At 37.5% G+C, this 72,089-nt stretch overlaps 3 protein-coding genes across 3 annotated transcripts in view; all 3 read left to right on the forward strand.

Annotated features, from left to right (window-relative positions):
- Positions 1-17,693: 17,693 nt before the first annotated feature.
- Positions 17,694-20,115, forward strand: LOC128049643 (histone H2A.Z). Its single transcript, XM_052641940.1, has 5 exons — positions 17,694-17,865; positions 18,309-18,386; positions 18,670-18,783; positions 19,135-19,264; positions 19,510-20,115. The coding sequence occupies exons 1-5, from the start codon at positions 17,863-17,865 to the stop codon at positions 19,569-19,571; spliced, it is 387 nt and encodes a 128-aa protein (XP_052497900.1). The 5' UTR covers positions 17,694-17,862; the 3' UTR covers positions 19,572-20,115.
- Positions 20,116-21,529: 1,414 nt separating this feature from the next.
- On the forward strand, positions 21,530-60,470 carry DNAJB14 (DnaJ heat shock protein family (Hsp40) member B14). The gene is made up of 8 exons (XM_052642156.1): positions 21,530-21,670; positions 38,171-38,342; positions 43,941-44,086; positions 51,373-51,558; positions 53,107-53,201; positions 54,773-54,882; positions 55,718-55,890; positions 60,346-60,470. The coding sequence occupies exons 1-8, from the start codon at positions 21,538-21,540 to the stop codon at positions 60,468-60,470; spliced, it is 1,140 nt and encodes a 379-aa protein (XP_052498116.1). The 5' UTR covers positions 21,530-21,537.
- Positions 60,471-70,556: 10,086 nt separating this feature from the next.
- The window catches only part of LAMTOR3 (late endosomal/lysosomal adaptor, MAPK and MTOR activator 3), an 11,335-nt gene continuing 9,802 nt past the window's right edge, over positions 70,557-72,089 (forward strand). Inside the window, exons 1-2 of the mRNA XM_052642026.1 lie at positions 70,557-70,646; positions 70,948-70,993. Coding sequence (XP_052497986.1) covers positions 70,985-70,993 — 9 coding nt within the window. The 5' untranslated portion in view covers positions 70,557-70,646; positions 70,948-70,984. The remainder of the gene's footprint in view (positions 70,647-70,947; positions 70,994-72,089) is intronic.

Below are 72,089 nucleotides of genomic sequence, written 5' to 3' on the forward strand. Positions count from 1 at the left end.
TGGGAATGAGAGCCAGATATAAGTGGGTCGAAGAGAGACTTGGAGGAGGAAAAAAATGACAACCATCTACATAGCAAAACCTTACCAGAAGGTTTTCAGGGAAGAGGAACAAAGAAAATGTGGCTGCTGGAAAAAGGTCTACAGGAGGAAGAGGAGCCCCTTTTTACCTGCGACCAGAGAAAACCAGGAAAGATGGCTGTGAGTGCAAGGAGTGGGCATGTCTCATACTGATGGGAAGAGCACGGTTTCATGAAATGCAGTCAAGGACTGAGATGGAGGGCATGCAGGTGGGTTAAGTTACCGATTCTTAAACTTAGCTTCACATTGGAAGCTAAGTTATGTGGCAAGTTTTAAATAGTCCTTATGTGTAGATAGCACCCCCAGAGATTCTGATGTAATTGAAATGGGGTGAAGGCAGGGGATTATGAGTTTCTACATCTTCCCAGCTTATTCTAATAGCAGCAAATTTTGAGAATCACCAGGTAGGATGTTTGAGGATAGAGAACATATTAGGCATCAAGTCCAGACTGCCTGTTACGTGAAAACAAAAGAGATAGGGATCATTTCTTGCTTTCAAGGAACCTACAAATCCATAAGCCATTCAGAAATCTTCTGTTCAGGAAATCTGAAAATACTTTAGGTATATTAGCATTTTAAATATATTAAAGAAAGCAAGGTTTAAATCATATTTAATTATGCAGAATAAGGGAAATAAGGAATCAATTTTAGAGTTGATGGTTCAAGGAATGCTTGTTATAGGAGAATAATGAGCTACATTCTGAAGAAGTGAAGGGGGAAAAAACGAAAGATGTCTGAAGGAAATTTCAGATAAAGACAGCAATGTGAACAAAAGCAGGTGATCAAAAAATTATGGGGGAAATCATATTTCTGGATAACTGGTGTACAGGGGTGGGAGAGATAATTTTCACTATATACCTCTCTTTTAGCCTTTTAAATTGTTGAAACGTGTAAGCATTCGGAGAAGGCAATGGCACCCTACTCCACTACTTTTGCCTGGAAAATCCCATGGACGGAGGAGCCTGACGGGCTGCAGTCCATGGGGTCGCTAGAGTCGGACACGACTGAGCGACTTCACTTTCACTTTTCACTTTCATGCATTGGAGAAGGACACGGCAACCCACTCCAGTGTTCCTGCCTAGAGAATCCCAGGGACGGGGGAGCCTGGTGCGCTGCCGACTATGGGGTCGCACAGAGTCGGACACGACTGAAGCGACCTAGCAGCAGCAGCAGCAGTATGCATTTAACCCCTTCAAAAACAGGTAGACAGATATGTAGGTGATTTTTATCTAAAAAGATCAGTCTGGATTGAAAGACAAGACTAGTAAAAAGTGAGGGTCATGAAATATGAAAGAGCCAGTTGATAAAGGTTTTAGAAGTAGTAACATTATCCATAGGAATATAGTATGTTTTCTCTATCTGCCCCTGTGGAGCTCTGTATTTGATGAGCTGATCTAATCCTTCTACTGACAGAAAACGTAGAATCAGATGAAATGTGTTTCTTATTGCTATTTATTAGGAAAAAAATCTTTTTTTGTTTGCTTGTTTTATAGTATTTGCAGCCCTTAAGTCATTAATTACTTTAAAGAGATACTCGTTCTTTCATGTGAAAAGATACTCTTTTCTTTTTTAAAGAGATACTCACTCTGTCAAAGAGTGCTTGAGCTTACTCTCAGTCACTCAGTCGTGTCCTACTCTTTGTGACCCCATGGACTGTAGCCCACCAGGCTCCTCTGTCCTTGGGATTCTCCAGGAATGAATACTGGAGTGGGTTGCCATTTCTTCCTCCAGAGGATCTTCCCTAGCCAAGGATCTCGCGTCTCCTGCATTGGCAGAGATGATAGGGCAAAAGGTTATATGTTTTCTCTTCAATTCTCTTTTCATGATTTACAACTATATTGTAAAATAATTTTTCATTAATGCAAGATGTTTAAGTGCCTTAAACAATTTAGAGAAAAGCTTAGTTCAAGGGCATAACAGCACTGAGTATTGACTGCAAATTGAAATTATAAATTACTGAAAACAAGTTAAGCCACAGTCAGTGTTACCTGCTGCCCTTCAGTATGGTAGTAAATTTACCTATAAGTTTTTGAATAGGTGGAACTGTATTAGGTGCTGAGGTAAAGCCAACACCAAGACTTGATATATTGAAGAAAAGCATAAAACAGTGAAACAGGTACATTATGAAATTATCATTTTACTCTGGCATCTTTTACTGGAAAACTTTGGTGTGCTTATTATCTTTTACTGGAAAACTTTGGTGTGCTTATTTGCTTTATTTTTAAAAATTAATTTAGAAAACTTTTCACTTTTGGAAAGTAAAAAGAGTCATTGAAATAGTACCAGTATTCATTCTTCATGCTAATAATGTCATACGGGTTTAGAGCTGAAAAAGTACCTCCCCTAGCTCATGCAGTCTTTACAATAACCGTGTTACCCTTCCCATCTTGCCCAAGAGAAGTGCAGTATTCACAGAGATTGATGAGACCAGTGTCTCCTAACTGGGCAGTATCAATGTCAGATCCACATTGTCTGAATTCAATTTTCCTTTTATTCTACTCCTGTCTTGTTGCTCCTTATCTTTTGTGGTTCACATTGGTACACTGTGAACTCTTGTACAAATTCCCTGTATGTTATTTTAGTATAGCTAAAGCAAAACAAAATTAACAATAAAAACATTTAGAGAGATAAACTTGTCTGTTAAAGACAACTAGCACAACATCAAACAATAAAAGATCCTTCACGTGGTGAAACCAGAGTGGCTGAGGAGCCATCCTGGTTTGTACAAATCAGATATTGGGGTTACTCTTTATTTAAAAAAAAAAAAAAAGAATTAAAGGGCAAACCATGATGTAAAACAGTTTCAGACCCAACAAGGCAGGAGCCAAGTGTGTTGAACTTAAGCTTTGCAAGACTACAGAGCAAAGTTTACAATTTTTTTCCTTTCCCACCATGAAGATATCATCTGTAGCAGTTTCATCACCTTCAAAAAATATGTGTTTTGAACTCTGCCTGAAATTTTCAAAATATAAATACCCAATTTCAACAATCATCAACATTTTGCCAAGTTTATCTTTACTGCGTTAAAAAAATTTCTTATTTTGGTTGAAACATTTTAAAGCAAATTCCAAACATGTTTTCATAAATATTTTTGAGTATTTTTGAATAGAAACATGTTACCCTAAATATTTTAGTGTGCCTCTTTACAAATAATAAAGTGAGGGACATTTCTTTACATAACTAAATGCTATTAATTTATTTAATAACATTAATGATAATTCATTAATATTATCTAATGCTAAGTTCATATCCAACTTTCCCCAATTATCTAAACATAAAGACAAAAGAAAAACAAAACTAGGGACAAAACATCAGCTTCCAAAGAAGGTTCACACATTATTGGGTTGTACTGTCTCTAATTCTTTTTTAAAATTTCTCAATTTAGAACAGAGTTCTTCTCTCTTAATATATTCCATTGAAGATTAAAAGTAATATTACTTCTAAGTTTACTTAGATATACTTTCTTCTCTCTGTTAGAAAATGGCATTAACTTAATATCCAGGCAGATTTATTTAGTTGTTTGCTTTTAATGTTTACAGACAACATATTAAGTTTTGTTTTTTATTTATATAGAAAGATTTAAAACACTCCAAGGTAAAACCTATGAAACAAATTTTGCTTCCATCCCTGTTCTCTTTACCCTCCCTCTTACTAACATAATTTTTATTGATTTTGGCTTATCAATCCACTATTGTTTCTTTTTGCAAATATTACCAAATATGCAACTTATACAAAACACAACATGCTAGATAACCTATTATGTACTTTCTTTCTTTCATATCATTTCCCATTACAGCTCCATCTTATTTCATTATGTTGATGAACCATAGTTTATTAATAAGTTCTCTATTACTGAAGCCTTCTTGTGGCTCAGACAGTAAAGAGTCTGCCTGCAGTGCAGGAGACCCAGGTTCAATCCCTGGGTTGGGAAGATCCCCTGGAGAAGAGGATGGCAACCCACTCCAGTAATCTTGCCTGAAAAATCCCATGGATAGAGGAGCCTGGCAGGTACAGTCCATGGGGTCACAAAGAGTTCAACTGATCCATTTCACTTTCACTTTTCTCTGTTAATGATCTTTTTCTGATGGGCGGGGCCATGCTCAGTAAATCTTTAATCCAATTTTCTGTTGATGGGAAAGAAAGAAAAGTCGCTCAGTAGTGTCCGACTCTTTGTGACCCCATGGACTGTAGCCCACCAGGCTCCTTCATCCCTGGGATTCTCCAGGCAAGAATACTGGAGTGGGTTGCCATTTCCTTCTCCAGGGGATTTTCCTGACCCAGGGATTGAACCCAGGTCTCCTGCACTGTGGGCAGACGCCCTAACCTCTGAGCCACCATGGGAGGGGCTCTGTTACCTCCTTGTTGTTTGACCTGAGACCAAACTCTGACGTAGGTAATGAAGATAATGGCGACTTCCTTCAATAGAAAATAGGATCAAAGATTTACTGAGCATGGCCCCACCCATCAGAACAAGACCCACTTTCCCCCACAGTCTCTCCCATCAGGAAGCTTCCATAAACCTCTTATCCTTATCCATCAAAAGGCAGACAAAATGAAAACCACAGTCACAGAAAACTGATCAAACTGATCACATGGACCACAGCCTTGTCTAACTCAATGAAATTATGAACCATGCCATGTAGGGCCAGCCAAGACAGACGGGTCATGGTGGAGAGTTCTGAAAAACAAGGTCCACTGGAGAAGGGAATGGCAAACCTCTTCAGTACTCTTGCCTTGAAAACCCCATGAACAGGATGAAAAGGCAAAAAGATATGACACTGAAATATTAACTCCCCGGGTCAGTAGGTGTGCAATAGACTCCTGGAGAAGAGTAGAAAATAACTCCAGAAAGAATGCAGAGACAGAGCCAATCCACAACAATTGTGGACGTGACTGGTGATACAAGCAAAGTCTGATGCTGTAAAGACAATATTGCATAGGGACCTGGAATGTTAGGTCCATTAATCAAGGTCAATTGGAAGTGGTCAAACAGGAGATAGCAACAGTGAACATTGACATTTTAGGAATCAATGAACTAAAATGGACTGGAATGGGTGAATTTAATTCAGATTACCATTATATCTACTACTGTGGGCAAGAATCTCTTAGAAGAAATGGAGTAGCCATCATAGTCAACAAAAGTCTGAAATGCAGTACTTGGGTGCAATATCAAAAATGACGGGATGATCTTTGTTCATTTCCAAGGCAAACCATTCAATATCACAGTAATCCAAGTCTATGCCCCCACCAGTAGCACTGAAGAAGCTGAAGTTGAATGGTTCTGTGGAAACCTACAAGACCTTCTAGAACTAACACCCCCAAAAGATCTCTTTTTCATTATAGAGGTCTGGAATGCAAAAGTAGAAAGTCAAGAGATACTTGGAGAAACAGGCAAATCTGGCCTAGGAGTATACAATGAAGTAGGGTAAAGGCTAACAGAGTTTTGCCAAGAGAACACACTGGTCATAGCAAACACCCTCTTCCAACAACACAAGAGAAGATTTTACACATGGACATCACCAAATAGTCAATACCGAAATCCTATTGATTATATTCTTTGGAGCCAAAGATGGAGAAGTACATTCTGTACATTCAGAAAAAACAAGACCAGGAGCTGACTGTGGCTCAGATCATGAACTTCAGTTCAGTCACAGTCATATCTGACTCTTTGTGACCCCATGGACTGAGGCACTCCAGTCCTCCCTGTCCATCACCAATTCCCAGAATTTACTGAAACTCACGTCCATCGAGTTGGTGATGCCATCCAACCATCTCATTCTCTGTCGTCCCCTTCTCTCCTGCCTTCAATCTTCCCATCATTAAGGTCTTTTCAAGTGAGTCAGCTCTTTGCATCAGGTGGCCAAAGTATTGGAGTTTCAGCTTCAACATCAGTCCTTCCAAAGAATAATCAGGACTGATTTCCTTTAGGATGGACTGTTGGATCTCCTTGCTGTCCAAGGGACTCTCAAGAGTCTTCTCCAACACCACAGTTCAAAAGCATCAGTTCTTCCACACTCACCTTTCTTTTTAGTCCAACTCTCACATCCATACATGACTACTGGAAAAACCATAGCCTTGACTAGATGGACCTTTGTTGACAAAGTAATGTCTCTGCTTTTGAATATGCTGTCTAGGTTGGTCATAGCTTTTCTTCCAAGGAGCGAGTGTCTTTTAATTTTATGCCTGCAGTCACCATCTGCAGTAATTTTAGAGGCCCCAAAAATAAACCCTGACACTGTTTCCACTATTTCCCCATCTATTTCCCATGAAGTGATGGGACCAGATGCCATGATCTTCGTTTTCTGAATGTTGAGCTTTAAGCCAACTTTTTCACTCTCCTCTTTCACTTTCATCAAGAGGCTTTTTAGTTCTTCTTCACTTTCTGCCATAAGGGTGGTGTCATCTGTGTATGTGAGGTTATTGATATTTCTCCCAGCAATCTTGATTCCAGCTTATGCTTCATCCAGCCCAGTGTTTCTCATGATGTACCCTGCATACAAGTTAAATAAGCAGAGTGATAATATATAGTCTTGACATACTCCTTCCCTATTTGGAACCAGTCTGTTGTTCCATGTCCAGTTCTAACTATTGCTTCCTGACCTGCATACAGATTTTTCAAGAGGCAGGTCAGGTGGGCTGGTATTCCCATCTCTTGAAGAATTTTCCACATTTTATTGTGACCCACCCAGTCAAAGGCTTTGTCATAATCAGTAAAGCAGAAATAGATGTTTTTCTGGAACTCTCTTGCTTTTTCAATGATCATGAAATCTTTATTGCCAAATTCAGGCTTAAATTTAAGAAAGTAGGGAAAACCACTAGACCATTCATGTATGACCTAAATCAACGCCCTTACAATTACATAGTGGAAGTTACAAATAGATTCAAAGGATTAGTCTGATAGACAGAGTGCCTGAAGAACTATGGATGGAGGTCTGTGACACTGTACAGGAGGCAGTGTTCAAGACCATCCTCAAGAAAAATAAATACAAAAAGGCAAAATGGTTGTCTGAGGAGACCTTTCAAATAGCTGAGAAAAGAAGAAAGGCTAAAGGCAAAGGAGAAAAGGAAAGATATACCCATTTGAATGCAGAGTTTCAAAGAATAGTAAGGAGAGATAAAGCCTTCCTCAGTGATCAATGCAAAGAAATAGAGGGAAACAATGAATGGGAAAGACTAGAGATCACTTCAAGAAAATTAGAGATACCAAGGGAACATTTCATGCAAAGATGGGCACAATAAAGGACAGAAATGGTATGGACCTAACAGAAGCAGAAGATATTAAGAAGAGGTGGCAAGAATACGCAGAAGAACTGTACAAAAAAGATCTTCACGACCCAGATAAACATGATGGTGTGATCACTCACCTAGAGCCAGACATCCTGGAATGCAAACTCAAGTGGGCCTTAGGAACCATCACCACAAACAAAGCTAGTGGAGGTAATGGAATTCCAGTTGAGCTATTTCAAATCCTAAAAGATGATGCTGTGAAAGTGATGCACTCAATATGCCAGCAAATTTGGAAAACTTAGGAGTGGCCACACGGCTGGAAAAGGTCAGTTTTCAATTCCAATCCCAAAGAAAGGAAATGCCAAAGAATGTTCAAACTACTGCACAATTGCACTCATCTCACACAGTAGCCAGTGTTCTTGCCTGGAGAATCCCAGGGATGCACAAGCCTGGTGGGCTGCTGTCTATGGGGTCTCACAGAGTCAGACACAACTGAAGCGACTTAGCAGCAGGAGCAGCAGCAGTACACACTAGCACAGTAATGCTCAAAATTCTCCAAGCCAGGTTTCAACAGTATGTGAACGTCCAGATGTTCAAGCTGGATTTAGAAAAGGCAGAGGAACCAGATATCCAACTGCCAGCTTCTGTTGGATCACAGAAAAAGCAAGAGTTCCAGAAAAACATCTGCTTTATTGACTATGCGAAACTCTTCTGACTGCGTGGATGACAACAAACCATGGAAAATTCTTAAAGAGATATCAGACCACTTTACCTGCCTCCTAAGAAAACTGTATGCAGGTCAAGATGCAACAGTTAGAACTGGACATGGAACAACAGACTGGTTCCAAATAGGGAAGGAGCTGAAGAATGGATGCTTTCGAACTGCGGTGTTGGAGAAGACTCTTGAGAGTCCCTTGGACTGCAAGGAGATCCAACCAGTCCATTCTAAAGGAGATCAGTCCTGGGTGTTCTTTGGAAGGAATGATGCTAAAGCTGAAACTCCAGTACTTTGGCCACCTCATGCGAAGAGTTGACTCATTGGAAAAAACTCTGATGCTGGGAAGGACTGGGGGCAGGAGGAGAAGGGGATGACCCAGGATGAGATGGCTGGATGGCATCACTGACTCGATGGACATGAGTTTGAGTGAACTCGGGGTGTTGGTGATGAACAGGGAGGCCTGGCATGCTGCAATTCATGGGGTCGCAAAGAATCGGACATGACTGAGCGACTGAACTGAACCGAACCGAACTGAACGTCAAGGCTGTATATTGTCACCCGGCTTATTTAACTTAAATGCAGAGTACATCATGCTAAATGCCAGGCTGGATGAAACACAAGCTAGAATCAAGATTGCTGGGAGAAATATCAATAACTTGGCTTCGCTGGTGGCTCAGACGGTAAAGCGTCTGCCTACAATGCAGGAGACCCAGGTTCGATCACTGGATCGGGAAGATTCTCTGGAGAAGGAAATGGCAACCCACTCCAGTACTCTTGTCTGGAAAATCCCATGGACGAAGGAGCCTGGTAGGCTACCGTCTGTGGGGTTGCAAAGAGTCAGACACGACTGAGCGACTTCACTTCACTCATATACACAGATGACACCTCTCTAATGGCAGAAAGCAAAGAAGAATTAAAGAGCCTCTTGATGAAAGTGAAAGAGAAGACTGAAAAAGTTGGCTTAAAGCTCAACATTCAGAACACGAAGATCATGGCATCTGGTCCCATCACTTCATGGAAAATAGATGGGGAAACAGTGGAAAGAGTGTCAGACTTTTTTTGGGGGGCTCCAAAATCACTGCAGATGGTGACTGCAGCTATAAAATTAAAAGACGCTCGCTTCTTGGAAGAAAAGCTATGACCAACCTAGGAAGCATATTAAAAAGCAGAGACATTACTTTGCCAACGAAAATCTGTCTAGTGAAAGCTATGGTTTTTCCTGTAGTCATGTATGGATGTGAGAGTTGAACTATAAAGAAAGGTGAGTGAGGAAGAATTGATGCTTTTGCATTGTGGTGTTGGAGAAGACTCTTGAGAGTCCCTTGGACTGCAAGGAGATCCAACCAGTCCATCCTCAAGGAAATTAGTCCTGAATATTCCTTGGAAGGACTGATGTTGAAGCTGATACTTCAGTACTTTGTCCACCTAATGAGAAGAATCAACTCATGGAAAAGACCCTGATGCTGGGAAAGATTGAAGGCAGGAGAGAAGGGGATGACAGAGGATGAGATGGTTGAATGGCATCACCCACTGGACGGACACGAGTTTGAGCAAGCTCCACCAATTGATGATGGACAGGGAAGGCTGGAATGGTACAGCCCATGGGATTGCGAAGAGTTGGACATGACTGAGCGACTGATCTGAACTGATCAATGATCACTTAGGTTATTTCCAAGTATTTTGCTGTTACAAATACTGCCATGGAAAGTAAACCTGTGCGTAAGTTATATTTTTACAATAACAGTCTTTTTAAAAGTACGGAATAATGGGGACTTCCCTGGTGTCCAGTGGCTAAGAATCTGCAATCACAATGCAGGGGGCCTAGACTGGATCCCTGGAAACTAGATCCCACACGCTGCAACTAAGAGTTCATATTCTCAGCTAAAGAACCTGCATGCTGAAAATAAAGATCCTGCACCCTTCAACAAAAATCGAAGATCCTACATGCGGCAATAAGACCCAAAGCAGCCACATTAATTAATTACTTTTTTAAAAGTAGGGAATAGTGAAAACAAGGATTCTTTAGTAGGGAATGTTTGCCAAAACTTATCCTTCTATTTCACAATACTGGCAAATGAAACCAGCATACTACTAATAATAGATTACACATACGCAGGTCGCACAGAGTCGGACACGACTGATGCGACTTAGCAGCAGCAGCAGCAGCAGGTCTCTCAAAAACACCTCTGCCTTCACGTTTTGTGTCTGTAAGCTAGGTAATTAGCTAGGGAGGGTTAACTGCTGTAACAAACAACAAAATTGTGGGGACTAAACACAATGCAAGTATTCGCCTGGTATATTTTCTTGGCAGGTGGCTTTTGTGAGATTGATCTCATGGTTTTAATCTCCTATCTTACTTGGAAGTCTCCTGCTTTGCATCCAACTCTCAATAGAGAAAAAGAGGGTGAAGAAGGCACACTTACTTTCAAAAGCCCTGATGTGGAAATGACGCACACCACTTCCACACATCTCGACAAGAAACAGTCACTTGGCCACTCCCTCTGCATGGAGCAGGACTTCTGGTGGAAAGCTCAGGAAGAAAACATGGGCTGGATGAACAGTGAGCCAGTCTTGGTCAGTTAAGGCTCTGGTTATCTGCTTAATATTCTTCAATATATTTGCTCCGATGTTTCTATAGAAATCTGTGACCCATAAAAAGATCGTGTCACTGAAAAGGTGCTGTGTCCCACTTGCAAAATAGCCTTTGGATATGTGTGAGGCAAGTGGAACAAAGATCCATGACAGGCGCAGCTTTCTATGTGTCTGTGTTTTCACACGAGCTGTCATTCAACACAAAGTTTCAGCACCTAGGAGTGACTTGGGGAGATCTGACCTACCTCCACAATAAGCAGGCTGAATAAAAATGTGATGTTTTGTAAATGCAGTCTCAAGTCATGTCCCCTACTTTTGGGAGGCAATCAGATTGCCACAGACAACCAAGGGTAGAGCCTCAATATTTCGGATCCTATTTGAGAATTTTTAATATATCATTGGAAACAGAAACTGAACTATAGTTTAAATCAGCCACAAAGAATGTTTGTAAACCTACTTAGTAGAGAACACAAAATACAAACATTTCCAAATATGTATTATAAAAGTTCTTGATCTTCAATACATTTATATATCATTAATGCCATTATAAATTCTTTTTTAAAGCAAATCTACTAATATTGTTCTTGGCAAAACTATTTTCTGGTCACTTGGAGTGTTATATGTGATCTTCCTAGGTGGCGCTAATTAATGGTAAAGAATCCACCTGCCAAAGCAGGAGATGTAAGAGACATAGGTTCGATTCCTGGGTCACAAAGATCCCCTGCAGAAGGAAATCACAACCCACTCCAGAATTCTTGCCTGGGAAATCCCATGGACAGAGAAGCCTGGCGGGCTACGGTACAGAGTCGCAAATAGTTGGAGATGACTAGTTCTTGGCAAAACTATTTACTGGTCACTTGGAGTTTTATATATATTCATATGTAAAAGTATTATACCTTTGCTATATGTTTTTTATACATATCATATATATTTATCAAGTGCTCTGTAATTTATAATTCATTAATTTGAAACAGCACTTTCTGTAAAATTAGTAAAGTATTATTACAAAATCAGTGTTGTGAAACAGGTTCTACATTATAATTCTATATATAACTCTTTTCTCTCTTCTTCAGATTTTTATAAAATTCCTGAATTGTCAGCTAAGTTTGGAGAAAAAGTGATTTGTTTCATTTTTGAGAATTAAAATGAGTACACTGTTTTACTTTAAAAACAGGAAATAAAAATCTAAACAAAGAGCCAGCATGTAAATTTCCATATCCTGTGGTGAAATATGATAAATGACCTGGCCAGCTCTTGCCTAGACTTGTTGGAATAATCTATTAATGGAGGAAGAGTTCATCTCAGGCTGCCTCCTGCTGAGGTTCTGAGCAGTAGAGAAGGCTTATCGAAGAAATTAATAACTTATTTCACAAAACATCAGGACACTAGAAGATAATGAAAATGGTATTCATCTAGAAAGAATAACATTGATGTCTTCAAAATTGTTCAGATATTGCATCTATTTCATTTAAAACAGAGATAATCACAGCTATATATGCTCATGGGCACTAATCAAATCCTCTTCCAAGGTTTTTAACTCATTAATACGGAACGATAAGAGAGCACAGAGAATGTACATCAGGTCTCTTTTATCCCTGAATGTCCCCTAAGTCTATTTCTTCATCTTTTAAAATGAAGATAAGCCATGATCACATCTACCTCAGACATGTTTAGGTTGAAATTTGACCTCTAGGTCAAATTCCATAGAAAACTCATAAAATGCCTTGTAAATGTACAGAATTTACAAGGTGCAAAAAAGTATTTTGAGCAACTGATCTTGCTTAATATCATGCCTCAAATATCCTAAACCTAGTGACTCATTAATCATGATCTGATAGCCTTATCTATTCCTATGAACAAAAGCATTGCTCTTTCATTCTCTGCCTGGGCCCAGACAGTGCAAAATCTCAGTGAAAGTAATTCTATAGCAAACTGGGGAAAACTTGAAGCAGTTACAAAAGTAAACAAGATGATTCTCAGATAGATTGTTGGTTGGATTAATTAGCTTTCAACATTCAGAAAACGAAGATCATGGCATCCGGTCCCATCACTGATGGGGAAACAGTGGAAACAGTGTCAGACTTTAATTTTTTGGGCTTCAAAATCACTGCAGATGGTGACTGCAGCCATGAAATTAAAAGACACTTACTACTTGGAAGAAAAGTTATGACCAAACTAGATAGCATATTCAAAAGTAGAGACACTACTTTGCCGACTAAGGTCCATCTAGTCAAGGCTATGGTTTTTCCAGTGGTCATGTATGGATGTGAGAGTTGGACTGTGAAGAAGGCTGAGCGCTGAAGAATTGATGCTTTTGACTATGGTGTTGGAGAAGACTCTTGAGAGTCCCTTGGACTGCAAGGAGATCCAACCAATCCATCCTGAAGGAGATCAACCCTGGGATTTCTTTGGAAGGAATGATGCTAAAGCTGAAACTCCAGTACTTTGGCCACCTCATGCGAAGAGTTGACTCATTGGAAAAGACTCTGATGCTGGGAGGGATTAGGGGCAGGAGGAGAAGGGGACGACCCAGGATGAGATGGCTGGATGGCATCACTGACTCAATGGACGTGAGTCTTGAGTGAACTCTGGGAGTTGGTGATGGACAGGGAGGCCTGGTGTGCTGCGACTCACGGGGTCACAAAGGGTCGGACACGACTGAGCGACTGAACTGAACTGAACTGAAGAGTCGGACATGACTGAGTGAGTTCACTTTCACTTTTCACTTTCATGCATTGGAGAAGGAAATGGCAACCCACTCCAGTGTTCTTGCCTGGAGAATCCCAGGGATGGGGGAGCCTGGTGGGCTGCCGTCTATGGGGTCACACAGAGTTGGACACGACTGAAGTGACTTAGCAGCAGCAGCAGGTTACTCTATGCTGACAAATAATTCCAAGCAACCACTCCCATTTCTACACACACACACACATATACACACATACATAAAGTGAAGTGAAGTCGCTCAGTCATGTCATACTCTTTGCAACCCTGTGGACTGTGTCCATGGGATTTTCCAGGCAAGAGTACTGGAATGGGTTGCCATTTCCTTTTCCAACACACATACATAGCACCCCCACAAAATAAAGCTGGGAAAGTCTTAGGGTATGGAAAAACCCTCAGCTTCTTCTCTGAGCCATGATCATCCTACTGAGAGGCCTAGGGAGTCACACTTATCTGTATAAGGTTTTAACAATAGGTGTGATGGTCACACCTTTTATATGGTTTTCCCCTGGGGCTGAGTCTGTAGAGGACTGTGCAATATAAACTGAATGGCCTTAGACTCTTGCCTTTTTTTTTTTTTTTGGTGCTCCCTTAACTTCTCAGGATGAAAGTGGCATTTCGATTCCCAACAGTACTAAGATAGCCTTGTGGAATGTCTGATTTACTGAATTTACCAAATGGACTTTTCTCATTACCTTATAACATTGAGCAAAAAATATTTACTTAATAACCAAGACTTTTGATAAAGCCATTTAGTTTCAGAATTTATGGCAACATCATCATCTTTGGCAAACAGAAGAGAGGAGTAAACACCAAATACAGATTGCTCTTTACCTAGAGTGAGCAGTATACATGTGATAAACATCATATTACTAGACGTAGTAACTACAGTTCTCTAGGTTAGTGTGGAATCATTACATCTAGTGAGACACTACATTTTACTTCTCTAGATCTTTTTGACTGCTCTTCAGCTTTCAGTTGTATTCACTCTTTTCCTTGGTACTGGCATCTGTGGTGTCAAATTAAACGAGGAGGTTATTAGACTGAGGTGGCTCTAATGCTATGAAAATAGCCTAAAATCTATACCTGTGAATGCCTCAAGACTATGAAATCAAAACCTAGAGATGACCAATTGCTTTAAGTTAATCAAATCTTTTTAAACCAATCAAATAAGTTCCTTTCTTTGCTTCCAGACCTTCCCTAAAGAAGTCTTCTCCCCTAGCTCCTGTCGGTGGAGTACCTCTAACTACTTCCAGCTTGGCGGTGCCAATTCTAATTGATTGCTTTTTTTACACATTAAATTGATGATTTTTTAAAACATGTTTAATAACAAGAAACTTTAAGTAAATGTTAGTTACTCAGTCACGTCCAACTCTTTGTGACCCCATGGACTATAGCCCACCAGGTTCCTCTGTCCATGGGATTCTCCGGGCGAGAATACTGGAGTAGGTTGTCATTTCCTATTCCAGGGGATCTTCCTGACCCAGGGATCAAACTTGGGTCTCCTGCATTGCAGGCAGATTCTTTACCATCTGAGCCACCACTTTGTTGAACTACAAACTTCATAATGGCTCACTTAATTTAAAAGTGGATCCAACCAATTTTTGCTCACATAAACTGTTAAATATGCCTCATGCTATCTTGTAACAGTGCTGATATCATCACCTAAAGTTTCTTTCTTAGAGATGCTTCTTAGGATATATTTTTGAAAACTTTTCTTTCACAAACTCTTGCCCTCATTGTCAGCATACTTACTAGAAAATTCCACTTGGATTCCCCGAATGGCAGCTTAAACTTTTCATAACGTTCCTGGCTTTCCTCTTTCTTCTCTCCTCTGCTCATCCATGTCTACCCTTTTGGCGTTTTCATTTCTATAGATGCTACTTCATATCCTAAACCATCAATCTAAAAAATCTGAGGATCTTCTTGTATGCCCTTTCTCATTTACACTTTATCCTTCCTACACTTTCTTAAATGCCACACCGCGTTACTAAATATTACTCAGTCTTCCTTCAAGATTTTACATCCTTGTCTTGGTTTCAGTGTTACATGGTTTTAGGGTTTATACCTAAATGACATACATCAGCTTTATGACATACATCAGTCTTCTCACAAAAATTTTCTTTTATGATTTGGCTTTTACTCCATGCTAAATTAGTACCTTAAAATTGAGGAACACTGTATTTTCCCCTTCTCAGAAACAGTGATGGGTTTCTCAGTGCTGCAGAGTAAAGTGTGCTTTCTTTCCCCAGGATTTAGGTTGTTGCCTTACTATAACAGTTAAGATCCATTTCAGCAAGTAATAGGCAATCTAAAATTAAAGTAGGGACTTCCCTGGCGGCCCAGTAGCTAAGACTCTGCTCTCCCAATGCAGGGGGCCTAGGTAGGTTTCAGGCTTGCATTGTGGCTTTTTACTTTCATGTCCAAGGAAGACGGTGTGGTAGACAGGGGAAAAGATTTAGGAATCAAAGATACTTTATTTCATCCTTCCCCACATCCAATGTAGAGGACACCATCATTATCATCTGCTGCTATGTGATAAACACATGTTGGAGCATACATTGCATACCTTCTCCTTTAATCTTTCAACAACTACCTGAGAATAGGTGTTACTGTACTCTTTTCATAGAAGAGAAACTTGAAGCTCCAAAAAGTAACTAAGATGACACACTGAGAAGGAAGCAGAGCAGAGTTCTCGTCTTCTTGCTCCAGAGCACATTCTCTTAACCACTGTTCAGTGAGGCAACAGTGAATTCCTTTAGCTGGATCTCATAGCAAAGAGTACATATTATCCAAACTGGAAAAGGTATTAATGTCGGCTTCTAAAGTACATATCAGGAAGCCTCAGCAGGGCTCAGATTAACTATTACATCAGGTTTCACAGTTTTAAAATGTCATTGTAACAATTCCGTGGGAGAACTGATTAACTCTTGCTACTGATTACAATGTAAAAATTCCTCATTTGTAAGGGGAAGAAAATAACAAAACTCTCTGTCAAATTGTTGGGAACTTCTTCACTGGAACTTACTTATCTACCAGATATGGAAGGGTCCTCTAATTTGATAAAACCTTTCAAACTGAAACTCAAACTACAGTACTTAAGAATACATATATTAAAACTTTTGGACATCAGAAATATATTTAATATGTAATACACTATTAAATGCTATAAATATAAAAGACTTAGATCATTACTGTCTTCAAGCAGCTGGACATGTACACAGGTGTTATTAATCGATTAGTTGGACAACTAAGTAGCTGGCATTATGATAGTGCTGTGTGTACAGTACTATTTTTTAAGCCCATCATTTGCAGCTGATTACATGGACCATCTGTAGCTGTCCTTGAATCACGTTAGAAGTCACCCCACTGACATTTACAGAACATTTGTCATGTAGCAAACTGTTTAGCATAGAAAAGTTGACACAGAATAGCTTTGAGGTTTCATTAACTCAACTTTAGACACCAGGCTATAGGTACAACCCATTGATGTGTAATCTCCAGAAAGACACGGGTTATGATTTGATTAAAGAATATCGTCTCACTCCAAGCCCTCTAGGGGTAGACCGAAGTGTCTTTTCTGACCAGCAAGGGGGCTTTCATCACCGTTTTTCCCGTGAAAGTATCCCACTGGGGTGGAGGGGGGTGGTTAGGGCATTCAAAAATGGTGAGGAAAGACGAGGGAGTTAGAACTGAAAATGACGTGGGAGCAGTGGATCATGATCAGTCGGTGGCTCGAGACTCGCCCAGGGGGGGTTAGAAGACTGAAATCACTATCAAGACTGTGGTCAGGGAAGGAATTGGGGCTCCTCTCACTGGACGCGTTCGCGCCACCTGTCAGACTGAAAAAGCTGGGCGATGCTGAGGGTACCAGGGAAAAGAGTACCCCGGGCCTCGGAAGAAGGCTATGGACTGCTGGGTCTCTGCCTTCGAGGTGCTCATTTGGAAGGGGAGGGCAGGAAGTGGGGCGCGCTAGACCCCGCGGAGACTTCACGTGGTCTCTGGAATCAGGCTAGGAGACGAAGGCGAACGGGTGATGGTAGGGTGCGCGATACTGCGTGCCCCTCCCCTGAGCCTCTCAACTCCGCCTCTCGGACACGTGACCACAGCCGGGGCGGGGCGGGAGGGGCTCCCCTAGCTCCCGCAGCATAGCTCGCTCTGTTTCTTCCCTCCCGCCGCTGTGCCCTTCTTCTCCCCAGTTCCAATCCCTCCGCCCTCCCCCACCTCCTTCCGCATGCTCCAATAGGGATTCGAGCTGTGAAGCGCCCGCCCCTCCGCCCTTTTCTTCGCTTTCTCATTGGCTGAAGCTTCAAGGACGCGTCCCGAGGGCGGGGGGCAGCCATTGGTGGGATGAGCAATCCGAGTTCCCGGATGAGGGAACATTCTGCAGTATAAAGGGAGCGGGGAAGGCGGGAGACAGCGCAGTTTGAATCGCGGTGCGACGAAGGAGTAGGCGGTTGGTTTTCGCTGGGTGTCTGACTAGTCCTTTCTCTGCCTTGCTTGTTTGAGCTTCAGCAGAATTCGAAATGGTAAACTTGGTGGAGACGCTCGAAGACTCCGCGGGTTTTTGCCGGCGGGAGAAAAGCCCGTTACACACGGAGATGGGGGTGAAGCGGCGACGGTTGGGAACGCGCGGAGACAGGATTTGGAAGAGCAAGGGGAGGTGTTTTGTCGGCGGCGAGCGGAGCAGCCTCGGATCTCGCGGCGGGCGGTGACGGTTGGGTGGCGCGCGCAGCGCCGCTGGGGGCCGGCGGGCGGCGAGCGGGCGGACCGAGGCGCGCGGCCGCGCCGAGCGCGCGGCGGGGGACGGGCGGGCGGGGTCGCCCTTGCGGCGCGCCGCGGGCCGGAGACCCCGGCTGGGCACGGGGCCGCGCTCGCGCCCGAGCCGCGGCGCGGTGGGGGAAGGGCGCGCTGCTCTGGTAATCCTATATTCTGCGTTCCTCCTTCGCTCGCGGGCGTGTGCGCGCCGCAGGCTGGCGGTAAGGCTGGGAAGGACTCCGGAAAGGCCAAGACAAAGGCGGTTTCCCGCTCGCAGAGAGCCGGTTTGCAGGTCAGTGGTTGTTCGTGCATTCTGGGAATCGTGGCGTTTTTCTTTCCTTTTCCTCTCTTGTTTATCATCGCTCTAGATGAGCGTTTCGTCTTTGCGTGGGTGATAGTGTCGCGACTTGGTTTACCGATGCAATAAATATCGGGAGCGGTGGCGATCACGTGTGTCCGTGGTGGGGCGCGTTGCTGCACCGGCGTCCATGACCCTGCCTTTGGCGCGCGTATAATTAATTATCTTTGGCTCGTCTATCTTTGTGCATTTATGTTTGTGTATGCTAAAAACGAAGTTCCCAGTGGGCCGTATTCATCGACACCTGAAATCTAGGACGACTAGCCATGGACGTGTGGGCGCGACTGCCGCTGTGTACAGCGCAGCCATCCTGGAGTACCTCACCGCAGAGGTAAATGGGTGTACGCCTATAATCTGGAAAAGGTTGGGAGGGGGTGGGGGGAGGCGGCGAGAGGGAAGGAGGAAAGTGATGCAAGAAAACTCCCAGGCTCTGAACGCAGCGAGAAGCTTCCGACAACGCTAGAGGGGGCTGGTGATCATGATGGGGATCCTCCTGAGCTTGACTTTGCGGCCTTAGGAAATAAAATTGCGTGCCCTCTTTATGGCTTTTGCTTATCTTGCCATTCAGGTAGTGGGGGAGATGACAGTTGGTAGATATACCTTCATCATGAAGGTTTGATTCGTGTCTGGATCTTGACATTAATGAAAGTTGGAAGGAGATTGATTGCATTCTGCCTTCTAGGTACTTGAATTGGCAGGAAATGCATCGAAAGACTTGAAGGTAAAGCGTATTACCCCTCGTCACTTGCAACTTGCTATTCGTGGAGATGAAGAATTGGACTCTCTCATCAAGGCTACAATTGCTGGTGGTGGTATGTAAATATTAACTTATTAATTTCTCTAGAGAAAAGAATTTGCTTTTAAATTTCCCTCTAGTAATTTTCAGTCTAAAAGAGGACAGTGTATTTTCATTGATCTGTAGTATGGTTGCATCATGAAATTTGATTTCTCTATGTATTTCTGAATTTTTACTCTGCACTTACATTGAAAGACATCTTCCAAGTTGAACATTAAACTCTTGGTTTTAAAGTAGTATGTTATTTTATCCCTTTTCTAGGTGTCATTCCACACATCCACAAATCTCTGATTGGAAAGAAAGGACAACAGAAGACTGTCTAAAGGATGCCTGGATTCCTTATTATCTCAGGACTCTAAATACTCTAACAGCTGTCCAGTGTTGGTGATTCCAGTGGACTGTATCTCTGTGAAAAACACAATTTTGCCTTTTTGTAATTCTATTTGAGAAAGTTGGAAGTTTAATTAGCTTTCCAACCAACCAAATTTCTGCATTTGAGTCTTAACCATATTTAAGTGTTACTGTGGCTTCAAAGAAGCTATTGATTCTGAAGTAGTGGGTTTTGATTGAGTTGACTGTTTTTAAAAAACTGTTTGGATTTTAATTGTGATGCAGAAGTTATAGTAACAAACATTTGGTTTTGTACAGACATTATTTCCACTCTGATGGATAAGCTCAATAAAGGTCATATCCCAAACTAGTTGTGTATAAAATTTGCTTGATTATAGTAGGAACAGCTTTGTTTTGAATAGGTATCTTAGCTAGCAATAACTTAAGCACATTTCTTCCCTTGAAATTACTGTTAATTCTGTCTGTAGATCAACAAAGTTAAAAGGCCCAAGTATTTTTTTTTAAATACATTGTAATGAACTATTAAAAGATTTTAAAACTTCAGCACAAGTTGATGTTTTTTAGGCTAAGTTTAACCATCTGAGTTCATCAGCTTTGTTTGCTGTTTGTGATAGCAGCAAGCACTACACCAGAGCACTGTGGGGACTTGGGTGGGGTTGGGGAGCAGAGGCCAGGTAGGAAGGTCCTGTATGTAGCTACCTACACAGTCCAAACTTTTCAGTTTAGACTGATGATGTTTGCAGTGTGCCACACGCTCTTTTGAAGGTTACTTGCATTAAATTGTTCAGTATATGGTAACATCTTTGGGGAACATACTATTCACATTTAACAGAGAAGAATCAAGATTTCTTTGAAAGTCCCGAGTTACCATATTTGCTGCTATGGCAGACAATATCTTTAGTGAACAATGTGTGAAAGTAGTTACTTTGTAATTAGGTTAAGTGGATCATTTTGACACTTTCTGGCAACTTCTTAATACCAAGCAAAAGGTGGGCCCTTTGCCTCCACTGAGGATACCAACATGGCAATTATTTCACAAGGGTGATGATTAAAATTAGGTATACGAAGTTTACCTATATGAGGTAATACATTGCCAAAGAACTGATTCCTGTCCTGTTTTGGTCATGGTTACTAGCGTTTTGGTTTTCACCAGAATAAGTGCAAACTACAAATTAAGTGTTTGTACTTGGGATGTACTGAGACAGTTTAATGGCACTGAGTCAGAAAAAGAGTATGAATGAAATAAGGCAATGAAAGGAATTAGGGTCAAAGGACACCCTACTGGGCTCCTGAACAGCTGTGCCGGAAGCGGTGCCCAGGGACTGGCAGCCCAGTCCTCAACTGACCGAATTCTCCCTAGTCTGACCTAGGCTGAAGGGGGTCGGGGGTGGGGCCTTCGATCCCTGGGGATTTTCCTGAAAACGAATGTCCCCACCTCCACTCGTCGGCCGGTCGCCAGGAAGGCGGGCTGCCGCCTTCGCGGGCCGCGCAGGGGGTTGGAGGGCACCGCGTTGCTGAGGCTGGCGGCTGGGTCCACGCCGCGACGGAACCCCTTCAGGGGAGCCCCTCCGGCGGCCAGCCGGCCTGGTATCGCCCGCACGCCCCCCTCACCCTCCAGGTCGGTGGGCCCCGAGCCTGTCCGCGCCGGCAAGGATCAGCGAGCCGGTTCTGACGGCCCGGCGGTGGAGCCCAGCCCAGAGGCCAGAGGGATGCGGCTCGCGCCGTAGCGACCCGCGGGGGGCGGGGAGGCCGCCGTGAGGAGGCGGAGCTGCCAGCCCGCCAGTGCGCCCGGGCCCCGCCGCCGCGGTCGCCTGCGCTCCTCCCCGCTCGCCTTCTCACGCCCCCAGCCCCGGCCGGCCTTGCCTCCTCAGCGGCAGCGGCGGCGGCTTCCGCCCCTCGTTGCTGAGCTCCCGCAGGAAACGGAAGAAGGCGCAAGCCATGGAGGGGAACCGGGATGAGGCGGAGAAATGTGTCGAGATCGCCCGGGAGGCCCTGAACGCCGGCAACCGCGAGAAGGCCCAGCGCTTCCTTCAGAAGGCCGAGAAGCTCTACCCACTGCCCTCGGCCCGCGGTGAGGCCCTCGGTCCCTTTCCTCCCCGCCCTGTCCCCGGGCCGCCGCGCAGCCCGCCCCCGCCCCCACCCTCGCCCTCATGGAGCCGCGGAGCCCCCCACCCGCCGGACCCCGCCGGTCGGACCCCCAGAACGCTCCTCGCCGACACACCCCCGCTCGGGCCCTGAACATCCGGGCCGGGCCGGCCGTGGGCTCCCCGAGACTCCCTCCTCACCGGCCTACCTGCGAGATGCCGGCTCTGAGCCACCCGGCTAGAGTTGCCGGTTCCCCTATCGGTTTTCATGAATGTCCAGCTGTCATTCTCCCAGGAGATTCATCTGGTCCTGCCTTACCAGATGGGGCTTTATATCTGGATGTGTGGTTGTGTGACCCCCTCCCTCCTCATCCTCATCCTCGATTAAGGCCTAGGTCCCTAGTGAAGTGAGAGGAACAGGGAACTCAGTGGTTAATATACAGGTCCCTGGTTCCACCGCCTCTGGGGTGGAAAACGCCGTTCCCAAAGCAAACATTTTCGAACACCTGAGATGACATTGCTTTTCCCTAGGAGAGAGTTCTTTAGAAGAGAGGACCACAAGAATGATAAGAGTCAGTGAGGGTTTGCTAAATAGTGTCCGATTTGATAGCACCATAATTATCGACAAATGAGGCACATCTTTAGGAACAGAGCTCTGGACTTCCATTAGTCGAAATCCTGCTCTTCTCTTGCTCTTCAGGCTCTAAAGTAATTATAGCCAGCACTTCGTGAGTGCTTGTGAAGTACCTACTGTTTAATATGACTTATTTCGTTTATTCCTCAGATCGATCCTAGAATTCATTTGACCAGGCTCACTCTTATGGAAACAGACCTTTTGATGAGTGAATGAATGAATGAGTGAATGAATGAAAATATCTTACCCAAGGTCACACAGTAATTTGTAGCAAAGTCAGAATAGTATTTGAGCTCTCCAGCTTCAAAAGGCCCTTAACCACGACATTCCATTATCTGGTCCATAGGATACAGTTTCACTTGAGGTTCAGGATATTTCCACATTAAGAAGAAAATTAGCAATAAGTCAGTAAGACTGTGGGGTTACCTGTTTTATATTGTTGTTTCCTTAGTTTTTTTCTACTTATTGAAGTCCTTGAATTTCTTTACTTTTCTTTGTCCTTTTAATTTCCCAGCTGTTGAGGAAAAGGAAAGAGGGAAATGAAAGAAAATAAGTGATTTTTTTTCTTAATGTGGCAAAAACAGAAGCTTACCAACTTAACCATTTTTAAGTGTACAATTCCATAACGTTAAGCATTTTCACACTGTGGTACAAAAGATCTACAGAATTTTTTGTCTTAACAAAACTAAAACTTTATGCCAATTAAACAATTTCCTGTTTCCCCTTTCCACCCAGCCCCTCGTAACCACCACTGTACTCTCTTAAAAATATGGCTACTTTGGATACTTATTATATAGTAAGTGGAATTATTTAGTGATTTGCCTTTTTTTCACTGGCTTATTTAATTTAGCACAATGTCCCTGAAGTTTTTTCATGTTGTAGCATAAATATGATAGTTCCTTTTTGAAGGCTTCATAGTATTCCATTGTGTGCATATACCACATTTTCAATATCCATTCACCATCTAGGAATAGATTGTATTGATAGTTTCCATATCTTGGAAACTATCACAGTCTATATTGTAAATAAGGCTGTAAGAACATGGTTGTACAAATACCTCTTTGTGATCCTGCTTTAATTGGTTTTGATATATACCCAGAAATGGGATTGCTGGATCATATTGGTAATTTTATTTTCACATTTTTTGAGGAATTGCCATACCATTTTCTGTAAGAGTTACACAATTTTACATTCCTACTAACAGTGGGCAAGAGTTCTTGTTTCTCCACATCCTCATCAACACTTGTCATTTTCTGTTTGATTCTTTGTTGGTTTTTGACAGTACCCATCCTGGCAAGTGTGAGGTGATATCTTATTGTGGTTTTGATTTGCATTTCTCTCAAGATTAGTGATATTGAGGATCCTTTTATTTGCTCGTTGGCCATTTTTATATCATTTTTTGAGAAATATTCAAGTCCTTTACCCATTTTTAAATTAGGTTATTTTTAGTTGTTGAGTTATGCCGGTGTGGTAAATCGCTTCAGTCTTGTCTGACTCTTCATGACCCTATGGACGATAGCCTGCCAGGCTTCTCTGTCCATGGGATTCTGCAGGTAAGATTACTGGAGTGGGTTGCCATGCCCTCCTCCAGGGAATCTTCCCAACCCAGAGATTGAACCCACATCTGTTACATCTGCATTAGCAGGCGGGTTTTTTTTTTTTTTTACCACTCATGCCACCTAGGAAACTTACCAGATGTCTGATTTGAAGATTTTTTTTTCTCCCATTCTGTAGGTTGTCTTTTATTCTGTCGTTTCCTTTGATACACGGGAGTTTTTTCCTTTTGATATAGGCCCATTTGTCTATTTTTTCTTTTATTGCCTATGCTTTTGGTTTCATTAGAGCTTCCCTGGTGCCTCAGATGGTAAAGCGTCTGTCTGCAATGCTGTAGACCTGGGTTTGATCCCTGGGTTGGGAAAATTCCCCTAGAGAAGGAAATGGCAACCCATTCTGGTACTTTTGCCTGGAAAATTCAATGGATGGAGGTCCATGGGGTCGCAGAGTCAGACAGACTGAGCGACTTCACTTCACTTTGGTTTCATATTCAAGAAATCATTGCCAAGAGTTAAAACTTTTTGAATTTTTCTACTTATGAAGGCATAATTTCATTTAGTCATTATATAGTCTTAGGGGGTGCTTCCCAGGTGGCACTAGTGGTAAAGAACCCACCTGCCAGTGCTGGAGATGAAATAGATACATGTTCAGTCCCTAGATTGGGAAGATTCTGTGGAGGAGGGCAAGGCAACCCATTCCAGTCTTCTTGCCTGGAGAATCTCATGGACAGAGGGGCCTGGCGGGCTACTATCTATAGGGTTGCAAAGAATCGGACATGACTGAAGTGTCTTAGCACACATGCATGTAACCACTCCAGACGGAATAACTTGGCTTTTGAAGCCTCACCTGTAACGCACTTGTAACCTTAATCTTGGGCAAGTTAGATAACCTATCTAGCTTGTAGCTTTTCTGTCTGCAAAATAGGACAGTAATGTACCCATTTCATAGGGGTGGCATGAGGATTAAATGAATTAATACATGGGAAGCATTTAATAGTGCTTGAAAATTTGGTGTCATTTCCATTTAACAAGTGTGAGACAACTTTTAAACCTGTAGTCTGTAATTCTTCTATGAAACAAGCAATTTGAATCAATCTACTAAAGATACTGTAAGATATCAAAGCACAATACAGCTGTTGCTTTTAAAGACATGAACATTGGAAAAATTAAGACAGGAAGAGTGAAAGTTAATAGTACAATGTATTGTAGGGCAACATGTGATTATGACATAAAGTGATTAGCTACAGTTGTGGTGTAGTCTGAAGACCTTATTCAGATATGGACTTTGCCTCTGACAGATCTGAGTTACTCTGACAGGGATGAGTTACTTATCATTGCCAAGCCTTGTTTAGTTATGTATAACATAAGGATTTCATTACAGGGTTGATGTTAGGTGAAATAGATCATGTGCAAATACTTAACAAAGTGTATTTTACATAGAATGTTCTCAGATGTATACTGGAATAATTTAAGAATCCAGAGGAGGAGGAAAAGATCTAGAACACTTGTATAAGCTCCTGATAAAATATTTAGTGTAGAAGGGAATTGAAGCTATTGTTTAAAATTAAATTAAAATTTTTTATCCCTGAATTTCATGTATTCTAGACCACTTTCACATCTTTATAACTTAGAGCTTTGGTTAAAAATATTCCTCTTGGATGTATTTTCATGCTAAGGTAGGCAAAATAAAACATTGCATTTTGATTTCTCTTATTTTTATATAGTGAATGCAAAAATGTGAGACTAAATTCTAGCTAAATTCCAGAGCTTTTGTCCCCTTTACAATTTTATTCTTGCTAGGTAAGGAATCTGATTGATAAACCACTTAAAAAAATTGGCAAGAGTTTTCCTTAAGGAAAAACTGCATCTTCAAAAGAATCTAGGACATTGCTTGCTTTCTAAGTATTTAGTTGAAATATTATTTTACAGTTTATTTAAATGGGCTTCTAAGCAAATTTGATTTATAACTTTCAAATATTTTCATATTATGAGTTTGGTTTACATTTGAAAGGATTAATATATGTATATGATGCTACATAGGAAATATAAACTGGGAAAATATCAGCAAGAAGAAGTAAATTGCATTTTGATTTCTTAAACTTTATGTTTACTGGATTATTGATATGTTTTAGATTTTTACAGAGAGATACAGCCTTGCAGTTTTAATGCTTTACGTTGCTTTTTTTTTACATTGCTATTTTAATACTTTAGTGTTTAATTCTAATTGTCAGGCAGTTTGAAGTATAGATTTTTTTTCGGAGAAAAACATTTTAATTATTTTCAAGAGTTTCATAGTAATTTGAACCAAATGGCAGTCTACAGCTTCAAAAATGACCATCCTGTGTCTACTTTAATGAATAGATAACTTATATAATTTGCAGCCTCTATCTGTACAATAGCAAATTAAAATAGTCCTCTTTTTATTATTTCCTCTCAGGTGAGAGCTATATGTATAGATTTTTCTTCCTTTTTTTGCTACTTTATTTTAAAAAGTTCAAAGTTCTGTTCCCTTTACTGCTGCGGCTAAGTCGCTTCAATCGTGTCTGACTCTGTGCGACCTCATAGACGGCAGCCCACCAAGCTCCCCCGTCCCTGGGATTCTCCAGGCAAGAACACTGGAGTGGGTTGCCATTTACTTCTCCAATGTAGGAAAGTGAAAAGTGAAAGGGAAGTCGCTCAGTCGTATCTGACTCTTAGTGACCCCATGGACTGCAGCCTACCAGGCTCCTCCATCCATGGGATTTTCCAGGCAAGAGTACTGGAGTGGGGTGCCATTGCCTTCTCCTCTGTTCCCTTTAGTCTCACTTAAAATGATAAAACAGTTAAAACTGTCATTTCACATCTGGAGTATTATCCAGCCTATTCCTTTGAAGATAATACCATTTTCTTTCTGTTTCTGACTTAATCAAAATTTATTGATAAGTGTAAATTATACATTCAAAACATTATTTTGGTAGCACTAGTTAAATATTATAAAATTATTTCCACATTTTAGCTAATAACCAAACTGTTTCAAACATTATAGTTGAAGAAAGAATACTAAACTTAGTTTTGAACCTTAATTTAATGGTTTTATGTGTTTATATCCATAACTGTCTTTCTGAGCCTCAATTTTGATATCTGTAGGATGGGGATATATTTATTCAACAAATATTTACTGAATCTGTGCTTCCTTGTGGCAGGCACTATTCTCAGAACTAGGGAGTCAGTGATCAATAAGACAGTTCTTGTCCTCTTGGAGCTTACATTTTAGAGAAATGAAATAGGGAATCTCTGCTAGACACAAAAATGGTTCAGTTCCTATCATTCCCTTTTCCTTTGCTGAGCCACAGTTTTCTCATCTGTAATCTTCACAGGATTATTATGAGGTTAGTTTATTAAGTGCTATAAGAATTTCATGTATTAGTACAATGGCAAAAGTATTTGGATGATTCCTTGGAGTTGCTTATATAATAGTCTCTTTTCTGTCATTTTTTATTTACCTGTTTAACATAAAAAAATTGCCTTGTTAGGATGATCTCCATGGGAATCCAGGTACTCCTTCCATTCTTAGTTAATATGTAGTTCTCCCTGCTTTGCATTTATTGCTTGTATTATTTATGTATATAGCACTTCCTCTCCTAGATTAAAAACTGTTCTTCTGTCAGGAACTATTTTAATGTTATCATCTTTTCTACTCTTGTGGTATCTACCAGTCTTTTGCATATACTTGTGGCATCTATAAATCCTGGTTTTCTGGAATGATACCCGTTTAGGTAGTTTTATCTCTTATCAGTGAAGACAATTTGTTCATAAATAAATGAAAAAGTTATAGCGGTAAGGCTTTTTGTGATAATATATTCACAAATGAAATTTTCCCACAACAGACAAGTATGGGAAAATGTATATAAGGGTTGTCATTGTAGCAAAAATTTGAAAAGAGTCCATCATTGGGAATTGATTAAATAAATTGAATTGCCTATATATACTGTGCACTTAAAAACGATGATATGCCTCAGTAATTTTCCATTCAGTGACCCACCTTACCATGCTTATTGACAATAAGTTTCCAGTCGTCTTTACTGAATTCAGAGTTCAGCCTGCTGTCACTCCCCTATTGCAATAGTCCTGAATAAGGTCTTAAAAAATAAAGATGATGTGCACCTAGATTTATCGCTATAAAATGATATATGTTGAATTATAAACCTATTAAGGGCAGGCTACCAACATATGTAGATTATTCTCGTTTTGTTTCAAAATATGTAAAAAGCTAGACAGGTAGCCAATTAGAGTAGCTAGAGTTAAATATATCACAGTGGTTGAGTGATTTTTTTTTCTTGTGTGTGATTTATAGGAGATCTTTACTTTGTTATCTTTTTTTAATGAACTGAACAACATTACTTTTATAATCACACAAATAAAAGCTATTTTCAGTTTGCCTGGAATGAAAAATCTGTTTTCCAAATCATATATTCTTATTTTAGGTTTTGTTAGTGATGAGTATTATATATAATAGATGTGCAGCAGAACCTTATGAAATAAAAATAGATCTTGGTTATTCACTTTTGGATTATCCACATAAATATTTTTAATACTATGTTTATTTTTTCCCTGGTCCTTAATATGGGATATGTGTAAATTAAGTACAGATTACATTAAAACCATACAGATGACATTAATTAAGACATACAAGCAAAGCTATATGTCTGGAAAGTGAACATACAAAATAAGGTTGGACAGTTTTAAAACCAAAAGTAATCTGGTTTATAAGCAGATATCTTATATCGGTCCAACTAATGTTTGTAATACTGCACATTATTATAAATGTGATCTCATATAATAGCTAAGACAGGTAATAGATCAGAAAAAGGTTGTGAGTTCCAAATTCTGGCAGTACTTGAACTGAACCACATTACCTTCTCAGGCATTGGTTCCAATGATTGTTAATATAGAAAACCTTGCTGATTCCATTTTTAAGATGATAAAACTGGATATTGGGACACAGAGGTAATGGAACTTGTTCAAATTTTCACTGTTTGGAGCCAAAATGCTTGGTGTGAGTGCACATATATGCATAGCCATTGTTAAGCAGAACCGCTAGGCATTGTAGAAAGATGTTCAGTGTCATAATAACTTGAAAATTTAAAACAACTATATGATCTTGCTTTAGCAATATCCAGCATCTAGCTGTTAGCATGGAATATGTCCAGAAAAACTGAGAGAATGTGTTTGTGCAAAGAATGAAAGGGAATGTACAGATAACTTCTAACTAGCATGCATAGGGACTTTGTGGCCACCTGTAAATATAAATACATATAACCACTTTCTCATCTGGCTTCACAATTTTTTCAAAGTAATTTCTTCCTTTTAGGCTGAAATACTTCTATAAAGAGACACTTTCCCCTCACCTATCTTAGGGTTACACAGTGGTACAGTTCATATAGGAAAGGCAAGATATGATAAGTGCTTGACTGCTTTTATCAGTTTTCATGAAAAGGAATTGACTCCTGTTTTCCAAAAGCAGATAATATTATTTTTTAGATGTGGCCAGTGGAACCTCTTTAGGTTACCTCCTAAGTTTCATAGACACATTCCTAATAATCTTTAATAATTTTATTTTTCTTTGGTATGACAGAAAGTTTCAGGTTTCTCTTATACATTCCCTGTACTAGATCTTGAATCAACCGTATCTCCAATAAGCCCTGGTTTCTTTTAGTGGAAAATGCTGTTTTAGTATCATAGTCTGGTACTAACGATGCTGTGGTTAATAGATTGTTCATTGTTTCTGGGCCTTTTCAGTGTACAGACTAGGGTTTTTGTTTTTTTTTTAAGTTAAAACAGCTTATACATTTATACTAGTAAGTGAAGTTTAAATTAAGTATTTTGGGGTCTTTAAACTTTTCTTGCATATATTTCTATCTTTTTGCTTCTACAGTAGTAATCCTGGTTTTCAAGGCCATGGCAAATGGTAGAATATGTCATGTTTATTTATTTGCTTTATGCCACATGATATATGTAATAGTTTCAGAGTAACATTACCAGTACTACCTCACTTGTAAAATTACTGAAAACAGTTAAATTTTCTTTGCATATACTTTCTCCGTTTTCCCTCTTCATTTTAGCTTTTTGAAAATTCTGAAATACTTTGAAGCTTATAGGAAAGTCTTAAAAATAGTGTACACTTCCTATATACATTTCACTCAGTGCTTCCTATTTGATAATATTTTACTGCATTTGCTTTATCATGCCCTTTTTTCCTCCCTGCTATCTCTCTTCCACCCCCACAGGTATACAGTTTGTTCTTATATTTTTTCCAGAACCAATCAAGAGTAAGTTATAGACATGATATCCTATTACACCTAAGTAATTCAGTGTATGTTTTTTAAGATAAGGACACTCATACATAACAACAGTATAGCTGTCAGAGTCATGAAATTAACGTAAGTACCTCATTCAGATTCTGCCAGATCTCCCTGTTTCATTGCATTTATTTGGCATATTTTGTTATCTAGATACCATCTTTTCTCTTTTCCTTTTTTAATTTTTGTTTTATATTGGAGTATAGTTAATTAACAACTTTGTGTTGGTTTTAGGTGTATAGCAAGGTGATTCAGTTATACATGTATCCATTTATTAAATTCTTTTCCCATTTGCACAGAGAGATCCTTGTTGATTATCTGTTTTAAATAAAGCAGTGTATTTAACTCAAACTCCCAGTTTATCCCTCTCCCCTACTCTTCCCCCCCTCATTCCTTCTCTAAGTCTGCAAGTCTTTCTGTTTTGTAAGTAAGTATATTTGTATCATTTTTTTAAGATTGCACTTATAAGCGATATCATAAGATACTTAGCTTTCTCTGACTTACTGCACTTAGTATGATAATCTCAGGGTCCATTCATGTTGCTGCACATGGCATTATTTCACTCTTTTTAATGGCTTAGTAATACCCCATTGTGTATGTGTGCCACGTCTTCTGTACCCACTCGTCTGTTGATGGACTAGGTTGTTTCCATGTCTTGGCTATTGTAAACCGTGTATCAGGGAACACTGGGGTGTACATATCATTTTGAACCATTTTTTCTCTGGATATATGCTCAAGAGTGGAATTGCTGGTAGCTCTGTTTTTAGTTTCTTAAGGAATCTCCATACAGTTTTTCATAGTGGCTGTACCAGTTTGCATTCAGTCTCTTTTCTTTCTTGATCTTGTGTTTTTGATGAATGCAGGCCAGCTACTTTATAGATTTTCCCTCAATTTAGGTTTGGCTGACATTTCCTTATGGATTTTTGGCAGGCATACTATAGAAGTGATGTTGCATTCTTAGTGTGACGTATCAGGGAACGTGCTGATTTGGTCCTTACTGGTGAGGTTAACTTTGATCACTTGGTGAAGTTGGTGTTACCAGGTTTCTCTACTCTAAACTTACTTTTATTCCCCTCTTGTAGTTAATAAATATTTTGTGGGAAAATACTTTAAAACTCTGAATATCCTATTCTACAACAAACTTCCACCAGCTCCTTTTAACATCCAATGATGATTCTTTCCAGAATAAATTTCTGATGGTTGCCAAATGTTGGTTTTCTTATTCCATTATTCCTTCTACAGTTTATTAGTTGACATTCAACCATATCTATTAATATGGATTTATGGATTCTTATTTAATCTATTATTATCACTGTTCATTTTGATGTTCAGATTGCCTCAGATTTAATCGTAGGAGCCCCTTCAAGCTCCTGTGTCTATGACGTATCCTCATCATTCTTTGAATTTCTTTACTTTCAAACACGAAGTTTTCAAGCTCACTTTCTCTGCCCTGGGAATCAATTCTTTCCCCAGGAGTCCTGATTCTTTTTAGTGGATAATGATACTTGGAAACTAAGATATGGACACTTGATAAGCTCATTGCTACAAGTGTGTCATTGCCTCCAGATCCTCTTAATAGACAGAGCTAAGACATATATGTATGCATGACGCATGAATGTATGTTTATGTGTATCTGTGTCTTATATGCATTTGTGGATATACACATACCTATAGTAATTTACACTATATTAATTTCACAGTCTGTGCAAAGGTTCACATAACCTCCCTCTGAAGTCCATAGGATTCATTCTTGCCTTCTGCATTTTCATATTTGTAATTCCATTCTCTGACAGCCAAGAAATGTGGCTCTTGTTATCATCAGTTTACTTATTTGTTCATTTCCCCCTATATGTAATGAGTTGCCTTTTTGACCTCAGTGATACATTCCCTATCAAGCTCAGTCATGCTTTAGGCTTTGAGTGTTACCTTGGTCCCAATAAGTTGTCTTGGTCCAAGCCTCAGGTGCCAGATTTAAAAGCAAGAGAAGACAGTTTCTGGCCTCCCCACCCTCGCCACAGTTAAAGGAAAGACAGAGGAAGCCTACCACTTAAAAATTATCGAACCTATCTACAGTGTCAGAGCTCATTATCACTACATACTATGTACTCTTTTTTCGTTGTCATTCAGTCTTAATACAATAGGTCACTGTATATTTAGTGCTTACCATTGGTCCTTTTGTCCTTGTTTATCTATTTATTTTGAATTCCTAAAGCCTTTAGTAGATTTCTACGAAGGCCTTGTGGGAACTGTGTTCCCTAAGTTCTGGGGAATGTTGAAAACAGTTCATTTGTGGGTCTTAACACTTGAAGTTAGTGATGGATACAAAATCTTTGGCTCAAATTTTCTTTCTTTGGATATATAAGTATATTATTCTATTGTTTTATACAAGTGCTACTGATGAGCAAGGACTGACGATCCAATACTCTTTAAGCCATTTAATCTTTTTGGCTAGATCCCCAATTAATTTTACTAGAATATATCTTGATGTTGGTTTTTCTGGGTCAGTATTTTTAGATATGTAATTTGTCCTTTCATTATTTGGTTTCAGATATTTTTATTTTTATATCAGAAAAATTTTCTCCAGTTATTGTTATATTGGTTTTATTTCCTTTAATTTTCTTTTTCAGGACTCCTGTGTATGTTGGATCTTCTTTAACTATCTTCAGTATTTGCTATTTCTTTCTAATTTTTTGTCTTTTTCATTTAATTAAGACGTTTTCCTTCCTTTTTATGTTCTCTTTTACTTAGACAACATTATCTGTTGTGTTTATTAACTCTTTGTTTCTTCTAGTTTAGTTCTTTTTTGAATTGATTCTTCTTTTTATTACCGCCGCCCCCCCCCCCCCCCCCCCGCCCCCCGCCCGAAGTTTATCACTTAAGCAGTGGGTAGATAATTTGGGGGGTTGTTTTCATTCTAATTTATGTTGTTCTTCTGTATAATGTATAATTTTTAAGTCTTTTCAGCTTGTTTTGAAATAGTAGGTTATAGTGTTTACCTATTATGTTGGCAAGTATTTTTGGTGTGCTTTCTTTCATTGTGTTTGGACATCTGTCCTGTTTTCTTTTATCTTTTGTAACTCTGTATCAGAATTAACTTTTATCATTTTGTTTATTTTTAGGTGAAGTTAGCCTGTCAAATACACAGAGATCTCCAGTTTCTGTGTAGTGTTTGAAAATATGTCACCTTGATAAATAAGATCTCTTCACTCTCTCCTTCCTCACTTGACCTGAATTTTCTGTTTTCTTTTCTCCATTCCCCTAGCCTCTTCAGTTTGGATCTTGTTCCTAGAAATTTCTTCTTTGTGTGGCTTTGCTCTAGAGAAGAGCTTTGACTGATTAGTTTTAAGAGTTCTAGTGACTGGAGTACTCTATGCCCTTAAGACTTTATTGTAAATCCTTTCAATCACATGCTATTGTAGTGAGAAAAACCCATTTCTTTTTATTCCTTTTTCTCATTTTTGCCTGCTGTGTTTCATAGAGAGTCCTTGCTGGCTCTTTTGGAGTTATTTTGTTCTATGGGCTGGTAAAATGCCCTGTTACTGTCCTCCATATTTCCCCACACAGATACTAATACCCACATAGATCTTGCAACTGTTGGTGGTTTGTCCCAGCTTCTTGTATTTTGGGATTTTGTATATGATGTTTTGATTTTGTTATCTAATTGCTCTGATTTTATGAGATTTAAAATTTAAGCTTCTGCCTTCCCAGAATTTCCACAAAAGTTTTCATATTAGAAAGTTGTGAACCACTACCCCCTAGACCATGAGGGCTTCTACTCTCAAGGTCAATATGATTGCATTAACTGTGAACTATAGTTCTTGGGCTTAAGAGGGCAGATGAATGTGGTCTCAGCCGGTCCCAAGAACTGCTTCTTGTATTTGTATTGTTCTGTCCTAAGAAATGGAGCCATCTTAAAAATAAAATCAAAGAACTCAAATTGTCTGTTTAGTTTGCACATTGTAACTTATAAGGGCTGCATAAGGTAACCATGTTGAGTCAGTATTTTCATTTTTATTCCAGCACAGATATTTAATGGAAGAAAATGATTGAGTCATACATGTGAAATTAATAGGTATTTATGAAATATTTCCGAAAATTTTTATTAGCAAACTTCAAAATTAGAAATTTTTACTTTTGAGTTTTCGATTTTCAGAAGTATTTTTTTTAACCAGTAGAATAGAATAATTAGATATAAAAATGGGCTTTGTAAAATTGACTTAGAAATGCAACCCAATAGGAATACATCCTTTTTTAACTAACTTAACACTGTCATTGGAGAAGGCAATGGCACCCCCCTCCAGTACTCTTGCCTAGAAAATCCTATGGATGGAGGAGCCTGGTAGGCTGCAGTCCATGGGGTCATTAAGAGTCGGACACGACTGAGCGACTTCACTTTCACTTTTCACTCTCATGCGTTGGAGAAGGAAATGGCAACCCACTCCAGTGTTCTCGCCTGGAGAATCCCAGAGACGGGGAAGTCTGGTGGGCGGCCGTCTATGGGGTCACACAGAGTCAGTTGGACACGACTGAAGCGACTTAGCAATAGGAATAGCAATAGTTAAAAATAAACTCTATGTTATTATCTTGTTAAACTGCTAGATAGCTACCTAATTAAGAGCCTTTCTATACCGTCTACAACTAAATTGTTATAAAAACTAAATATCTTATGTCTTTGGTGATCTCTTGAATGCATGAGCTATGAAAAAGATTCAGAAGAAAGTTCTCTTATATGTTCAGTTCAGTTCAGTCACTCAGTTGTGTCCAAGTCTTTGCAACCCCATGAACTACAGCATGCCAGGCTTTCCTGTCCTTCACCAACTCTGGGAGCTTGCTCAAACGAATGTCCATCGAGTCAGTGATGCCATTCAACCATCTCATCCTCTATCGTCCCCTTCTCTCCTTCTTTCAGTCTTTTCCAGCCTCAGAATCTTTTCCAGTGAGTCAATTCTTCTCATCAGGTGGCCAAAGTATTGGAGTTTCAGCTTCAGCAACAGTCCTTCCAATGAATATTCAGGACTGATTTCCTTGAGGATTGTCTGGTTGGATCTCTTTGCAGTCCAAGGGACTCTCAAGAGTCTTCTCCATCACCACAATTCAAAAGCATCAATTCTTCGGCACTCAGCTTTCTTTATAGTCCAACTCTCATATCCATACATGACTACTGAAAAACCATAGCTTCGACTAGACAGATCGTTGTTGGTAAAGTAATCTCTGCTTTTTAATATGCTGTCTAGATTGGTCATAACTTTTCTTCCAAGGAGCAAGCGTCTTTGAATTTTATGGCTACAATCATCATCTGCAGTGATTTTGGAGCCCAAGAAAATAAAAGTCTGTCACTGGTTCCATTGTTTCCCCAACTATTTGCCATGAAGTGATGGGACCAGATGCCATGATCTTAGTTTTCTGAATGTTGAGTTTTAAGTCAACATTTTCTCTCACCTCTTTCACTTTCATCAAGAGGCTGTTTAGTTCTTCATCACTTTCTGCCATAAGGGTGGTGTCATCTGTGTATGTGAGGTTATTGATATTTCTCCCATCAATCTTGATTCCAGCTTCTGCTTCATCCAGTGTGGCATTTCACATGATGTACTCTGCATAGAAGTTAAATAAGCAGGGTGACAATATACAGACTTGACATACTACTTTCCCAATTTGGAACCAGTCTGTTCCATGTCTAGTTCTAACTGTTGCTTCTTGTCCTGCATACAGATTTCTCAGAAGGCAGGTAAGGTGGTCTAGTATTCCCATTTCTTTAAGAATTCTCCAGAGTTTGTTGTGATCCACACAGTCAAAGGCTTTAGTGTATTCAATGAAGCAGATGTTTTTCTGGAATATTGAAAATAATTACTGGTAGTTCTCTGGTGATCTACTGGTTAGGATTCAGCACTTTCATTACCATGACCTGGTTTCAGTACCTGGTCAGGGAGCTGAGACCCACAGGCTGTGTGGCAATGACTGCTGGATTTTTTTAATATCTATATAGCAGCTTTGGTGGTGGTGGTTTAGTCACTAAGTCATGTCTGACTCTTGCAACCCCATGGACTGTAGCCTGCCAGGGTCCTCTGTTCATGGGATTCTCCGGGCAAGAATACTGGAGTGGGTTGCCATTTCCTTCTCCAGGGGATCTTCCTGACCCAGGGATCAAACCTGGGTCTCCAGCATTGCAGGCAGACTCTTTACCGACTGAGCTACAAGGGAAGATATATAGTGCTTTATTGAGATGTAATTCACTTATCTCACAGCTCATTCAGAATATACCATTCAGTGGGTTCACAGAGTTGTGCAGCCATTGCAACCATTAATTTTAGAACATTTTCTTCATCACAGAAAGAAACCTCATACTCACTAGCAATCACTTCTTACTTCTCCCAAATTTCATCCTTCCCTCCCCAGTAGCCCTTGGCAACAACTGATCTTTCTGTCTCTAGATTTGCCTATTCTGTTCATTTCGTATAAATGGTATCATACAGTATATTGTCTGTTGTGACTGACTTTTTCCACTTAGTATGTTTTCAAGGTTCAGCTGTATTGCAGCATATATCAGTACTTCATTTTTTTTTTTGATTGTCATAGTATTCCATTGTATGGACCTGTCACATTTTATTCATCTACTCATCAGTTGATGGACATTTCAATTGTTTCCACTTTTTTCCTATTATAAACAATACTGTTATGAACATATGTGAACCAGTTTTTGTATACATGTATGTTTTCATTTCTCATGGTTATACACCGAGATAGGATTATTGGGTCAGGTTATAACTATATGTTTAATCTTTGAAAAAACTACCAGATCTTTTTTCAAAGCAAGCACTGCATTTCCTATTACCACTAGCAATATATGACTGTTCCCATTTTCCTAGTAATACAACCTGGTCAACGTGTTATTGTCCACCTTGTTGATTATAGTCATCGTAGTGGAGGTAAAGTGGTATCTCAAGGTAGTAAATATCTTCTAGTGAAATCTTAGTGATAATTTTCTCAGTCTTTGTTTGAAAATGTTTTTAATCTTATATAATTTCCAGAAAATTAGTGCAGAACTCCGGAGAAGGCAATGGCAACCCACTCCAGTACTCTTGCCTGGAAAATCCCATGGATGGAGGAGCCAGGTGGGCTGCAGTCCATGGGGTTGCTAAGAGTCAGACACGACTGAGCGACTTCACTTCCACTTTTCACTTTCATACATTGGAGAAGGACATGGCAACCTACTCCAGTGTCTTGCCTGGAGAATCCCAGGGACAGGGGAGCCTGGTGAGCTGCTGTCTATGGGATCACACAGAGTCGGACACGACTGAAGCGACGTACCAGCAGCAGCAGCTGCAGCAGTGCAGAACTCAAGTTGACAGCTATTCTCCCTGAGCATTTTGAAGCTATTACTGAATTTAGCTGCCATTGTTGCTGTTGGGAGATAAGTGTGTGTGTGTGAAGTTGCTTAGTCGTGTCCGACTCTTTGTGACCCCGTGGACTGTAGCCCTCCAGGCTCCTCTGTCCATGCGATTCTCCAGGCAAGAATACTGGAGTGGGTTGCCATTTCCTTCTACCCAGGGATCAAACCCGGGTCTCCTGCATTGCAGGCAGATGCTTTATCCTCTGAGCCACCAGGGAAGTCACCAGGGAACTTCTGTTTCTTTGTAGATAATCTCATCGGCTACTTTAAGGATTATTGTTTTCTTTGGTATTCGGCAGTTTCACCATGATATTACAAATAAAATATGTCATAAGAAATTAGGTGATAGTAATTTTGAGTTATTAACATTAAACTTAATATTCTACTTCTAAATAGTGATTAGTGATCTGTGAACAGCTATGTACATAAGGAAATGCTTACTATCTATTTAAAAAGGCCCTGTGGTGTATCTTTCTGGAGTACACATTTTGTCAGCTTTATAACTTTCTTCTCAAGACCATGTGTATGTACCTTGATGTAAACAGATGGAGTATGCTTTCCATATCTTTCTACAGCTCTGTTGGAAATTATCATGAAAAATGGAAGCACTGCTGGAAATAGCCCTCATTGCCGAAAACCATCAGGTAGTGGTGATCACAGCAAACCTAACTGCACAAAGGACAGCTCATCCGGTAGTGGTGAAAGTGGAAAAGGCTACACCAAAGACCAAGTAGATGGAGTTCTCAGGTAGGAATGAATATGACTTAAATATATGTCAATTGTAGTTGATACTAATGTAAGTTTAATGTTGTAAGACCTAAAAAATGGGTTTTAATTACAATTCAATAGAAGAACAAACATTGAGGAGTTGAACTCTTGGTGTCTTATGCTTTATATTCTTTATAAAGTAGTGTAAATTACCAATTCTATTGAAATTTCCATCTTTTAAATATAAGGCACAAAACTAATTACACAAAAAAATTTTTTTAGAAAAATTGCTTCAATTTTTTGAGACAGTACAGTGAAACCTTCCCTGATGGCTCAGTGGTAAAGAATCCCCTTGCCAATGCAGGAGACGTAGGTTTTATACCTGGGTCTGGAAGATCCCCCATCAGAACGGAATGGCAACGCAGCTCCAGGATTCTTGCCTGGGAAATCCCATGGACAGAGGAGCCTGATGGGCTATAGTCCAGGGGGTCGCAAAAGAGACAGACATGACTTAGCAACTAAACAAACAAAAAACAAAACAAACAACAACAACAAATGCATATATATATGTATGAAGGAGAATTTCATGAGGAAAATACTGAGGGCGGTTGCAAAGCGTTTTCAATTTTCTACTTACATAAATGAAGGAAATTTTTTTCTATTTATATTATTTCTTTAAGGCTGTCTTTATATATAGCAAATACTATAGTCTTCTCCTTTTAATATTTTTTCTTACTCTCATTGTTCTGCTTCAGTGTTTTATTTTTACTTCATGATACACCTCTACTTAAAGCAGGAAAATTAGGTAGAATTGGTAAATTATGAACTGGGTTTTGGAGATTTAACTATTAATTTTGTAATTAAAATCTTTTCTGGAAAGAAAATGAACTGAGTATGAAACACTAGAAAAAAATACTGTTATTATTTCCTTCTACAGCTTAAGGATGCTGTATTGATGTTGTACTGAAATTGCGCTCTAGGGAATCTAAAGTATAAGGGTGAAGGACTCTGAACAGTGATTAATGGGATAATTCAACTTGGAGAGTGAAGGAGAAGGCAATGGCACCCCACTCCAGTACTCTTGCCTGGAAAATCCCATGGCCGGAGGAGCCTGGTGGGCTGCAGTCTACGGGGTCACTAAGAGTCGGACACGACTGAGCGACTTCCCTTTCACTTTTCACTTTTATGCATTGGAGAAGGAAATGGCAACCCACTCCAGTGTTCTTGCCTGGAGAATCCCAGAAACGGGGGAGTCTGGTGGGCTGCCATCTATGGGGTCGCACAGAGTCGGAAACGACTGAAGCGACTTAGCAGCAGCAGCAGCAGCAGCTTAAGTGAAGAGTAGGTAAAGCTAGTTTTCTTTCTCGTTTGCTCTTGCTTATCCTCTTTTAACCTTACTTCCTTTTTTTTTGTTGTTTTTCCTTTTTTTCTCCATTCTTATTTGTAGTTAGTTCTTTTTAACTCAGCATTATTTGGAATTGAAGTTATTTTTAAATTAAATATCAATGTATTTATAGTTTACTTTTTTTCATACATATGCTAAAGTTTAAATGTAACATTTTATCTGTGTGTGACCACAATAAGAACAAAGACTCCCTAATTATGATGAAATCATGATAAAGGGTATTCGATTGGCCTGAATGGTAGTGAACTCCTTTAAGAATTATAAATAATGTTGGTGACCACTTTCATAACTGTAGTGTTGCATCAGAGGCTGAATAAGTGAGATAAGTGAATAAATGAGAGACTTGCTTTTGAATTTCTTTAAGAAAAAGCTTCTACTAAACAGTGTGCTGAAATGTGTTCTAGGAAGCCATCTCTCTCCAAAAACCAAATTGTATTTTCTGGTAGAAATTACTTTTTACTAGGAGAACATATTCTCAGTAAAAGACCTAGAGTGAATTTTGTTATATGTGATTCTTACTTAGAATTATTTTATAATTTGTTTTTAAAGAAAGACTATAGAATCCCCTATATATTGGAAAATATACCCCCTTCCCCAAACAATTAAAATTTTGGAGAATAGGAATCTCCTGAATCTGATATTAGTTTTTAAAAATCTCTTTTCTTCGTTTCTTCTACTCTAGCCTTGAAGGGAAAAGAGGAGTAGCTCAAGGAATGGTAGAAATAAAGAGAGAAGAGCAGTGTTTTGTTTTCCTCTCTTTCTTAGTAGATAGGCAGGGGGACGTTTTGAGAATGGAAGAATGAAAGATGATGGCGGGTACAGACCCACTTTTGTATGTGGCCAGAATTGGGCAGATGGAAATAAAATGTTGAGAGAGATCCTATCTGTTGGGTCTGTATTCTCTGTGAAATTGGAGATGAAGTTATCCTCTGAGGTTAGAAGAAAGAGATAAGATTGAAAGCTTGAGAAGAATGGTGAAAGTATGGAATACTTGCAGACAGGAAGGGAGGATTGCTGGCCATCACTGAGGAACCAGCCAAGTTTCAGACTGAATCCTGAGTGAGTTACAAGAATTAGCTTAGGTTTACGCCTGTGTTTAGAGATGGTTTTTCTGATCAATTTTAGCATACCTTTTTATTGTATTACATAAGTGTAGTTTGGGGGGGGATTAATATGATCAGAACATTCTTTAATAGAATCCCTGAGTTATTCAGAGTATTTCATTTGCTACCTTATATAAGAGTTGCTTAGCTTTAGCTAATCATGTAACACTTATTCATCATATTAGCCTTCATAAGTGTTGCTTTAGTGAGGTAACAGATCACCAGCAAACACTTACATGCTGTGTGCTTTGTTTTACCTGTACACAGGGGATTTTTCTGAAGAAAGCCATGTTATCTTGTTGGTTAGCATGATTATGTAAACAAGTTGCTCAGTGACATTTTGGCTCAAAGGGAGAAGCCATGCAATAATACTGCATCCATTGCATAAGTAAGAGCTAGCATACAGTAAGACTGAACAAAAAGTGTGTAACTTTGTAAAACTCATATTCTGTGAAACTAAGCACTATTTATTGTCTTTGAGTGTTGAAATGCATTGAAAAATCACAGTGCAAAAGGTGTCCTAGATCTTATTTGAGGAGATTTTTAATATCTCATTGGGAAAAAAGCCCATCTTTTTGTTTTAAAAATATAAGATCAGTGTGAAATCATTAACTGGCCATCATTATGTTTATCAGTTAGGAACACTTCTGTATAACTGTTAAAATTATTTGAATTATGGGGATTTCATTAGGATTGGTTTTAAGCTATACTTCTTTAAATGGAAACAAATCATTTTGCTAAATTTATAGAATAAATAATCTTTTGTCTCAGGAATAAAGAATTATTTTCCTAAATACCAATTAAATTTGGAGTATATTTAAAAATCATCTATAATAACAACAACAAAAAGTCATCTATAACATGTGAAAAAACAATAGAACAAGGCCTCCCTGCCCTGGCCAATATGCTTTCTAGCACATAAAGGAAGACATAAAGTTGAGCCATGCGTACTCCTCCCTTGTTGAGCTCCCAGACACATCTTTCTGGCCTTTGTCCACATATTTCCTTCCAGCGCAGGTAACAGTTTACCTCTTTTAATTTTCTTTTTCTCCCTTCCTTTCTTTTTTAATTCTTCAGTGAGGATGGAGAAGAAGGAGCAAACTATAAAAAGTGTGACAAATACATTAGCTGGTGAAAAGGAGTATGGGTTAGAATAATACGTGAATGGTAATCTCTTACTTAGGTGTGAAAAGTTAAGTAAATAAGTATATTTTTGGCATTACTTGAAATATGTAGTCTACACTTTGTCCATTGGTGACATTGACTTTATACCTCTCTACTGGCTTCTCAAAGAATTTCTCCTCTTCTGGACACACAGATCCAGATTGTGCCTCAGATCCATTAACCTCTTACTACCTGTACATGTCCTTCTTCCCTTTATTTCTGTCACATAGTTTCTTAACATATCTAGGAAAATGAGTCTCTACAAAGATAGAGTAATCATTTTCTGTTTTGTTCATTAACTGATCTCAAGAACCCTGGGATATGAATATTATTGACTCAATAATGAATCAATAAATATTAATTACTTTTTGCTCAATAAACATTATTTCCTAAATAAAGGAAATACCATGATTATGAAATAAAATTGACTTGTGTTGGTATTTATTATCTAAAGTAGAAAAGTCTAATTTTAATTATTATTACTCTGAAGAAGACTGCCTAACATATTTTTGTTGATGTGATTATTAAAGAATTCTATAATCTTTTCAGTGTGTTCTCTTTTTACCCTTGTTCATATAACAAATGATGAATGCTTTCTTTATGAAAGGAGAACTAAAGTTCATTTATTCCATAAATATTTACTGAGAACCCCTCATGTACCAAGCACTGTGATGACTAATAGGTTTAGTAGTGAAAAAAGGTCAATCTTGTCTCTTTTCTTAGAACACTTAATGTTAGTCTTTGCAGTCCTCTAGCTGTCAGTGAACAATTATGCCTCAGATCCATTAACCTCTTACTACCTGTCATCAAGCCACTCATACATGGAACACATTTAAAGTAATAAAGTACACACCAGAAAATATGTAAAATATATCTGTATTTTAGTGAAGGAAAATTATTAGGTCATGAGAAAATATAAGCATCCAAAAGGATTAGTGTTCTTTGCTCCATTCGCAGTATGTCTTTTCCTAACCTACTTCAAAGACTGTGGGCTTAAATGTAGCATATTTAGGGTTATAAAATATGTAAGTAGTCTTTTAAGAGTATGTTCATCAAAATGAAAATCAGGTGTAACAAATATGTTTGAGTCCCATAATGTGTTTTATTATGAGATTTTATCTTTCATAGAGAGTAACACACATGAACTCTCTTTAACATTGCCTAGCCGAATTCACTTGCTTTGACATTTAAGCCATGGGATACAGTAGTTGTTCTACATGCACTAAACTGTTGCTTTGCTATTTGGTTAGGTTTGCATTATGCAACCACAAAACTCTTAAAATGCAATGTCTGTTACTCCTTAGCTGTGACATCTTGAGAGCAGTTTTGGGATTTCTCATGTATTTAAGAGTACTATAAAATTGTTCTTACTCTCTCATTTTAGTATGTGCTCTGTCCTCCATCCACATTTGTTATGAGCTTTGGTTTACTTCTCTGTAGTTGTGATAAATTGTACAAGGACATTCTCATGGTCAATTCTTATTAGAGAGGGGTTGGAGAAATGGTCTGTGGTTGAAAAGAAAATGGAGCAATGACCCTTAGTGGATAGACTATCATTTGATATTGAGAAAACAGTCCACAAATAGGTCTTTATACTATTCTGGTGTTCATTGGAAGGACTGATGCTCAAGCTGAAACTCCAATACTTTGGCCACCTCATGTGAAGAGTTGACTCATTGGAAAAGACCCTGATGCTGGGAGTGGTTGAGGGCAGGAGGAGAAGGGGACGACAGAGGATGAGATGGTTGGATGGCATCACCTACTCGATGGACATAAGTTTGAGTGAACTCTGCGAGTTGGTGATAGACAGGGAGGCCTGGCGTGCTACGATTCATGGGGTTGCAAAGAGTTGGACACACCTGAGCAACTGGACTGAAGTGAACTGAACTGAATCAATAAAAAATTAGAAGTATTACTCAGAGTTCTTCCTTGAAATTTACTTATAACACACTCTCTTGTTCACAGCATAAACAAATGTAAAAATTACTATGAAGTACTTGGAGTAACCAAAGATGCTGGTGATGAAGATTTGAAAAAAGCTTATAGAAAGCTTGCTTTGAAGTTTCATCCAGACAAAAACCATGCACCTGGAGCAACAGATGCTTTTAAAAGTAAAGTAAACCTTTTAAAGCAATTTTCTAAGCTCTTTTTAGAATTCACTTTACAGTATTTCAGATACTAAGTCCTACCTTTAGATTTGGAGCATAAGCATTTTAGACTGGTGAGGACCAGCATAAGCATGGGTCCTCAAAATCCTTTAAAACTTAACTTGTTATACCAAGAGCCAAACAAATGCTATTTGGCTTCACAAAAGCATGTCAATTTTTGCAAATTTCAAAGTAACTTTTCTAGATACACAACATGCTTTCTTGTTTACCACACAAGTAGTGTGATGACTATGCATGAACTTCTAGCATATTATCAGCTGGTTCTAAAGGAATTAAAAGCAAAATATACTTTCTATGAGTTTTTGAAATATTAGAGACTGTCTAAAATTGGAAAATTACTTAGAATCACTGTTTGTCCAGTGTTCTTCTATTTCTGTTAACTTGAGACAATTTTTTTGCATTTTTCATATGTAGTTCTAACATGATTTTTTTTTTAAATATGTTTCTTTCCTCTTAGCTACTATTCATTTTTCTTCATTTTCTTTATTACTTTAGTTTTATTTTGTCAATTTAGTAAACAAGCGTGAGAGAACCGATTTTATAATTTCATGTTTATTACAGTTTATTCATAAGAGTTATTTTCTGATTAATAAGAAAATGCTTAAGTTTGTAATTATTTGTTTTTGTGAATTTGGCATTCATAGAGCCAATGTATGATGTTTACGGTGAAATGCTGGGGCCTTGGAATAACAGAGAGGAGACACTAATTTTTTTAATTTTCCTAAAAAATAGATGACTCAATTGGTCATTCAACAAAATACCATTAAAATTGTTTCCAGAATGGTTTTATTTCTTAAAGGATGTTGCCAATCAGCATACATTTGGGGTTTATTAATATAGTTCAATAAAAGCAGCTGCCAAAGTGGTACTGGAATTAAAATATCACTGTGACAGTGAGAACCTTCTCTGATTGATTCCTTAAATTAAAAGTAGCATATTAAAAGTACAGGAAAAGCTTCTTTACTCAAGAACACTAACTTTTACCACATATTCCCCCCACCAAGTTAAAAAACTTTTTTTCACATTCTGAATTAAAATCATTTAATTTAAAATTTTTGGTTTTTAAGATGTTTAAAATGTTTGGCAGTGAATTATTTGCACGTCTGTGATCTGTTAGATGATTTCAGTATTAATTCTTCGTTAATGCTAAGAACATGCTTCTTTCTCCCATTTCTGTATTGAAGTTGTGTTATTAATAGCATTATTGGTCTTAGAATAACAGTGGGTGGATCTACCAATATTTTTACAGCTTGTGTTGTGTTTTGAAGAGATGAGCAACATAAATGTCACCCCACACAGACACTCAGAGAAGTTTTACAAAAGTGATGCTACTTTGATGTGGTACATTTCAGAATCTAATGCTCTAATTTGCAAAACTAGAAACAATATTTATCAACATGCTGGGTGGTGACTCATCTGTAGAGGAAAGGTGCACATTATTCAATCCACAGAAGGTTATTTGTAAATCAGAATGCCAATTTATTAATCCCAAAGAGGATCATAATAGGATGGTGGTTGATGAACCCATTTTTCAGAGTAGATACTACACAGAAAACCCAGATTGTTGGAACTTCCCTGGTAATCCAGTGGTTACGACTCTGTGCTTCCATTTCAAGGGGCATAGGTTCAATCCCTGGATGGGGAATCCTGCATGCCACATGGTGCAGCTATAAAGAAATAAAAGAAAACCCAGACTGTAAGCCACAGAAGACTGGTGAACAAAGGTAGTTAATTAGACAATATTACTGCTAGTGTGTCATCACAGAGAAGTGGCAAGTTTCCTTCATTCAGCACATAGGATCTTTGCATGACCTTCTGAATCATCTTATTTTCTCTTTAATCAATTGATCTTAACTTCTGTGTCTAGGATACCAAGCTATTTAGTCTAAATAAAGACTATAGTTTTTTGTTTGTATAAGAGATAAGTATAGATTTATTGCTTTGTGATTGCTAAAATACTTTTTACAGAAGATGGAAACCATTTTTGTTTTTATTTCCTTCAAGAATAGGAAAAGAGACAATTAGTTAAAGGAATGAGATTAGATAGAAGATATATTTTCGCTGTGTGTTTTGTAAAACTTTAAAAACTTACCATCAAAGAGGGTAGATTAAATGAACTCTTAAGTTCATGTAGCTCTTTGTCCTTTAATTAGGTTTGTGAATTTCTCAAAGCAGGGAATATTTTATTTACATCTAGACAATAACTTGCATAATACATATAAACATACCTTTAAAAATATTTGAAATGGATCCCTTTCCTTCTCTCTGATGTGAATATTTTCAAAATATGCCCTGTCTGCATTATCTTCAAAGACTCCAATTATTTCATAGACTGTTTGAATAATACATGTGCCTGATGACATATGCATGAATCTGATTACAAAGGGCATTGATTAAGTGTTTGTATGTTTGTTTGTTAAATAATAATGGATCAGATGCTACTGCCCATGTCAGGTTTTGGTAGTTCAGGATTCTTTTTTTTCTTTCTTTCTTTTTGACTGTGCTAGGTCTGCATTGTTACATGGGCTTTTCTCTAGTTGTGGCAAGCAGGGGCTGCTCTCTAGTAATGTTGCATACGCTTCTCATTGCGGTGGCTTCTCTTGCTACAGAGCCAGGCTCTAGGGCACACAAGTTTCAGTAGTTGTGGTTCCCAGGCTCTCGAGCACAGGCTCAATAGTTGTGGCTCACAAGCTTAGTTGATCCGAGGCATGTGGTGGGATCTTCCTGGACTGAACCTGTGTCATCTGCATCGGCAGGTGGATTCTTTACCACTGAGCCACAAGAGAACCCCCTCAGTATTCTTAACATCTAGAGTGAACTTCTAAGAATAGAGAATTCAGTCTACCTTATGGGCTAGTTCTAGAGAAATACAAGAAGAAAATATAAGATATCCTCTTATTAAATGAATTTGTAATTTATGAAGAGGAGACAAATCTCACACAGAACATTTGGAATAATAGTAATACCTAACATTCAACAAGCATTTTATAGTTTTTCATTCCCATTTTTAAAACTTTAATGTTATTAAAAATCTTCTGAAGTAAACAGGGACCAGTGTCATCCCTTTGCAAGTAAGAAAATGTGAATCTTAAAGAGATTAACATTTACCCAGGATCTCCCAGAAGACTGAATGTAATTAAAATTCAAAACATAGAATAAAGATATCCAAAGAAAAGCCAGAAAGATACAGCAGAGTTATAATCAGAGTAATTGGAGAAGCTTTCATATTATAGGTGAGAATTATGTATTCTCAAGGTGAGTGTGATTTCTTTGGTTAGAGAAGATGGCAGAAACTTGGATATGAGAATGAGGGAAGTGATTTAAAAGTCAGTGAGGACTTCCACTTTCAGGAAGACTTTTCCCTGTTACTCACACTAAAGTACAACTGAATTAGTTATAAAACAAAACAAATATAAGTTATTCAGCATAGTGTTGGAAACTCTAATCAGTGCATTTAGGTGAGAGAAAGAAATGAAAGGCATGCAAACTGTCCCTATTTGCAAATAACATGATCATGTATAAAATACCAAGGAATGTACCTAAAAGAAAAAAAATCCTAGAACCAATAAGTGAATCCTGCAAGATTTCAGGGTATAAGATAAACATAAAAAGATCGATTACTATTTAGTATATTTCCGCATACTAATGTATACTATTTAGTATATTTCTGCATACTAATATGTAGACACTGAAATTTAAAAATGCATTACTATTTATAATCACACACACACAAGAAATACTTAGGTGTAAATTTAACAAAACTTGTGTAAGATTTGTTTGCTGAAAACTATATAATATTAATGAAAGAAATCAGAGAGGATCTAAATAAATAGAATGATATATCATGTTCATAGATTGAAAGGCACAGTAGTAAAGATGTCAAGATTCCCCAAGTTGATACACACATTTAATACAGTTCCTGTCAAAATCTTAACAGACTTCTTTGTAGATAAAAGGAAGTTTATTCTAAAAGTCATATGGAAATACAAAGAACCTGAATAAGTGATTCATTAAAGTAGGAGTAATAAGTGTACCTGATTTTAGGACTTACATTCTAACTATGGTTAGCAAAATAGTATAGAATTGGCAGAAGGAGAGACACATAGATCAGTGGAACAGGATGGGAACCCATAGAGATATTACAGAGGTGCAAAATCAATTCAGTGGAGAAAAGGTAGCCTTTTCAACAAAATATTTTTGGAGCAACTGGACATTCATAGGCAAAACAAACAACAAAATTTAACCTTGAAATAAATCTCATGCTTTATATAAGAATGATTTCAACATGAATCTTATGAAGTAGAAGAGAGCACTTCAACTTCTAGCAAAACATCATAGGAGCAAATTTTTAGGATCGTAGGCTATGTGATGACTTCTTAAAGTTTAACACGAGACAGTTTATAACACAAAAAGTAGATAAGTTGGACTTGATAAAAACTTTTTTTGTTTACTTTGCAAAGATGCTATGAAGTAGAAGAAAAGACAAGCAACAAGGAAGGAGAAAATATTTGCCAAGCACCTACCTATCTGACAAAGGACTAGTGTCCAGAATATATAAAGAACTCCCCCAAACTCCCAATTAAAAAAATAGACAACCCTATTAGAAAATGGATATGAGACATGAAGAGACATCCTACTAAAGATTATATACACATGGCAAGTATGCATGTGAAAAAGTTTTTAGTATCATTCATTAGCCATTAGAGATATTGCAAAGTAAGACCAAAATGAGATTCTACTGCATACCTATTAGAATGGTTAATATTACAAAAAGTAGGAACACCAAATACTGGTACAGATGCAGAGTAACTGGATCACTTACACATTGCTGATGGATTATGAGATGACATTGTCACTCTGTAAAACAGTTTGGCAGTTTCTCACAAAACTAAGTATTTAGCTAATAGACAACACAGCAATTACATTTCTAGGAACTTATCCTAGAAATAAAAATATATATTTACACACAAACCTGTTCATGAATGTACATAGCAGTTTTATTTGTAACAACCAAAACCTAGAAACAATGCAGGTGTTGTCCATTGGGCAATTAGGGAATCGGTGATACAGCCATACCGTGGAGAACTAGTCAGCAATAAAAGGAATGAATGACTTACGTAACAGCTCGGGTCAGTCTCCAAAAAACTATGCTGATTGAAAAAGACCAATCTAGGAGATTTCATTCCATTTATATACCGTGTTATTCCATTGATTTAACATTCTTGTAATGTCAAAATTATAGAAATAGAGAAGACAAGTCGGTAGTTGTGGGCAGTTAAAAGGGGAAGGGCGAGAAGGAAGTAGGTGTGGGTATAAAAGGGCAGCCTGAGATGGTGCTGGAAATGTTTTATATCCTGATTGTTATCAATGTCAGTATCCTTGATATAATAATTTTATAAGGTACTACCATGGGGGAAATTGGGTAATGGGTAGAAGAGTCTATCTATATTACTCTTTACAACTTCATATGAATCTAAAGTTAACCTCAAAATAAACAGTGTAATTAAAGGAAAATTAATAAAGTGGAATGTATCTTTTTGTGAAGTAAACAACAGTGAGATGGAAATGTATTTTGTGAGGCTTTGAATACCAAAATGAATTTTGGTTTTAATTTTTAAGATAATAAAGAACTGAAAAAAAGTATTGATTATAGGTATAGCACAAGGTAAATAAATAGTAAATTAGTCACAGTAGATAGGCTAAATTGTCTTACATATACAATTATGAATTATGACAATTTTTCACAAATATCATCTAAAATATCATAGCATTTGGAAATTATTTTTATAGCAAAGTCTTAGAAGTAGAATTGAGTTGCCAACATGTTAGTAGTTTAAAAAGTAATAGCATTATGAACCTGAAATAGGTTCAGTGTATAAAGGTTAAGAATCCTAAAACTGTTACTAATACTGGAAGTACAGCTTTGGCAGATATTGATAGATATGCTTCTTTTTTGGGTAGGTACCTTGGTGGTGTTTATAAGTACATTACTTGGATCTCTGATTATGCTTTCCCATTGGAGCAACATTATAAATTATTGCTATATTTCTGAGTCATAGATCTATTTGGAAATCTAAAGAAAGTTTTGGGCCATCTCCTCAAGATAAATGGACTATTCACCTAAATTTTCATTCCATAGTGTTCACAGATGACTGGAAAGCTATCTCTGACTCAGAAAAAAGTTCCAGAATATCTGCATATAATTAATTTCAATGTGATATGCAGTCATCCAGAAACAACTACCTAATGAGCATCTATTTGCTTGTTCAGTACCTATGACAACCACCACATGGGATCCAGAAAGTATTTTTAAAATAATCCCATATGCAAGAGGCTTATGATCTAGTTTGAGAAGCAAGTTGTATTTGTGAAATGATTAGTTATTAGAAATTTCAGAATAAGAATAGGGTAATTCCTGCTGTTAGATTAAAACAGTACAACTTTTGTAAATTACCTCAAGAAGACATTTTGGTAATTAATGTGCTCTTTTGGACATGGAAATATGAGATAGGAAATCAAACTTTTTATGAATATCACAAAAGTGGCAAAGTAAGATAGGAAAACTAGAGACTATATGGATTCATTTTTTTAAAAATTCAGACCTTATGCTAGACCATGGAGATTGTGAAACACGCAATTCCTACCTTCATGGAGTTGACAGTTTAAGAGAAATAAATTGTTCAGGATTAGAATGAAGAATAGCTCACTCTGGGCTGGCGTGTACAAAAAAAAGTTTTATGGTGTCGCTTGCAGAGAGATTACTTACTATGCTAAAATAACTTTGATCTTGAACAAGTTTCCTAACCCTTTTGAAACTTGGGGACTTCATCTGTAAAGTGGGGATAATAATGGATAATGTAATAAGATATTTGGGTTCAGAGCCTGGCAGTTGGTAGCTATTGCTGTTACTAGTGAGTGACTAGATTAGGATACTCAAAAAGTAAATAATAGCAGGCTATTAGGGGTAGAGCACAATAGTAAGAAAGCAAGATGGGCATTCCTTTATGTTCAAGGCAGTAGGGAGACTATACAGTATAAAAAATTGTATTGGGAGGCAATACATATAATTATAAGCAATGTATATAATACCTTTAAAAGAAATTGTTACTGTTGTTTTTCTTCTGATTAGCCTCAAATATTTTTTGTTGTTGTTTGACAAGTAGTTTTTATATGGTACAGTCTTTTTTACTGTAAAAACTTTGCTTATCAACTTCTCATTACTTTTTCAGAGATTGGAAATGCTTATGCTGTTTTAAGCAATCCAGAAAAACGAAAGCAGTATGACCTCACAGGCAATGAAGAACAAGCATGTAATCAGCAGAACAATGGTAGATTTAATTTCCATAGAGGTTGTGAAGCTGATATAACTCCAGAAGATTTGTTTAATATATTCTTTGGTGGCGGATTTCCTTCAGGTATTTTAGTGTTAATTATAAATATTATATTTTATGAAGCTAGAGATCCTCACCACCAATTAGGCTATTTAGAGATTTATGTACCTCCCTCTGACATTTCTTATAGTATTATGATCCTGTGATAGTTCTTCATAAAAATAGGAGAAAAATATAGACTTATTAGCTTTATTGTAAGTCTGTCTTTTTCCCAGAATATATTTTAATTTTAAAAAGATGTTTTTTACATCTGTATTTTACATAAAGCTGAAGAAAGGATCTGTAAGTAGGAAATCAAGTGGCAATGTCTTAGTTAAATGCTGTTACAACTATAGGAAGTAATCTGTCTCTTGGACGACTATTTGACATGGGTTCTTTGAAGATCTTCATAGATATTTCATTAATAACATTATAAATATAGTATGAATACATGTGGAGATATTTTCCATTGAAATATTAAAATGTCTGAATCATTGGTTCTATATGAAGTGGGTTTTAACAACTTACATTACATTAAGATAGAAATAATTACTTGAACTAGGCTATCAAAGTAAAGTGCTGTAGAAGCACTACTAAATAAATAGACTTCATAGTACAGCATATGTAGTATTGAGTTTTACTTACATTTACTGTGAGTTGCTTGTGTGGAAATTAATTTTTTTTAGGAGTAGCTTCTGTAAGGTGTTTAAAATTGTAGCTCTAGTCTTGTTTACCACAGTTTAAAAAGGTGCTGAGTTAAATATCCCATTCAAAATTAGGAGAGTCTTTATGAATGTAGCAGTATAATGTGGCCTGGTAGCACTGTCTGAATATTATTGATAAACATTGTGGTCATTGATAAGGTATTTTGTAAAACATCCTTGAAAGAAAGAGGATATGTAAAACAAATTAATGACTGAAAATATAACCTTGAGATGTATTAGGATATGTAATTCCCTCTCATAGAAAAATTATTCAGACTAATAATTTGGACTAAAAATATGCTAGGAACAATTAGAAATCTTTCAGGAGATAGCGAATTTCTGATTGCTGATTTGCAGTGTTTTTGCTTGTCTTAACATAGTTTACTTTATCAGTGATAGCCATTGCTCACTGGTCACCTTTTCTTGAAAACAGCTTGAATGTCATCAACAAGAAAATGTTGGAAAGTTGTGGTCCACCTGTATGATAGTATATTATACAGCTGTTTTTTTTTTTTTTTTTAATGAATGAAAGTAGTATCATTTGATTTCTAGAGATACTTGAGATTCGTTGACAAATGCAGAAGGCAGAGTTTCAGATTAATGATCGCAGGTTTGTAAAATCAACCAACCACAACAAAAGTCCTGTTTGTATGCAGTATTAGAGAGGAATTCTTACTCGAATTTTCATCAAGAAAGAGTTTCTCCTTTAAGAGAAACAAAGAAGAATCATTCTGGGTTTTGTCTACTCTTCGTTTACAGGAGGGCAATGAGAGTTCATTACTCAAATGTGCATTATTTTAGTAATTAAAAAAATAAAAATATAAAGGAAAATATAATTTTTCTGATCATAACTTTTCTCCCTAATTTAACCTTGCTTTTAATTTTCTAGGTAGTGTACATTCATTTTCAAATGGACGAGCTGGTTATAGCAATCAACATCAGCATCGACATAGTGGACATGAAAGAGAAGAAGAAAGAGGAGATGTATGTTTATGATATGATTAGAAATAAGAAAATGGCAGATTTCAGCTCAGGAAAAGGATAGAGTTGTATAAAAACAGATCATGTTGTTTTAAAAGGAAGTAATGAGTTTTCTTTTGCCAGAGGTGTTCAGCATAGACTAGAGAATCCCCTAGGGATGTTGAGGGACCAGGAGAAGTCAGGGTGGCAGGTGGTTGGGCAATATGGCACCTTCACATTTGATATTCTATGATTCTAATGAAGATAAACCTCAAATGTTCATGTTCCTAAGGTAAATTCTTATTGTTAGGTCTAAAGAATTTAGAATTAATACTGAAAAACTTAAATTAGAGGTAACTTTCCTTGTTCTAATACAGTTATATGTCATTGCATATAGCAGTTAAATTACACGAAGGAGAAAGGTAAATGGAAAGAGCTCTAGACTAGAAATTAAAAGGTCTGGGCCCCAGTTCTGCCATTTTCATCAGTGTCCACGTTCCACCCTCAAATCCAAGGTAAAAATAGTTTTGCAACCTGCTGCATATTGATAAGAGTCTCTGTATGGGAAAAAAAAAAAAGAGGGAGACAGAGAACTTCCTCATATGTAAAATGAGATCAGGTTATATCAGTTCAGTTCTGTTCAGTCCCTCAGTCGTGTCCAACTCTTTGTGACCCATGGACTGCAGCATGCCAGACTTCCCTGTCCATCACCAGCTCCCAGAGCTTAGTCAAACTAATGTCCATCCAGTCAGTGAGGCCATCCAACCATCTCATCCTCTGTTGTCCCCTTCTCCTCCCACCTTCAATCTTTCCCAGCATCAGGGTCTTTTCAAATAAGCTGGTTCTTCACATCAGGTGGCCAAAGTATTGGAGTTTCAGCTTCAGTCCTTCCAATGAATATTCAGGGTTGATTTCCTTTAGGATTAACTGGTTGGATCTCCTTGCAGTCCAAGGGACTCTGAAGAGTCTTCTCCACTACCACAGTTCAAAAGCATCAGTTCTTTGGTGCTCAGCTTTCTTTATAGCCCAACTCTCACATCCATACATGACTATTAGAAAAACCATAGCTTTGACTAGACAGACCTTTGTTGGCAAAGTAATGTCTCTGCTTTTTAATATGCTGTCTAGGTTGGTCATAGCTTTTCTTCCAAGGAAGAAAAAACAAAATGAAAACCACAGTTATGGAAAACTAACCAAACTAATCACATGGACCACAGCTTTGTCTAATTCAATGAAACTATGAGCCATGCCATGTAGGGCCCCCCTAGATGGACGGGTCATGTGGAGAGTTCTGACAAAATGTGGTCCACTGGAGAAGGGAATGGCAAACCACTTCAGTACTCTTGCCTTGACAACCCCATGAACAGGTTATATCAGTGTTTTCTAGATCAATGTCAGTATCTCTAGGTGAAGCACCTAAAAAGTTGTATTTTTAAGAATCATCCCAGGAAGTTGGTTTGATCAGGCAGATTTGGAAGCACTGAATCAGATGATCTCAAATGTCATTTCTGCCTCTAAAAATGTTCAACAACTGTTGGATTATTGACAACTACAGTTATATTGCAATATTGTTATTCTTTGATGATTTTTTACAGGGAGGTTTTTCTGTGTTTATTCAGCTGATGCCTATTATCGTGTTGATCCTCGTATCATTATTAAGCCAGTTGATGGTCTCTAATCCTCCTTATTCCTTATATCCCAGATCGTAAGTAGCTAAGTGAAGTTTTACCCCCAAAATTGTTGTTTTTTACTTAGGTAACTTTAAAGGGCCCTGTGCACTTTTAAACTTTTAAGTGACAAATCTGTTACTTCATGTGTACCATTTAAAAATCTTTAATTTTAAAAATAATTTACCTAAAGCAGTAAGTTTGTATTATGTTAGTTTACATTTCTATTCTATTGTGGATAAGGACAGAAGTGCTATATTCGAACTTGATAGCAATTTAATGTAATAGGTAATGGGTTGACATCAAAGACAAAAACCTTCAGAAGACAAAAATACTTTAAAGACAAAAGTAGAATTGGGATTGATGCTACATACATAGATTTGTGTCATTAAAGTGGAAATGATGTTACTTTTCTGTTTATAAAATATTGATTAAATAAAAGCAAATATTACTTTTTATGTATTTTTCCACAATGTATTGTACTCTAAGCAATCGGGACAAAGCAAATTTAATGCAGTATACATTCTAAAAAACTTTAGTATAATACAATGAAGATAAAGGAAACTTTGTAAAACCATATCACCAGTTCTTTTATAGTATTAAACTGATTGGTCTACAAATAATTTATTTCTTCCAAATAAGATTTTTGCTAACTAAAAATTGAGAGAACTTATAAGAACATAATGTATTAAAATATGATTACTTTTTTATCACATAAAAAAGTAGCTTTAGGTAATTTGAAATTATATAAATACTTCATTACCAATAGTAACTTTTAAATTATTTTTAATTGTTTTTGCTGCTTGTTTTGTAGAAGCAGATCAGAATGTACAATTTTAATTAAAAAATAATGATCAAACATTTCTTTTACAGTGGATCAGGACAAACAATTAAAATGCAGACAGAAAACTTGGGTGTTGTTTATTATGTCAACAAGGACTTTAAAAACGAATATAAAGGAATGTTACTACAAAAGGTAGAAAAGAGTGTGGAAGAAGATTACGTGACTAATATTCGAAATAATTGCTGGAAAGAAAGACAACAAAGTAAGTTTACATTTTAAATGTTTAACATTTAAAAACTTATTCAGTCTTGGAATTGATTACTGAAGATTTCCTTACTTAAGGGATGTTCTGAAATTGCCTGGCACCTATCCGGAGCCTGGTACTTAGGTGAGACAATGTGTTTTAATGTACTTGTGGCCTTATAACAATATTTGGCATGTGGCAAAGACAATGGTATTTGTGTTATTGTTGTTCTTAGTAACTATAGGTGGAATAAGTAGATAGTATCAAATTTCATTGTATTTAAGATGTTGATGGTTGTAACATGCATCATTATTTTATGACCACTAAGAAAGAAAGTCTTCACATAAACAATGTCATCAGTTTTAATATACATCCTGTTTCAGAATTAACTTTGAAACTCTTCATTAATTTAGCTTCAGCAGGTAGCACTGTCAGTATACAATGAGTTTTGTTGGCAATTCATTTTCCTTTACTTATTTTGTATGTAGAAAAGTTCTTATGAACACTTAATTGTTTAGCATCTTCCAGCCTCAGCTTCCTTAATTTAAGTAGTTGTATCTATAAAAAGATTGACCGTAAGAATCTGCTAAAATGTTCCTTGTGAACTGTTTATTATAGTTTTTTGTCTGTCCCAAGTCATAAAGTAGGTTATATAGTATAGACTTTGGAATTAAATAGACTGAAATTGAATCCTAGCTCTGAAATTTTTAGCTGAGTGATTAGTACCAAATATTCTAACCTCATGTATAAGATGGATGATAATGATGAGTGGGAAGAGGAATAACTACATAATACCTATTTTCTCAGTCATTGTCCCAAGCACTTTATATATATTAACTTATTTAAAATCTACAATAACACTTTGAGGTTATTATACCTAATTTGCATATGAGGAAACTGTGCTAAAGAGAGAATAGTTAATAACTTGCCAAGGTCATTAAGGTAATCTGTGATTCAAAACCTATTTGCTTTCAGAATCTAGGTAGAGTGCTCTATAGTCTTCTCATTAATACCTAACTTTATGGGTTTGTTATGAAAATTAAATCAGGGAATAGCTGAAGTGTTTCACATGCAGTAAATACTCAGAAAATGGAAGCAGTTAACATTATCTCTTATCTACTAGGGAAAATTTGATGAAACATTACCTTTATATATTTCTCAGAGAGTTCTTATCTCTAGCCTTGGTTTCTTCATCTATATACTGATAGAGTAGAAACCTCCTTGGTGTTTGAGTCTCTGAGTCTGTGAATCAGTATGTTCTCAATGAAGAGAAGGTTACCTTAGTGGTTTTCAACTGGGAATGATTTGCTCCCACCTCCCAGTGGACATTTGATAATGTCTGGAAACTTTATGTGCATCAGCATGGGGTTGGAGTAGAAGAGATTGCTTCTAACATCTAAATGGGTTAAGGCCAGGGATGCTGCTGAAACATTCTGCAGTGCACAGGACAGCCTCCACAATAAAAATTATCTGGCCCTATATGCCAGTATTGTTGAGGTTGAGAAACTGTGCATTAGCCAGATGTCTTAAGTATTTACCAAATTTTGATTATTTAATTTTATTTCACTTAATTTTTTTATCTGTAGTACCTTGCACAATTGTTGGATGAATGAGTAATGGATTCGTATGAATAATGACAGGGCTCTGGTGTCTCAGATGGTAAAGAATCTCTCTGCAATGTGGGAGACCCTGGGTTAGGATGATCCCCTGGACAATATAGCTGGAGAAGGGAATGGCAACCCACTCCAGTATTCTTGCCCGGAGAATTCCATGGACAGAGAAGCCTGGTGAGCTACAGTCCACAGGGCCACAAAGAGTCAGACACAACTGAGCAACTAATACTCACACACACATGAATGAATGAATGAATGAATGAATGAAAGGCCTACCTCTTTTGTGCTAAAAGAATGATGAGCACATTAGATATATCACTTTCAAATGCAAGTTCTAGTCCCCAGCCAAAAACAGGTGATTTTTGAGTTTTGCATGCTTATATTCTATTACCTTAAATAATAGGGAAGTGACTGCATAAATAGAAAGAAGGAAAGATACTCAACATTTATGGATGAAAGTGTAATGTTATGTTTAAAGTGTTGACTCTGGGAATCCCTTGCAAGATCCTGGCTCCAGCAACACAGTTACCTAGGCCAAGTTACTTAACCTCTCTAAATCTCAGTTATCTCATCATTAAAATATGGACCAGAACAGATATTTGTTAACACTTAGCATAATGCCTTGTACCCATATGTATTCTATATTATTATTTATTATAATTTTGTTTTACTCTTTACCTAGCATGAGCCAAGTGGGTTTTGTTTTTTGTTTTTTGCATAATTTAATCTCTTACTAGTTCAACAAGATCACTATCAATTGGTTTCATGGACCCTTCAGTCCATCTTCTGTCCACTATACCACATTGTCTACAGCTATATTGTACACATTTACATGTGTCTTTTAAAGTTATTATCAGAAGTTCTAGCTAAATCTGTTTTAATGTCATTGTAAAACAACTTACTTGTGTTCAAAAATATCAATGAAACAAGGCAAAGCTCTTAAAGACAAAGAGACATGACAACTGAATACAGTATGTGATCCTAAATTGAATCCTGGGTGGGAGGAAACAGTTATAAAGGACATCATTGGGACAATTGGTGAAATTTGAATATGGACTATGTATTAGATAATAGTATTATGTCTAATAGTATTATGTCATTGTTAAATTTATTGATTTGAAATTTGTATTGTGGTTATATAAGAGAATGCCCTTGTTCTTAGGAGAAACTTGCTGAAGTATTAGGAATGAAAGGTCATGATGCCTGTAACTTACTCTCAAAAAGTTCTACAAAATAATCGCCACCACAACAATAACAGCAGCCTTTACTGTAGAACGCTAAAGCAGATTTGACAGAATATGAAAAATTAGTCAATCAAGGTAAAGGGCTTTAGAATGTTTATTGTGGTACTCTTTAACTTGTGTATATTTGAAATTTTTAAAATAAAATTCAGCAAATTCAGCACATCTATGTATAGGTTAAAGGCTTGGATACTCTTTCGCCAGCATTTTTCTGTTTTGAAGTCACTTCTAATACTGTCAGAGGTCTAGATTGGTAAAATGGGTGTTTTATAAAATACAAGGAGTAATTTGAGGTAATTAATGGAAAGAATATTAGGCTAGGTAAAGATTTGAATCGGCATCTAGATTCTGCCATTTACTAGCTCTATGAACTTTTTGGTTTATCTACCTCAGTTGAAAAGAATCACCTGCAGATGGATTTTTTGCAGAGTTGGATACAACTGAAGTGACTTAGCAGCAGCAGCAGCACTTGTAAATAAAAGCAGTGGAATGAATTTGATTGATTGGTTAAATCCTAACCTGATTGATCATTTCTGAAGATTTTTACAAATAGAGTATACACTTATCTTTGAGTTTATTTTGAATATCGTCCTGATTGATGTCTTCTAATTTAATGTCTGTTTTTGGTTACATCTTATCTACACTGCTCCCACCCTTTAGAAGTGTTAATAGTGAAATGGCTGAGACTACCAAGAAAATGACAAGGAATAAGTTCCCTGAAGAATGTTTGATTTTTAGTCTATATTTCTTTACTAATGTTACCTACATATTGAAGGAAGGCTCAAAAGTACTTATTTGCTAAATACCACTACTCTGATTGTATAGCAAGGTTTTCTTTTCTTTTTTGTGTTCCTTCAATAAGTTTAGTATATATGGTTTCTAAAAATTATTGGCTTATTTTGCTGTGCCAGGTCTTAGTTGTAGCACTTGGATCTCTAGCTGTGGCATGAAAGGATCGAACCTGGGCCCCTGCATTAATTCAGATAAACTCAGAACAAGATTGTAAATTTTTCTACTGAGACCTCAGCATAATTAATTAATCTGGAACTTTAATAAAGGTCGCAGCAAAAACAACCACTGACAGTATTGAATAGCATATGATATCTTTGGGGAAAGAGATCAAAAGGATGCTTTGGAGCAGTTGTTTTTAAACCTTCGGGGACAGGAGTGGAGGAGGGAAAGAGTTGATAAGATACTATCCTTATTTCTTTTCTAGAGCAACTTGTATTTATTTTACGTGGTAAGACTCCACATGGCTTTTAGGTCTAGTACTTGGATTTCTTTAAAAAAAGAAAACAGCTAATAAGAGACTTCCCTGGTGGTCCAGTGGCTGGGACTCTGAGCTCCTAATGCCGGGGTTCCGGTTCGATGCTTCGTCAGGAAATTAGATCCTACATGCAGCAACTAAGAGTTCACATGCCACAATTAAAGATTCCACATGCTACAGTGAAGGTTGAAGGTCCTGTGCACTGCAGCTAAGACCTGGCCTAGCCAAATAAATTTAAAAACAAAAAACAGTTAATAGAAATATATTGAAGGGCTTCTATGAAGCATCATGAATTTAAACAACTAGTTGATCTAAATTATTTACTTTGCAAAATATTTTTGTTTGTTAACAGAAACAGATATGCAGTATGCAGCAAAAGTTTACCATGATGAACGACTCCGCAGGAAGGCAGAAGCCTTAAGCATGGACAACTGTAAAGAGCTGGAGCGGCTGACCAGTATTTATAAAGGAGGATGAATGGGAATTTTATTTATACCTTTTAGAGTACTTTCTATTTTTTCTGTAAGTTTAGTTTCATCATGAGAGCTAAATAAAAAGATTTGATATTGAAAACTAAACTGAATAGTTGATCCTGAAATCTTGGACTGTTTATGATCTACTGGCTCCTTTAAATAGTAAGAAAATGAAAACTAAAATTATTATTTTAGTTATGCTTCTGTAATTATTTTTACTTTAAAAGCTTATATGATTCCTAACTAAAAATGTCTTGAGAAAGGATTATCATACCTGTAGCAATTTCTGGTTTTTAGATCCTCCATTTTTTTCCCTTGTCATGTAAATATTTATGGAATGATCATATTGTGTATATACAGTCTATTCCTTTTTTATTTAAATTCTTTTGGGTTTAACTCCATGAGACACTTTAGTTTAAATTGATGGAATAAATGTTTTATGACAAAATTACATTTTTCTTGTTAGATGTCAAATGTGTGGAGTTTACAATGAAACTTTATCAAAAAGAGAAGAAAAAAACTGAAGCTGTTTAACTTGTGTAAAATCTTGTAGCATTATCAGCTTAGAGAAAATTGATATTTTTAATATTGCCATTATATTCTAAAGTATATATTGAGATAAATGAACTGGTGTAAAGTATCAGTTTGCTATTTATTTAGTTTATGAATTGCTAAGCCATGCATAGATAGATTTTAAAGAAAATATGAGGAAATGGCTATGTAAATATTAACCAAAAAGGGTCTTCAACAGTAAATTGCAGTTACGTCATTTGCAATTCCAGTAATTAAAAGGCCCCCAATGTTCATATGTACATCTTTGAAGGCTGCTAAAATTGATGAAGAAAAGGACCTACCTGTTTTACTCCTTGCCCCTTGGAAATCTGCAGTTTCTTCTTAGTGATCATTTAAGCAGGATCCAAAAGTAAACGGGTTCTTACTATTGTCTAAGTAATTAGAAAAATTACTACTAAAATGAAGCTTGTGCCTTTTAACCTGATTGCCAACTGTTAAACATATACGTAAATTACAGCACACTTACTTGATCAGAGCATGACTGTTTGGCCATACACACAGTGAGCAGAAATATAGCAGCAGGTAGAATAGTGATTTATAGCAGGTTATCTTTACAAAATTTGAGCTCAAATTTATTCACCATTAAGTAATTCAATTAATCCTATAGGAATAAGCTCCTTACAGTTACATCCAAAAATGTAAATTAGAAAAATCAGCTGGAAATTGAAGTTTTGGGTGCCTATATATTGGATATGAAGCTATTTGATTTCTAGTCTTCTATGTTTTAACAAGTTGTAGTATTTTAATGATTTTGCTTTCATACTCATTTAACAGAACATAAACACATCTTTGGTTTTTTTCTGTGTGTGGAAGAATGCTAGTTAGAACATGGTGTTCTTTTATTTAAAATTTTTTTTCCTGAGTATAATTTATATAGCATATGTTGAATAGAACTTCTGAAATGACCATTCTTTTTTAAATGTTCTCTTATCAATAGAAATGCCTTGATTGAATTAATCATTTAACTAAACAAGATACTGTCCTAGAAAAACTGGACAGCTTAACCAACTTTCTTTAGAAATGTAACCTTAAAAAAAAAATATTGTGCCTAAAAGAAAATATAATCTAAAATGATTTCTTCAGCCTATAGAATGAGTTTCTTAAAAAAATAAAGTAATAGCATTCTAATTAACTGAAAGTTTGTATGCACCCAAAAACTTATAAAAATTTAAATGAAAAAATTCCATCCATTAATTTTCTGGTTTTAATGGGGAATTTACACTACTGTGATTGATGTTTATGTTAATTGAACTCTTGTTGACTGATTGTTTTTCCCTTAATCCTGATGTTAAAGGAACAGGTGAAGTTATCATGTTAAGTGGTTATATTTTATGAAGTTATACATGGCTTTTGGACAGTTATTATATTTCAGTTGCATTACATTAAATTTCATAAAATGTGTTTGATAAAATGTTCAAATGACTTTGGTAAAGCACTGATCGAGTGCCTGACAATTTAAGCTACATGTAAATTATGCAAGTAAAGAGTAAGTCCTTAAGGTCACCTATGTCATGATATAAAGGCCTGTCCAAGTAAGTGTCTTAGAATTTTGGGTTAATTCTACAAAGTAAAGTGACCTAATCTATGTTTGTTTGTTTCTGTAATCAAAGTATCTTGAAATGTAAGATTCTCACTTTTTCTGTTCTTCTAACAAAAATCCCAATGTTTTACCATCGTATTTTTAGCTAGCTGAACTCTCCAATTAAATATGATAACTTGTCCTCTTCATTTTAATCACTGCCTAAATGCTTTCAGTCTTTGAATATTGCTTTACTAGCTTCTCTGGTATTTTAGAAGTTTGGAAGCAATTACGTTTATTAATGCTTTACATTTTTATCCCTTTTAAACACACACACAGACATCAGTGTTCTTGCAGGAATTTGGGAGAAGGTAAATAGTATCTTTTCTCCTCCTCTTTTGATTTTTTTGTTTCCCAATAGGTGTTAGTCCTTTGTAAGTTTTGGAATTTACTGTGAGCAAATCTGAGAATTTAATTCTCAACCATGAGAAATAATAAGTGAAACTATGTTTTGGGAACAGACTGCATTTGAATGCTTAAATAAGTATTTGTTTAATAATCATTCCATTCTTATTTATGATCCACAAAGATTTGGTAGAGAAAAGTAAATCCTTAAGGTACATGTGTGCCAGTGCATTAGGCCTCTCTGCTTGTATGTCACTTCAGGTTTTATTGTTAAGAACGGGAAGGTAGAATTCCAGCCCTTTATTTTAATTGCACTTTAATGCTTAAGTGTTCTTCCTGTTGCATCTTTAGTTACACTAGTATGTAAAATAGATACTGAGAGAAATGATTAACCTCTTGACTTCCCTTTGTTGATCTGTAATATTTTTAAATGCAGGTGTTATTTAACAGATGTGACATGTTAATATTAATAATTCATTCAACAGATTTCATTTAAAAACTCCCACGTATGTAAAGGCAGTGAAATATTCCATAATGTTGGCCTGAGGACCAATAAGCTGTCTTTTTAGTTAAGTAAGAATTATGTCAAAAGACCAAAAGATTCAAAAGGAGAATTTGTGCACTTACTTAGCTTCTCCATATGAAGCTTGTGTTCAGTATTACTATACTGTTGTCTGTCTTCATACTGAGTAGCCAGCTGAAAGGGCATTTATAATCTATTTTTTAAACAGAAAACCTTCTGAAAATGAATAATAGATATTAATTTTAATCTGTATTAGATAGCTGAACGACCGTCTCTTGGCCACATTGGACTACTGCTTGAAGTTTGTAAAATTCTCTATATAGTATCATAACGACATAGTTTCTATTTTTTTTTTTTTCTTTTTTTTAAAGAACAAGTGCATAGAATGAGCATCTTTAAGAACTCTTATACATCCCTTTAATCATCTGGCAGGCAATACAGTTCTCAAATTCAGGCTTCCTTTCTGGTTTTATTACTATTAAATAGACAGTTTCATATAAATGGAAACATTTTCCCTCAAAACACTAGTTCAGAACATATTCCTTATATTAAGGATTATGTAACCACATCTTTTGTAAATTCCTTGTGTGTAACTTTCCTGTTGGTATGTAATTTCTTTTCATTTAATTTTATTATCTGCTGGTTTTGGGGCCAATAGATTTGTGAATATTCTGTGGATGTGTCCATGTATAGGTGTATATATATAGATAAATATATATATATATAAATATATTTTCCAGCTAATACCTCAAATGTGTGATTGTTTAATATATACCACACTATATTTGCACAGTGCAGGGCTTCCACTAGCAGTGGATTTTCTTATTTCTAACTTTGAAAATCAGTCCATAGAATTTCATTGGTGTGGGTTCTTTTTGTTGATCTTTTCCATATTTTAACAGAGATTCCTACTATAAAGCCCATACTTCAAATATAATTGTATTTTCTATAGCAGTCTGGAAATATGGTAAAGGGTAAGAAGTGTTTTTTGCAATGTTTTAGTAAGTTTCCATTAAAAATTGGGATTATTGATTGCCAAACTGTCTGGTAATGCATAACAGATGACATCTGGCATGAATGTGAATGTCTCATTCACTTTAGTACAGGAGTTTGGACATTCTAATCTGATATCCTACTTTGCCATTTAATAGTACCACTAAAATAATAGATTTTTCAGTGACATTGGAGTATTTTAAGCATCAATTTTAAAATGAATTGTTTTGGACTCTGGGTGGATGACAGTTATCAGTGAAAAGAAAGAAACTCACACATAAATGGCATTTTTGTAATTTATTTGTATTAAGAAATGCTTCTTACCTTTTTTATTTTTCTCAGTTTTTGGATTGCTACATAACAATTTTCTTTCCATATAAAGTTTAGATCATGTGTTTTTTTAAAAGCTGCAGGTAATTTTCAAGGTGTGATGGAATTTTAATGGAAGCCTTGTATAAGTTAAATGAAGTGAATTGGTAAAGATCTTCTTTGTCTATAGTGCATTCAAAATTATAGTTAGATTTAAAAATGAAATGTCTGATTTGTAAAATATTTAATGTTGTATCAGACTTACATAAAATGAAATTTTCTGTGTGAGAACTCTGTTAAAGAAAATACATTTGATTTTTAATGAATGTTCTGAATGATTTATGATGAATTTTTGTCTTTCAGTCTTTGCAGTTTATCTCAATATATGAATAAAAAGAAGGTCTGTTCTCACTGTAAAGGATTTGTTCTTATCATGTTTTATATTCTTACTATGACTTTTCTTTCATTCATTCAACCAGTCAACAAACGTATGAATATTTGCTATGACCCAGGACATAATGTGGGAATTAATCACTGAACAAGACCAAAATCCTCATGAAGTTTACATCTAGCAAGGGAAATAAATGTCAAGTAAATAACTACTTATGATAAATGCTACAAAGAAAATTTCAAGGTACAATGAAAGCATGTATCTAGAAGACTTTACTCTGGGAGATTAGGGAAGTTTTCTCTGAGAAAGTGAGTTTAAGCTGAAACCCATAAGAAGAGATAAGTCAGAGTGAGGTGAATGCTGGATAAGTATTTCAGGCAGAGTGTGCTAAGTCGATAAGGTCATAGAAACTTTACAGAAGTGAAAACAAACTTGTAAGATTATGACCTAGGGAATGAGACCAAGTTAGAGAATTAAGGGCCAAATCCCATGAGGCTATATATATATGTGTGTGCGTGTGTGTGTGTGTGTGTGTGTGTGTTCAAAGAAAACCTTTGAGACTTTTAATGAAGGGGTTAATATGATGAGATTTGTGTTTTTAAAATAACATTTTAGTTGCTGTGCAGAGAAGACTGGAGGGTAAAAGTGAATGTAGGAATGATAGGAAGTATAGCTATGTGACACCACCAGCATTCTTTCAGAAAGGAATATACAGAAGATGAGTACAAAAGCAGATTTGTAGCATTAGTGGCTCGATGTTATGGCTTGTATTTTCTTAATGCAATAAGCAATTTATGTAAAATTGGGGAATGGAAAGGATGATAAGCAGACACTTAGAATGAAGACAGTTTGAAAGAATCATTCTGTCAGCTGACTAGTGAAAAGGATGATTTCTGTGGCTACCAAACTAGTGACAGAATTTACAGTCTGTTAAATGTTATATATTTTTTCCAGCTTAACTCAGCAGCCTTGGCATAAATGTGGAGAATACACTTATTTACTTCATCTAAATTTGAGGTTATGTCAGGCAGGAAAGATGGCAGGGGTGTCTAAGATGTTGACAAGTGAGTAATTGCACTATTAGATGTAAGCCAGAGATCAAGGGAATTAGTGATTTCTGAAGTGACTGACGTGTGACAACAATGGGTGTAGTACAGTAGAGAAAGTTATTGTATAGATCTTAGATTGTATTTTCCACAGACTAAATTCTAAACCACAGGCAGAATCAAAATTTATAAGACATTTTACAACTCGGCCAGTGTAAGTTATAAAATTTTTATTTTTGTATGTTGGAGAATCAGCAAGCCTCTCCTTCCCATTTGAGTTTGCTAGAATTTTTACACAGACAGTGGAACCAACCTAAATTCAGATGATTGTTTATTTTTTGATAGGAAACCAGAATTTTTTTAAAAATTGAGAATTAAAGAAAAAAATTTTTTAAGCTATATTCAACAGCTGAGAGAAATTTAAGCTAAAGAGCAGCAGAAACAAAGGCTCTGATATAACAAAGTCAGAGCATGTGTTTGTTAACTATTTCATGTACTATTATGCAAAATAGCAAATTTGTATAATGAGGTAAAAATTTTATGTGCAGAGGCATGCATACAATGTCTGTTTCTTTCTGAACCTCAGCAATCATCTGTTACATCCCACTTTGGAGAACTGGCATATCCTGCTGATAATCTTTTAGGTCAGTAAATATTTCCCCTAGTCCTGGACCTGTTATTGATGGGTAAATGCATGGGTAAATGCAAACAGATCAGTCTGAGTACATAAGGAGCTCTACTGACATGCCATAATTTAGAAACCACCATGCTTGGAAATTAAAAATCTTACTAGATTTTTCAATTTGCAGACGTTAGTGGTGGTATTTGGTATCTGAAGATCTTGGAAAGCTGTGCTTTCCCTTTTTGCCACTCAAGAAGAAGAAAAAAATCAGCAGTTTTCCAGGTCAACTACTATGTAATAATGTCATTAAGATGGATAATTTTGTTAAAATGAAAAGCAATGCTTCCAGAAATTAGAAGTCTTGCTAGAGCTCATACTTTTATTTGACTCCAAACTTAGGGGCAAACAGAGGGGAGAAACAGTGGGGAAATGAGAAATGAGTTTTAGTCAGGGTCAAAACTAATGACTTCTCGTAATCACTTTCATCCTACAAATGTTGAATGCGTACCTACAGAGTGCAAGAAACAAGCATTGTAAGAAACTGAAAAAAAAAATTGAAACCATGACCCCTCCTAGACTTTATGGTCTCATTGGATAAGCAAATTAAAGCTATGACACATAATTATGTACAAATAAATATCATTTCTTCTTGGTAATATATAGGAATATTCAAGAGAATGTGATGGATGAGGTGTTATAAGGAAACAAGATTTAAATAGCTAAGGAAGAAAATGAAAGGGTTTAGAACATGCCACCCTGAAATATGCCACAGCAAATGCATGAAAGGCTCTCTGACCTCCCACCTTCACTTAAAGGCTTGTCGTAAAACTTCCCATGAGAAATGCGCCCTCCTTCTACCAGGAAGAGAAGAACATTCTTATCACCAGAGATGGGACTGACACTGAAATGGACCTGTATAAACAAACCTACTAAAATAACCCTTATCTTCCGTTAGTTTATTCCATATGTTTAATAGTCACCGTCATACAATTTATTGCTGTTAGCCTAAGCCCCTTGTTTTGTCTCATCCTCACAGTTTATTGTTCTTTGTGTAAAATGGCATATAAATTTTCAGGCCTAATGAAGTTTTGGATCTTCATTTTCCTTCTGAAGACTCTCATGTACATGTAAAAATAGTAAATGAATTTGTATGTTTTGATCCTGTCAATCTGTCTGTCAATTTCATTGTTGGCCCCAGCCACAGAATCTAATCAGGTATAAGGAAGTTTTTCCTCTCCTACAGGAGAAATAAACATTTCAGATTCAGGAACCCCCACAACTACCTGAGATAATAAGAGTCATTTTGATGGAAGGGTGATATAATCAATTTGGCTGAAAAATAGGATTCACATTAGATTGCATTTACAAGTAAAATGAAATGATTAAAGACTATGTCAAGCATTGTCTGCAATGGTATGTCACTAAAGATTTCTTTGGTCAGAAATAATATACATTGTTTTAGAAAGGTTTAACTGGGCTTCCTTAAGTGGCTACTGATATAGTCTTGCTGAATACAGTAAGGGTTGAATGAAGAGCTGAAAAAAACATAGATGTAAAAAATCGTTAAGTGAGAAAAGGACATGAGAAAGGAAAGCAAACATGATACCTGACAGAATCATGGAACCAACAAGGACATAGATCAGGAAACAGGTTTACTGGAGTTTTTTAGTACCTTTGGGTTCGAACTGACAGGTATGTAGAAATATCCAATATCCAACAAGCAGCTGAAAATATGAACCTTGAGCTCAGAGGAAAGGTGCAGGTTTAGGAATCACATTCTCAGGATACTGTGGAAAGAAAAACAGCAGAAGACTCGAAGACAAGCTTTAAGAGTGAGGAGGCTGAGTGAGGAACTAAAATAAGTACGGTGTTCTAGAGGCTAAGAAATCAAAGGAAAAGGAAGTGGTCTTCAATGTCAGTTGCTATGGAACTGTCAAGTTCTCTTATAATGACAAGCAGATCATTTGTAACATCTAGGTGCTTTGTAACTTACCATTTCAACCTCCTAAGGGTAACTAGCAAATTAGTATCTTTCCACCACACCTTGGTCTATAGCTGGTTCCTTTTGCACTTCTATTTTCAGGGATCCCTTGGATTTCAAGGAGCTCAAACCAGTCAATCCATCAGCCCTGAATTTTCATTGGAAGGGTTGACGGTGATGCTGAAGCTCCAATAAATACTTTGGCCACCTGATGTGAAGGTGACTTATTAGAAAAGACTTGATGCTGGGGAAGACTGAAGGCAGGAGGAGAAGGGGATGACACAGGATGCGATGGTTGGATGGCATCACCGACTCAATGGAAAGGAGTTTGAGCAAGTTCTGGGAATTGGTGGACAGGGAAGCCTGGCGTACTGAAGTCTATGGGGTCACAAAGACTGGGACAGGACTAAGCAACTGAACTGAACTTGATGATCTGTGGAAAAGAAGTTCCCCTAGACCTCATTTTCCTACCAATGTGCAATGTGCAAACAAGCAATGCACCAAATAAAAAATTATAGACAGTTCTTAAAAGTATGGTCTTCTTCACACGTGTACCCCAATGTTCATCGCAGCACTGTTTATAATAGCCAGGACATGGAAGCAACCTAGATGTCCCTCAGCAGATGAATGGATAAGAAAGCTGTGGTACATATACACAATGGAGTATTACTCACCCATCAAAAAGAATACATTTGAATCAGTTCTAATGAGGTGGATGAAACTGGAGTCGATTATAGAGTGTAGTACGCCAGAAAGAAAAACACCAATACAGTATACGAACGCATATATATGGAATTTAGAAAGATGGTAATGATAATCCTGTATGTGAGACAGCAGAAGAGACACAGATATATAGAACAGTCTTTTGGACTCTGTGGGAGAGGGAGAGGGTGGGATGATTTGGGAGAATGGCACTGAAACATGTATATCATATAAGAAACGAATCGCCAGTCTAGGTTCGATGCAGGATACAGGATGCTTGGGGCTGGTGCGCTGGGATGACCCAGAGGTATAGTATGCAGAGGGAGGTGGGGGTGGGGGGTGGGGGGTTCAGGATTGGGAATACGTGTACACCCGTGGCGGATTCATGTTGATGTATGGCAAAACCAATACAATATTATAAAGTAATTAGCCTTCAATTAAAATAAATTTAAATTTTTTTAAAAAGTATGGTCTTCTGAATAAAGAGCCAATGAAAAAAGGTTGCTCCATGTCTGCATATGTAAAAGCTTGATGTACGCACAAAGGAGATCTCCAGAAAGCTCAAGGATCCTTGATTCAATCCAGACAAGTCACAGTACGAGGGTAGCTCCCATGGGAAGCCAAAAGATTAATAAATTACGATCAGAGACCGACGGACCTGGGGCTTGCTGTTCAGTATGTAACACCACCCCCTTTAAATGTATTCATCTACAAGAAGAGGTTTTAAGATAGCGGACCACAAGAAAAAAATAATGAAATTTATGCACCCGCCTCAAACAAATACGTTTTCTTGCTTGCGTTTTCTGAGAATCTTCAGGGTTCCGGGATCTCAAAGCAAAGCAATCTCTATTCAAGTGCAGAGCTCTGGGACAGCCTGAACTCACAGATGCAAAAAGCACCCGCGGTGAGCGGACCGGGGCTTACCGCGCAAATGCGCGCTCCCTTGTCGAAGTACCGCCCCGGAAATCCCGAGTCACCTAGCGACGGTGTCTTGAGAAGTGCTTCCGGGAGCACAGAAGAGGTCACAAATCATGTGACTGCGGCTTTTAGAGGAACCTGTCCCAGAAGTTGTCCCTGAAGTGGCAGTTCAGAGAAACAGGCAACCCAGAAACCCAGGTAACTGCAGCCACTTTGCCCGGTGGCATAGGCCGCAAGTGGCGCGGGTGGTGAGACGGAAGAGAAGATGCCGCTTTCGCCTCCCGTTTGGGCTTGGATTTTGGGGGTTAGTGGGCTGTCAGGCATCTCGGTTACCCGGCTGAGTATTTGGGAATTCCGACTCCAATCAGCCTCCTTGGCTGGAGCCCTGGAGCCGTGGATCCTTGCCTGACCCAGCGGAGAGCTGACACTGCTTATTAGGTTGGGGGTGGGGAGGGAGAGGAAGTCTTGAGGGGAGAGTCACCCGGAGTTTCTCTTTCAGGCGTGGAGATTGATCCTGCCGGAGAAAGGGGTTCATCATGGCGGATGTGAGTTAACACCCCCATATAAGAGGAAGGAGAGAGTGGAGAGTAGGTTGAGACTACTGGGTGGGGAGAGAGCGCTTCCTAAATACAAATTTGTTTCGTTTTACCGCTTCCCTCCAATTACTTTGTCTAGGATCTGAAGTCAGGAGACTAATAGGAGTAATTTTCGGGGCCCTGAGTTTCTGCCTGGAATGGGGGTGGAAGACACTTAAAGGTGCCTGAGGTTGAGACAATTTTATTTTTCCCACGCCCCAGGCATAAGACAGATTCTGCATATTTACCATTTCAGTTTCTAAATGATGGTTTGCTGCTCTGAATCCTTTTCCAGTTAAGTCTCTTTGGGTTCACTGTATCAATTTCAGATGATTTATAACCATTGCCTTTTTAACACAGCAATACAATTAAAATTCTAAATTTAGGAAACTTTATTGTACTACTTTCTGGAAACAACAGGGAATTAATATTATTAATGTTTATATTTGTTTATATTTTACATACTGTTATATTTTTACATACTGTTATTTTGTTTATATTGGAGAAGGAAATGGCAACCCACTCCAGTACTCTTGCCTGGAAAATTCCATGGATGGGGGAGCCTGGTAGGCTACAGTCCATGGGGTCACAAAGAGTCAGACACGACTGAGCGACTTCACTTTCTTTCTGTAATTCCTTTTGGAGAAGGAAATGGCAACCCATTCCAGTGTTCTTGCCCGGAAAATCCCATGGACAGAGGGACCTGATGGGCTGCAGTCTGTGGGGTTGCAAAGAGTCCGACACCACTAAGCAACTAACACACACACATTTTGTTTATATATATGCTAGATATTCTTTGGAACATTGAACAGATACTCATTTAATTATTGCAATAACTTTCATGAGATATGCACTGTTAATCACTGTGTTTATAGATGAAGATGCTAAGTCACAGAAAGATCGAGTAACTTCCTCAGATTACACAGCTAGTTTGTTGCTGAGTCAGGATACCAACCCATGCAGACTCCAGAATCCATGTTCTTAACTACACTAAATGATTATTCAACAATATGAATCTGATTTTTCTTTTAGGTTGCAGGATTGTGTGTTTCAACATTTAGCAACT

Source organism: Budorcas taxicolor, chromosome 6 (assembly GCF_023091745.1).
Source record: "Budorcas taxicolor isolate Tak-1 chromosome 6, Takin1.1, whole genome shotgun sequence".
Classification (NCBI taxonomy): Eukaryota; Metazoa; Chordata; class Mammalia; order Artiodactyla; family Bovidae; genus Budorcas; species Budorcas taxicolor.

Coding starts and splice junctions, on each gene's coding strand:
- LOC128049643 (XM_052641940.1), top strand. Junction 18,387..18,669: donor CGCAGAGAGCCGGTTTGCAG/GTCAGTGGTTGT, acceptor CTAAAAACGAAG/TTCCCAGTGGGCCGTATTCA. Junction 19,265..19,509: donor GGCTACAATTGCTGGTGGTG/GTATGTAAATAT, acceptor TCCCTTTTCTAG/GTGTCATTCCACACATCCAC.
- DNAJB14 (XM_052642156.1), top strand. CDS start 21,538: ATGGAGGGGAACCGGGATGAGGCGGAGAAATGTGTCGAGATCGCCCGG. Junction 21,671..38,170: donor CCCACTGCCCTCGGCCCGCG/GTGAGGCCCTCG, acceptor ATCTTTCTACAG/CTCTGTTGGAAATTATCATG. Junction 54,883..55,717: donor TATTCCTTATATCCCAGATC/GTAAGTAGCTAA, acceptor TTTCTTTTACAG/TGGATCAGGACAAACAATTA.